Here is a 72,089-nt window from a genome sequence, read left to right as displayed (position 1 = left end):
AGATTCCAGTGTTCTTTTTGCTTTTTGCTCAGTGTAGTATTTGTACAGCTTCCAGTTTCACAGCTGTTTCACTGAAGGCTGAAGAACTCAATGTAGTTTCTAAAGAGAAAATAGGGTTAAAAAAAATGGGCAGGTTGTTGACCCACAAGACAGAGACTGTTCAGAGTAGCATGGGGAATAATTGTATGAATTATATTAATTGTTATTCCTATCAATCCTTAGTAAAGATGGCCAATTAATCATTCCTTCCTAAAATTAGGGAGGCTCCATAACTAAGTACATGTTCCACAATAAAAAAGATAACACTGTAAAAGTAGCTCTCTCAAATCGTGCCAAAGTGGATCATAGATGTGTACTTTAGCAACTTTCAAGGGTTAAAACACCATGTCACATTATATATACATTTATACCAAAGGCCAGAGAGGTACAAGTCCCATTTCATAATCACTGTGCCATTTTATGGAACTTCTGCCTCTTTATGGTTCTGTGACCTCCCTCAATCAGTGCAGCCAGAATGCAAAAAGGTCAAACTAGATGTCAGCCCAAGCAATTATGAAAGAGAGAACTTGGACATGACCCTGAGATTAGAAATGGTGACCTGTCACAGTAACAGGGGAAAACCTGCCATGCTGCCTTTTTGTCAAATACAAACTATCACGGCAGTCTTAAAATGTACTGTTATTTATTTGCATTTTAATCTCTTCTCACCTCTAATATTGGGCTTTCCTTCTCATCTTCTTTCTTCTGTTGTAAGCAGATAGCTCAGATGGCAGAAAATAGGAACTGAGTTTAGAATATCCGTATCTCCTGCAAAGAAAGGTCCCAGGAAAATGGATTAAAAACATATTTATCTGGACATAAGGAGCAGAAATAACACAGTAAGAAAATTGTGGTCTTATTCCAAACACTGTATGTGATATTGTAGGGTTCCTTTAAGGTCAATGAGAGCTTCATTTCAGATACATAACATACCCAAAATCTATGTTAATAGGAATGGAGAAAGAACCTGAACAGAATTATTTGGAATTGAAACTGTATTTTTTATTTTTTACAGATTTGCATTTTAATCATGGAAACATAACAAAAATTCATCCTATTTTTGTTTGTTCACAAAGGAGTTGTTTTTCAATTTCTTTTCTAAGACGTCTGATTTGAAATAACTCTTTTAAATCTACTTTTAAATACTCTTTTAACTTAATAACTCTTTTAAATCTACCCTCTTCCAGTTTCAGTGTTGGCTGGGAGCACAGAAAAAGGAATCACATTGCTCAAAATACTGTAAGACTTCATAGGCCAGCAATAAGTGCATAATATTGCCTTTTCTTTTGACTGTGGTACATGGAAACTTCATGGATGAGTCCAGAACTCAGCAGCTCTTTACAGCTGTTGAAGATTTATTTGAATTTAGCTAATTTTCTCTGTCGTAACCTTCCTCTCTCTCATTCTCTGTAATGATATATGGATGTATATTTTAATACACTGCAAGCTTACACACCTCTACTTCAATGTGTTTAGAAGAAGCTTTGGATAGGCACGTGGAAAATACTGCAGCAATTGCTGATGAGCACAGAGCAAGGGGGAATTTGGGATGTGGAGTATTGTGTTTAGCACTGGAGTGGCTGCTCTCAGAAACTTTGCCTCACACCTCTCTGAACTGTTCCTAAGTCTTTCAGGAGTGGAAGGTTCCTTAGGCATTGGCTTATGCCTTCAGAAGTCACTTCTCAGCTTGACCACAAACATCACAAACAAGGATTGCCAAAGTGCAGGGAGTTTGCAAGACTAAAGAAGGTCAAGAGAAATCTGGCCTTTCCATAAACTGATCAGATTTTTTTTTCATCCTTTCTTTACCAGTAAAGCAGATTTAATTCAACAAAAAAATTCACCTACTGACAGCTTTGGTTGGTATTTTTCTCTCTTTCCTAAATGCAGGACATTGCTATGTAGGGCACAGCTTTCTTAGTTGTTACATTTCTTCTTTTGCCTTATAAAAACTCTTCAAAATACATTTTCCTGAAAGTTTTTTGCTAGCATCTAGGAACTTGATGAAATAAATTATACATGCATTTATTTAATCCAACTATTCAGGAAAAAAAAGTAAGAACTCTCTATAATGCATATGAAAAGGTGACCTGTAATTCTGCTGCTAGACTAAAATTTTACTTGCAAATCTTTAAAGTTTCTGGTTGTAATTAAATTAGTAATGCCCATCAAACTTTCTTTCTATATATTTAAACTTTGCAAAGGCATAACTTTTTTCTTCAGTGAATAATGAAAACTATAAAGCATTATAAGGTTTCAGATTGGATGTGGGAGAGACATCCATAAGACCAAGTAAATTGTGCAGAATAGTTGTCTGAGGGGATTCTGATTAAAGAACTTCCCTTAAATTGAGTATTCCCTGAAAAATTAGCAACAAACTGATGTCTGCATGTGGCTTGCTTGCTTTCATTTATATCTAGAGCCTCAATATTTGTTTCTAGATAAGATTAAGTAAAAGCTTTAAACTGAAAACTGTTCAATATAGAATAAAAACTCTTCTCTTTTTTTTTTCCTGATGATTCTGTGAAGTAAAAAGCTCCCTAAAGGTGTAACAACAGAAATGCTTCTACATACACATACAGTGTATGTAAAGAGGAAGCTTTACAAACCTGGAACTATATTTTTTCAGAGGAAATCCAGCCATAGCACTGAGAGCTGTAGTATACCTGGGTAATCTGTGAGCAATAAATTAAAATAATTGCCTATGTAATTCAATCCTAATTTTGCCTTAGGCCTTCCCTACTAGGAGAACAGAATCATGTCAGCTATTGAGCCTTGGTTTTGAACCATGGATCCAAATATCTTTCAAAAGATAGTTTTGTTAGAGATCTCTGTTTGTGGATTGCAACATAAAGACCACAAGGAGGAATTTTGTGCAATACAGCACCAATGTATCCTGCACCCAAGTGCAGGACCTCCCACTTGGGCTTCTTGCACTTCCTGAGGTTGGTGTGGGCCATCCCTCTGGATGACATCTCTTCCCTCCAGCATTTTGACTTCACCACACAGCCTGGTGTTGTCAGCAAACTTGCTGAGGGTGCAGTCACTTCCCCTTTTCATGTTGCCAACAAGGAAGTTAAACAGCACCAGGCACAGTACCAATCCTTGAGGAATTTAATTTGTCACTGAACTCTATTTGGAAAAAAATATGATGATGGAGAAAATGAGATTTTTCAGGACTATTTCAAAACATGAAAATATATTAATAGATTTTTAAAAGGAGCAAGCCAAAAAGAAAGAGCCACAATAACCCCTGCTTCACTCACTAACTGAATGAATCAGAGCAAAGTGTCTCAGTGGTGAGAGCAAAAAATCTGCCAGACATATTAAAACATGCAGAGAAATTATCTCACTGCCTCCACCCAAAGGTAAAGCTAAGGCTTGTAAACTTCCTTGAGAACACTGAGCATGACAGGGAGGAAGAAGTGAAACGTTTCCTTTCAGACATAGATCATGCTGCTGGGTTCAGTATCTTCACTGCCTTTAAGAATGGATTACCAGAGTGTGCCCTGCATGGCTCTGCCTCAGTTTTCTGTGCCAAATTTAGGCACCTTGGAAAAGAAGGAGGCAGGTCCAGCAGCAGCCTGTGACATCAGGTCTCTGAGTTCTGTCTGCTCTGGCTTCTCTTGAAACACCCTAAGCAGTAAATTGGGTTTTCTCCAGCAGTCATTCCTGTCACTGTAGTGAAGTGTCTCTGATTGTTGTGCTAAACCTTGGTTCTGACAAATTAAATCAGAGTAGGGAATTGCTGGCACTTATTTTATGAAAGAGTAGCCCAGAAACTCCAAGGGAACAACGTGAAAACTTAAATAAAATTAAGCTACGTGGTCTCACATGGTTCTGAGTTCAGAATTTTCTTTGTGAGTGCTGACAATCCTTTGACCAAATTAACCTTTCATATTCACTGGCTGTTCCAAATGACAGTAATGACCACTGAGCTTTCTTGGGGTTCTGGACAATAGATAGAGCTGAAGTCCAAAGTAAAAAGTGTTTGTAGGAATGTTTTATTCTAGCTACCTAAAGAGTAAAGTACCCCCTGGGTTTTGTTTTTGTTTGGGGAATTGATGAAGCTTCAGGATTTAAGTCTGGTAATTAGACAACATGGGGATGGTATTTTGAATTATTTATACCATGCTCTTTAGGAAGTTAGACAAAAAAAAAAATAGGTGACAGCTTGTTTATATTCAGATAGGTGGGTAAGATTAATTTTTTTTATGACAATGCTGGAGCTTGATTAAAATCTCTTAATTAAACTGATGTGACTGAAAGAAAAAGGCAGGATGTGATTGTCTGTGGATGTCATGTGGATGCTTGTGTAAGAACAGCACAGTTTATTACAAAGCCCAAAGTTTGTCTAACAGCACAACAGAAAATAGTAATTGTACATGAGCCAGGCATATAATCTGGATAGGTAATGCCTTTAAATTAAGTAATGCATAGAGCACCCCCAGGCACGCTGACATTGCATATTTTGTCAGAAGGAAGGTGAGAGCCACATGGAAAGCTCAAGACCTGGGTAAAACCTTCTTAAGGTTCATAGGAATAGTCGTGTGCAGGGACTGTATATGTTGAGTATATGTATAGCATGGTTATATGTTGGGCAGCTGGTTTTTCCAGCATTTAGGCACTGCTTAACTTCAGCACAGGAATCATTCCTGCACGCTCAGTGATTATGAAAGCCCACCAAAAAAGACTGTGGTTTTTGCACCAGTGGGGCCATGCTGGAAAAACAAATCTTGGACAAGCACACTGCTTCCTGGGACACTGAAGCAGCTCTGGAAATTCTCACTCGTGGGGAAAAGCTCAGATTGGCAAAAGGCAGGAAAAGATTGACAGATGTAGCTCCACATAACAGCTTTTCTGGCATCATTAAGGGAAAAGGTCAGCTATGAATATGGCAAGATGACAAAATATATGAAAAAATATATAAATATATATATACATATATAAGTATATATAAAAGTACTCAGATTTCAGACTTTGAGCACTAACACAAATCATACATATATGTTATATTGGTAAAAAAGACAGCCTCTTGCCAATTAATATGCTTCATTGGCTTATTTTCTGGAATGAAACACTCTAAATACTTGTGGAAAAAAGACATGTGTGGGATATCCCTGTTTAGAAGTTTGTCACAGTGTTTAGGAAACTGTCAGAGCTATTTATATGTAATAAAAGTACAGTGCTTGTTTCAGTGCAGTTTGTGATACACATAGGTATGTTCCTTTTAGTCCTACAGAAGTTTGTAAACAGCTCCATCTTCAGGCACCTTTCCCTGTGCTAAAAAAAAAAAAAAAAAGAAACAAGAAAAAAGCAACAGTTTTATCTACCATAAGCTTTCAAAGAGCTGTTAGCATTTTACCAATTACACTGATCTTTATCACTTAAACAAATGTAATACTTTCATTTAACCACTTCTCAAATATATTAAATTGAAAGAAAATCATTGGGATTGAACCAAGTATCTAACAAATGAGTCCTGGTGTAGGTCAGTGGCAGAGTATGTTTGACAAGAGGACATTTCTCTCTATCTAAATTAAACTGAAACTGCTTTACAACCACGAGAATGTCTTTCTACCAGCAGAGATCCCAAAGTGCTCAAGTCAAATTAATTTTTAAAATGGGGCTTAAAATTTTTAAAATACCTGGCTTAAAAAAACTATGAAGTGAGAGTGGCAGCACTAAGAGAACATTAACATGCAGAAGATGAAATATCTAAAAATCTTGGAGGGGGTACATGCCCCAAGATCAGGCTTGCAGAATGGCTTTTGCCTATCATTCAATATGAGAATTAAAGATGTAATTTCACAAGCTGTCAAGAGTGCAAATGAGGTTTTCTTTTGATACTGTGGGGAGTGTAATTCTGTTGTCTGGTGGGTGTTTTTCTTCTTCGTGGCACTGCCTGAATAAACCAGTAAAATGGATCTGGGGATAGATTTTTTTTTTTCTGCAATACGTTTGAAATAACTGAGTTTTTAATTTGAAAACACTTTGGAATATAGTTTGCCTCTAGAGGGGCTTTCTGTTTATGTAACAGTGTGTTTGGTAGCAGGTAACACAATCATTTTTAGAATCATAATCTAAACTGAATATATTAGTCTCCCAAACAGCAGCTTGGCATTTTAAAATACAAGTCTTTTTTCTTCCCAAATAGTTTCTATTAATCCTGCTGATTAGATCAAAGTTATTCTGAAGTACCACATGTATGTTTGCATCTAAAATAGATGTATGGCTGTGATATACTTCTCTGTGTGTCTGTGTTTGTAGGTACACATAAAAAGTCTTGTTGTACAATACATCATTTCCTTCCCCAATCAGACATAAGAACCTTTTAATAAATTTATCATTATTCCTTTTAGAAGATGTACCTAGGTGTCATTTTCTTATGTAGTTAAAAGTTTGGGGGGTTTTCTTGTTATAATAGTTAGATATTAAAACCAGGAAGGTTTTCCCAATGCCTATTAATAATGTATTGCAACAAATATGTCAAGTACTCATAAAAAATTATTTTAAAATAACTGTAACTCTGCTCCAGTGTATAAACTTCAATTAGACTTATGGAGCAAATTTGACCAACTTGGACCAAATTTGCCAGCAACATAATTTTGATCAGGGCTTTTGTACTTCAGGCAAGTTTTTTGTGTGTTCCCTATTCATTTGAAAATCAGCATCTAGGAACTTGATAGTTTTTGATGCTTTTCTGACTGTAGTCCTAATCCCACTGGGTTTATCTGAAGGAAGTGGCTTTTTTATTTTACTCATTCATCTCTCTGTGCCCAAGGATTGCCTTATGCTGGAGAAGATCCTAGGGATAGCCAAGACCTAACCTGTAGGTTTAAAGGTGGTAGAGTTGTCTTGGGCCTTTGTTCTGAGTGATTTGGAAGCAACCCATGTGAGTGTATGTTTATTCACAGCTGTAAATTTATTCAGCTGAACACAAATAATATGCAGCTTTTGGTGGGAAGGAAAAGGGGGAAAAGTAAAAATGCATTCAGTTCATCCACTTGATCACCCACTGTATGAAAAGGAGGTTTTGCATTCTTATTTCATTGTTGGTAATATTATTATTATTATATTCTAGTTTTTGTATTATTATTTCAGTGTGGTGATAGAAAGAAACTGTGTACAAAAACATAGTATGGAATCTTGAAGTTTTTACAGATCATCTGTGTTATGGGATAAACTGAGTTGCAAAGATATCATCATTGCTACAAAAGCACCTCAGAATAACAAATGCACATTGTTGAAATATTTAACTCTTAGCCCAGATCTGGTTTAGGCTTCAGTCCTTCACCTATAGATTCCAAAGGGAGCTTGATCAGACTTCAGGGGCTGCTAACACAAAAGGGCCATGCATGGCTTCTCTAAAAAGTTATGCACAAAAAAAAGGTTTTTACCTCATTTCTTAAAGGTTCTAACCTCACCATCTCTATACATAGATAGCCAGTCCCATCAAAATGGACTGTTTCTAATCTGAAAATAGGAACATAGTTATATGCCTTCCTAAACAAATGTGCTATATTTCACACACACACCACACCCTGAAATACTGTATCTGTTTTTTGTGCCAAAAGCCAAGGAAACCACTTGTTTATTGGAAAGCACCACAGAAAATACAGGATGTGGACCCAACAATCTGTATGCAAATTTAATGCATGCCCAGAGATGTTATTTGAAAACCTAGTGTGGTAAAACCCTGGCTTCACTGAAGTCTGTAAACTTCTATTTACTTAAATGGAGCCTGGAATTTCTCCACATCATTTTCTTGCTGTATTGTAATGATTCTATCCTATCAAAGCTATTGAATTTCAGATGATGAAAGTATTTCTGTAACTATATTTACCTGATAACTGAACATTTCTTTGAAAAGGTTTTTTGTGTTTCCTTTTCGAAACACCTTTTACTTCTTTCTCTGTAGAGCATGTAGGACTTTTCCCAAAGGTAATGCCAGAAATAGATTAGCTTTTATTAGAACAAGTGTTGGATGATTATTGGAGATTATTAGAGTTTAGTTTAGTTGCCTCAGTAAGAAAAAAATCATTCATTTCAGACCTTATAAAAAGGATATCAGTAATATGAGTTTCTTATTATAGCTCTAACTCTACCAGTGAGTTGTTTTTTGGGGGAGTATTCCCTCACTTTTCCCGGACTCATCTGCTTTAGTTTTGTGGACAAATAGAAACCATTATGATAGGATTCCTAAGCTGGTTAGTTAATTTTTTGTACAGAGCTTCAAAATCAGCATGGCAGATACCTGTTCCTATCCTCTTGTCAAAAAGTAGGTTGGGTTCCCCATCAAACCATCTGTCCCATACCAGTAATACTTCTGCAGCTCCACACCAATCTGTGGCACCATTGAATGAAGCTGTGGTCATTAGCAGAAACACAAAGCAATTAAATATTTTTCTTTAAAAAAAAAAAGAAAAAAAACAAAAAGGCAAAAACTATTTGTAAGACCTAACTCATATACAGTTTCTATAATTTTTAATGGTTTGCTGAAATTGAAAATATTGTCCTAATCCTGTGTTTCTGAGTGACAAAAGTTGTCAGTTTGATGAATAAAATACTTGCAAAATAATATGAATATTCCTCCATAAACTTGAATTTTAAAGACAAGAAAATGGAATATAACTCTTCTTTGAGCCCTTCACAAGAGAACCTGAAAAACAAATCACTGAAGTGGCTTTTGGCCAGCTGAAGCTAAGAGCTGCTGATGATAAATGAGACTTCCATCAGTAACTATGGAAAGATTTTGACACTAGTCAGCACAAAACTTTGATTTAAAAAAAAAAAACACTTTAGTTTAGAATTGTCTGACTGAAGGTATTGCTTACATCAGTGAGGCTGAGTGATCATTGCTTAAAAGGACTCAGAGTTACTGAGGAACTGAGGGCTTTGGCAGGAGGTGTATTTAATTCTGTAATTTTTCAGTTAATGTGAATAATATATATATATTATTTGTACCAAAGGAGTTTGCCTGACTGGAACTGTTAGAATTCCCAGGCAAAATTAGTTCAGCAGCTCTTTTTATCTCTGTTTCCCAGTTATACTTCTGTAGCCTTCTATCTCACTCTCCTGAACAAAATCACAAGTAGAAACTCCTTCAGCCATTGTCTCCACAGGCTTGCAGAGTTGACACTATTCCTTCATAAATCATCTCCCTGTCTAAGCTTTCATTTTGGTTCCTGGAAAGGGGTTTTCCAGCCTCTCTGGTGACACATGTGCTGTGTTGCCAAGTAATAATGGAAATGAACCCAGCAGCTCACGGTTCCCTTCCCGGGATAATCGGCCACCCCATCTGTGCCTGTGCAGCAAACTTCTTGCAACATCTGCCCCACGGTTATTACATGATCCATTTAATATATTCTAGAGGAGCCATAACCACTGCTGTGCCAGGATGTGACACCAGTAAGGCCTCAGCAGACATGCCAGAGCAGCCCCTCCAGAGGATTGAAAAGGAGCCAGATTCACCATAATCAGTTCAGGACACATTCCTTTGGTACATGTGTGGCTAATCTACTTTTAATTGAGATCCATTGTTTTCATATATTTAGTAAACAAATGTGCATAGGTACAAAAGCTGCTCCTTGTTGACAACACAAACAGTATGCAGCTTGCTGGAGCTTTGGGCAGGCACCCTTGGCAGTAGATGTAGAAGGGCATATTTAATGTGCAGACATATTTCTTTGTGCTTTTTGTCTTTTTTTTTTTCCCTTAACATTTCCTGGATTTTTGTGTCCCAGTGGCCTATTCTGTGTAATTATGACAGCTGAGTGTAGGTGCAAACACAAGTTCTTCCTCCATGCAGAGACATTTATGTGCCAGCATTGTTAGAGGGTATGAAATGGGTTTCGGTTTGGTTTGGTTTTTTTTTTTTGGTTTGCTCTCCTTTTTTTTTGTTAATACTAAGTCTCTTTAGATTGGGCTAAGAAGGCAGAGTTCTGCCACTGTGATGACTCTTTTACTACTTTACTGGAAACAGAAGCATGTCATTCACTTTTCACCTGCCTTTAAACAAGCATACTGTATTTCACTGTCCTCGTTGTTACTCAATATTTGGCACATGATACTTAGAGAAACCTTGACAACTTTTGTTTGGTGTATTAAATAACAGTTGGTTGCCAAAAGAACAGGGCAGCTCCAAAACAAGACTTGATCACCTACTTCCCTTTTTTTGGAGGTGGTTTTGATTTGCTTCCCATTACCTGTAAGGAGCACTGCAAATAAATGTCCACATCAAGGCCAGCCCCGTGTTCCTGCTGCTGAGGGATGAGAGATGTGTGGCAGCTGCTGGATCAGAGCTTTGCTTTGACCCATCAGACCTCCCAAGGAAGCCCAGGGGAGCTTCCCAGGAGCCATTCCCATTCCCACCAAGCCTGACCCTATTCCCACAGCATCTCTGCAGGGAGGAGTGGGTGGATCGATGGCAGAACCAGCAGTCTCCTCACTTCTTCCCTCGAGAGCAGTGCAGAAAAATTCTCTTGGAATGATAATCTTTGCTAATTCACATTTCTAGATGGCAGCTCTTCTCCTGGCAGGTGGTTGTGTATCTGTAATCATCCTCACTGTGCTTTAATGTACCTCAGCATCCCAACCCAGAGCAGGGGCTCCTGGCTCCCAGACAGCCCCCAGCCCATCCGCTTTGCAGTGGGGGATGCTGCATCCCTTCATCAGGATGCTGTCCTTCATCTTAGGAAAGTCTCAAAGTGACATCTAGTGGAATACTTAGTGTCTGTGGGGAAATTTAATTAAACCACAGTCCCTTTATACCAGCACAAATATTGTGAAGGAAAACAACTCAACTCCTTTGACATTTTTACAAATAGGTTCAGTGGAAACTGCTGTGTTTACTTTAACTGACATTTGTTTTTTCAGTCAATTATCCCTCAGTCTTTTTTTCTTCCATAATTTATTACATGCAGCTCAGCTATACTACTAAGTTGTTTCCCCTTTCTGTTGTTGTCTTGCAGGCTGTGCTACAAACAAATGAAATAAAATGAGTCTCCCTGATGTCCCTTGCTTTCCCCTCTGTGGTAGCCCCTAACTACTTATTATAGACTTTAGCAGTTTCATATGGAGCAGAGCTTAAACCCAAATGGGAGCAGATAGTTTCCAACTCTAGTATTTTTTTCCTCATGGTTGGGGCCTGTTCCAAACTGCACTAAAGACACTAAAAGCTTAGGTTTGTTGTTGGTTTTTTTCATTCAGTGGTCTTTGGAGGAAGCCCTTTAAGCATGACACTTAAACACAGCTTTTAGCCAGATGATATCTCTCAGACTTAGTTTCTCTATCTGAACTAGAAGACCAACACTCCACCTTGATTCAGTTCTTCACTTCTCATTTTCATATTTGTTCTAGAATTCCATGAAATCTTTAGAACTCTCCAAATAAAATCTACCCAAAAATCCAACCTGTAAAAGGAATGTCCTTATAATGAGTGGTGGAATCACAGGCTGGACTCCTGCAAGTGCTTCCATTGCTTGGGTTGAAGCCAAAGCTGCAATGACAAATTCTTTTTCAATATCTTCAATCAAAAGCTGCTGGAATAGAGGAGAAACATGACTTTTTGCTGTTTAAGAATTAAAATAATATGTTTGCAAGGGCAGAGCATGTTCCTCACAACTCTTAGGCATGCAGCAGCTGTGCTTTAAGTCATTTAAGAAAAATCAGTGAAACAGCAGTGTACTTTGCACTGCTTTAATCTATCAGGTCTTGTCATGCTGCTACTTTGCTTTGTGTGCAAAACCAGGCTGATCTTTGATTTAAAATTTACACCAAAGGAAACCAAATATTTTATAGCCAAAAATCTTCAATTTCAGTTTATCTGAAAATATTTCAAATTTCTGAACACTTATTTTTCATGGATTCCTACCAGCTGAAAGCCATTTTTCTTCCTTTATTCTTCATAAGAAGCAAAAGGAGCACCTCAAGAGCTACATAAAGTTTTATATTCCATCTGGGAAACTCATCAGCCATCCACAGGCATGAGGCTATTTAAAGCAACAGTAAATAGAGATGTGAATATTTGGAATTTGGAAAGCTGAATCCACTGGAAAGGAGTCATTTTTCAAAGTCCTTTTCAATATGAGTTTTGCCAATAATCTGGTGACTCTGTTGACATATCTGATGATTCTACAAAAATCTAAAAGATGTGCAGTCCCCCAAATAATCGGGAAAACAGGAGGACAAAGAAAGGAGTAGGAAGGAAAAGAGATAGGAAATCAATACTAAAACCAGACATATTTTATAAGGATATAACAGTGTTATAAGTTAAAAACTTAAAAGTTTACGTGTATCTAGCTTAGATAGGATTCCTTGCCATAAGATGCTTTTGACAGAAATATTTAGAAAATCAATTAGGAAGAAGGATTTCCTTTTATCAGCTTGACTTAATCAGTCTGGAAAAGTGTTAAATTCACAGATCTGTTAATTGGATTATGCTGGAAAATGCCCTTCAGGTAACAATTGGCCTTGTGGGCAATAGATTTACTTTGACTTCTGCAAGAAGTTCCACAGATGTTACTGGAAGGGACTGTCTGTGGCTCTTAGAGGAGCTCAAAGAAGACCAAAAAAAGGAAAATCAAAACCAAAATTGAAAATGCACTGTAGATTTCCTATGAGACTGTTTTCCTGGTATGATACAAAACCTGTTTTTTAGCAGGTATGGATGAAGAGCTTAACTCCTCTTGCTCTTCACTGACTCTGATGGGACTTCAAACTCCTCTGACTTCTATTAATGTAAAAGCAAAGCAAAAGACTAATTGGGACACGTATATTTATGTCTGACATGCAGATTACAGCAGTCAAACCTTTGTCAATGTAAATCCAAGCTCAACTTTTTAACTGGGGGGTTGAGCAAATAGTGTGAGTATAACCAACACACTGGAAAAAACTTGAGCAGATAGCTCAGAGAGGAGAGGGGAGGCTGAGGTTGTCATCTGGGGTAGAAAGCTGAAATAGAGCAAAGACAAGTGGAAGAGATCTATAGTCTGCATTACCATATTTCATTTCACATTTAAACACTTCTCAAATAAGATTCTCTTTTTTCTTTTTTTTCTTTTTTTTTTTTCCTGCCTACTTTAATTTAGAAAAAAGTGGAGCAGCTTTTAAAGGTTGATATCATTGGAAATTAAGCATTTGAACGTCTCAAAAAATCTGCCCCAGAAAGATCACCTCCAGTGACATAGCAAGCACACCAAAACAGCTGAGCTATCCTCCTGCAGATTTTGTGAGAAGATGAGTTCAAAACTTGGGATTTAATTTCTAATTCTGTCTCAAAATATGCAAAATTATATAACCTTTTTTTTATGAGATACTGTTTGATAAGAATAATTTTATTAGCTTTAAGTTTAAGGCAATTTGATTGAATGTATTCACTGAGATAGGATTTTAAAATAGTCCACATTGCAGGTTACCTACAGAAATAAAAGAATCAGCAATCATCACTTCAGATAGTGACATCCTGGAATAAGGACCAGATCCTGCTAGTTCAGCCCAAGCTAGAGAGTCCTTTTGTATGATTCTGGCCCAGTTAAATAAATAAATAAGAAAAGAAATAAATAAATAAGAATAAAAAAGGACACACAAGGGAGAACTACACCTGTGCTTGTCAATAAGATTAATTTCTTCAGAGAAGTTAGACAAGCATGTGACACAGACACTGCTGCATATAATTTCTAATTTCCTGAAAACCAGTTTACTTTTGACCACCAGCAGGGTTTCTTTGTTTTTCATTAGCACATGGCTAAAGCTCTCTGTATAACCATATCCAGATTGCTAATGAAAAAATATATTGTCTGGAGTCACATATGTAATCTGGAGAGCAGGGTATAATGAGGGGAGGGAGCAATGTATCAACCTGGGCATGTTCTGCACATCTTTGTTACCCATCTCACTGCCACAACTGAGCCTACACTGTGCTGCTTTTTTTAGGCAGATGTGAGTGGGGTTTCCACAGAGCAGCATGTTTGCAAACTTCAAACCCTTTTATCTTTTTTTATTATCCTTTTTTTTTTTTTTTTTTTGACACAGTGCCTTATCGTCACCCCTGAAAATTTGAGTTCTAACTTAATAAACACATATCCTTACATTCTGTGAAATGTGATACATCACCAAAAAAATTACCTCTGTTTTTCACATCCTGCTCCAATCACCAATGATGCTCATCAGGCACTGGAATAATTTTGTGCTGAAGACTGTCACATTTTCTGACAGGCTGACAGGTTCCATGCAGCAAAAGCTCTATGTTAAGGCAAGCCCCAAAAGCACAGACTCCTTCACAACTACAAAACCACTGTGTGATGCTTCTTGAAACCAGAATAAAACTGATTCTGGTGATCTGGGGCTTTATGAACCTTTGTACTGTGAAATGCCAGTAAGGCCGTGGCAGTGGTGAGGTACAACGTGCTTTTAAGGTGCTCTCTTGTATCCTTTTTATTTTCTGTCCTGCCGTGCATTTCTGTCAGGGTTTTATCTACAAAAGCCTCCTTTCAGATCAGACTGCACCTCGTTCTTATGGTGGTGTAAAGTCAATGCTCGGGGCACAGGGGAAGAAGGAGCAGGAGAGGGAAGCAATTTTTCTCCCCATACATCCAGAGACGCTTCCTCCTTCTCTTTCACCCCTGAGGAGCACAGGAAGTTCATCCTCAAACCATATGGTACCTAGAGATATGCCATGATTCTTGGGGGAATGCCAGGGCCCAGCAGTACCTTTTTTTTTTCTTTTTTTTTTCTGAGTAGGGGGGTTCAGGCTTCACCTCTCCTTCTCTCCCCAACTTTCCATGGCTCGGTTTCCTTCAGGAGTCTCCTTATCACACTTCTGCCATTGCATCTCCTTCCTGGCCTGCAGCACCTGTGCTGCATTACAGCCCAGAGAATGATACCCACACAGAGACAAGCAAACTGTATTTCATGTCAGCATCGCTCAGAGCCACCGGAATTAATCCCCCTCTGCCACCTTGGATGGTCTGTGACTGAGAGGCAGACTGGGGGTACTGGGAGGCACTCCAGGCAAGGTCATCTCAAGGCCTTTCCATCGAGGTTTGGGCACACCAAAGTAATGTTTGAAGTCAGCAGCAGAAATGGGTTTGTTCCTGGGATGTGCTGGGTCTCAGTATCCATTGGCAATGGTGTCATCAAAGTCATCTGACACGGAATTGGCAGGCACAGGATGGTTTGTCTGCTTTGGCATTGGTGATCTACTTTGTTAGTAGGACCTGCTTACAATTTAAAATATCTTCTTTCCTTCAAAGTGTTGTAGTTTAGAAAAACAGCATGTGATGCACCAGTAAATTATTCTCTCTTCTAAATAAGCTACATGAAAAGCACATTTTTCCAACTGCATCTGGCTAGGCATTTGCAACTGTTTCTCTTGGATCTGTAAGGCAGCACACTTAGCCATGGTGCTGTGACCTCCAGAAAGGATTAATGCAATATGTTGTGCTGCTGAAGGTCACTTGGAAATGGAGGGGAGGTTGACATGTGGCTGCCCACCTGCTCAGTGCTGTTAGCTGCAGGGAACGTGTGATTCTGTGTCTCCAAACTCTGGTGAACTCACAGACTGTGAAGAAGAAGCAGAGGGCTTCCAGCCTTATTCTAGTTAGGTACTATGGAGCTCAGTGCTGCTGGGTTTACTGGGGTTATTCCTCCCTGGACCAGAGATAGTGATATTCCTTCCTGTACCACAGCTATTGCAATGCCACTTATGTAAACCAGAACTTGAAAGCAGACCCTTAAAACTACTTTTTTTTTTTTTGTGGAGGAAAGGGAGAACCTGCTGTAACTGCTGGAAATAGGTAGGTCCTTCATCATCCCTGTCAGACTTACACAAGGGGTTGGTACTTACTCACCCATTAACAAAAACTCATCCTTTGTGCTTTGATTAACTCTCTCTGGAAGTCAGTTTGAATCAGGCACTACTTTTTTGGTTGGGAGAAAGGTGAGATCAAATCCAGTGCTCAAACAAAAGATTTTCATAGAGAAGGGGCTTCAGGACGGTGCTAGTCCAAGGAAACTGAAGCCTGTTTACAGCTCAAGACACCTTACTTCTCTTTGGCCTGGGAAATGGGATTGTGCAGTCAGATCTCAGATAGGAAGGCTTATGGTGGAGATTGATTGATTTCTTTAGTTATAGTATTTTATTAATGTATTGTTTTTATGTGTAGCTGCCTTCTGCATGCACAGATACATTTCATCAATCAAATAAGCAGTATTTGTACATGAAGTACAGCCTTGTACACGAGGGCTGGAGTAGTTTTCAACAACATGCAGAAAGCCAAAATTGTCTCCATGCCTTAAAGCATACTGAGTTTCACAGGCATATACTCTGGTGTCAGTCACTAGATAAAAGATGATACAGGTTGAAAACAGCCACACAAAACAGTCGATTTTCAGGACAAAAACTGCTCAGTGTGCCAGAAACATAACTATGGTCACATTCAGCTAAAATATTATGGGACTTGGGCCTTTATTTTGATGAAAGACTTTTTGATGAAGAGACTTTTGATGAAGAGAAATAATCAGTACTGCCTAGGGTATGGCATCAGGCTCACGATGGTTTCTTTGCCAAGGTAAATATATCTTTCATATCTCGGGATAGGCTGTATGTCTAATGTGTTGGTACAAGAAAAAACAAAAATTGGGCATGTTTATACTAAGATGAGATGTTTGAGTCCCACTTGACAACAAAAAGGTGCATAGTCGTTTTAACTCTGAGAAGCCTCACTACTCATTCAGTATAAAAATAGTAACAACGAGGAGAAAAAATTGTCTTCCTATTATTTTAACGTGCAATGTGGTAGAAGAAGAAGTATTAACACAGACCATGAACAAATTGCCCTTTGGATAGATATATCAGGGACAGATTTAACTGGAGAAAAATGAGGGGATGTGTCATGTCTCCCTCCTCACACCCCTCCCCCCAGCATCACCATAGGGGGGGAAACACAGACAGTGCAGTCAAGACCATGCTGTTCTCTCCCAGTTGAGCCAACTGGTCCCCAGCATTTCCTTTCCTATGGCCCTGACCTCCCTCCTTCTCATCACTACACTGTTAAGTGTCTCCTGCTTCACCTTCACATCCAGAGTATGGAGAAGCTTTGTCAGCCCATTCTATAAGGGCACCCCAGTTTAAAAAAAAACAAACATCCAGAAAAACCTAGTTACCCAGCTAAATTAGCACTACTGTCCTTCCCTGTCATGGGGCCTGCCTGCCTATAGATTGATATGCAGGATCTCACTCCCAGGGAGAGAACAATCTGGGTCAAATGTTCTCCTGGATTCTTCTGCCACTCCTTCTGGCTTGTATCCATCCCTGCACAAAACAGGCCACACAAACAAAAGGTTTTTGTCTGGCTGTCACGTACTCAACAACCATATATCTGTGGTAGAGGTAACTGAATCCAGTGAGACCTGGGAGAAAACTCAAGGGATCAAGGCTGAGAAAGGGCCTTGCCAGTCAGAAGCAGTCACTGGCCCAATAATTTGCAGGTTGGTAACACAACATTTTGTCATCTTCTGAGCAATGAAGCTGGTGTCATCCGTATCACATAACTCAGCCCTTGACTGTGTGTCAGCAGAGAGCCAAAGGATGATATTTCACAGCTCTGCAGTAGCTAAGCTGACCTTCTGCAAGGCTCTTAACCTTGAGCTAGTAAGTATTGTCCTTCAAGGGATAAAACATTTAACAGCAGCTGTTTACTGTTTACACGAAGGGACTGACATGTGAGCCTTCCCAACATGCAGCTTGGCCCATGTGAACTTTGTTCAAAAAGAAAACAGAAAAAAAAAAAAAAAAAAAAGTTCAGATTTTATTACATTTGCAACTTACAGAGGGCAGACTGTCCTCAGCTGTTGCTCTCAAGCTCTTTCTTGAGCTTTGCTCATTGTTAAGAGACTAAATTAATTATTTCAGTCATTTTCTATTCCATTTATTGTTCAACACCAAACCATGAAAAATGAACACTGACGTAATGATTGATCATGAATCTGGGGGTTGAAAGTGAAGACTAAAACTGTTGGGCTGTATATGAAAAGGGTTTGGAGGGTTTTTTGGTTTTTTTTTTAGATGATAATATATTGTTTGTGAATGGGTTATTTATTAGAGCCATGTGTAGCCTAAAAGGTTTGTAAAGATGATTACTAAAGCATATCCATATGTGGAATGTGTGTGCATATTTGTAAACTTGGCAATTTGTCCAGAATTTTTTTTTTTAAGGTTTGTAGAAAAAAGGTCTCTGAAATTGTGTAGGGCTATTCTTTTTCTTAATAGTAGGCAGTATATTTTCAAAGCTTTTGTGCTTTGCCTAATTTACGCTTTAGTTCTGACATCAGATGTCTATGTACTGTCATATAATTCTAAAATAATGAATAATCTAAATATCTGATAGTCTGGCAATAATCTTGGCAGAAAAATTCTTCTTTTTCAGCATGTGATATCCTCCAAATATTGCATTAGATCAGATACAGATCTCAATCCATCTGGAAGATAACAAAAACTGGGCATGACTACACTACTGCTGGAGATCTGAGCACTTTATCACAGTGAAAATGGTCACACTTTGGTTAAATTTTGCAATCCTGGGCTGCCAGATTTTTTCTTAAGGACACTGTTGGCCAGATCACACTGACACATGGGCTTTGGAAATAGAAACAGTGGAGGCTCAGACCACAAGCAGATACTCGTGTTTCCTGGGACTAAACGCAGAGCTATCGCACTGCGTGTGGAAAAGTTTGTCACCAGTGGGGCTGAGAACAGGAGTTCTTCTGTCACATGTCCTGATGGACATGTTCATGGCAACGGGTCTGGCAGCATTAAATCAGGCTTTCACAAGACCTAAGCACTGCACAAAGAGGAAGGTCCTGCAGTGCACCTCAGAGGTACCATTAGTCACATTTTAAAGGAAAAGAGCAAAGCGGCACAGACAAGGCAGCAAAAAACATAAAATGAAAGGCATGAGCAGAGAGGAAACAGGCTTGTAACTCAACACTGACAATAGTCAACTGGAGGAAAGAAACTCAGGCACTTGTGTATGCAGCTAGATTCAGGCCCAGAGCTCCATCACTATTCCCAAGCTTAGGGAGATGTGGAATTACCCACAAGAATCTCCCCTGGCTGCTGTTCCAAGCAGTGCAACCACACTGGATTTGTCTCTTCAAGGTGAGACTCGATTTGTCCCTTCAAGTGGTGCCTGTAGCACTGCCACTCTGTGACTCCACTCGTGAAGACCATGTGTTGAACTTCTTGGTGAATGTTTCCCAGTAGGTGCATAAATGTCAAAGTAACAACAGAAACCTGTCCGTGATGTGGGAAAAGAGCCCCAGAGCCTTCCCGTGTAGTTGAGAGGTTGTATTTCAGGAAATGGGGATGTCATTAAATTATGCACATAGTTAAGTGCCTTGTTTTTTCAAGGCATAAATATTTATTTACGAGGCTCATATAAACGATGGCAAAGATCATTTAAATTCATTTTCAGGTTGCCAGAATACCTCACTGGTTTGGACTGGAATTAAGAAAGATCAGAAGGTCATGTCACTAACACACCAAATATATAAAATACAGGTTTACCAGAGAAAAAGATCTAGTAAACAGACCGATCTGAAAGTCAATGAGAAACTTAAAAGGGATTTGGGAAGTCAAACACTGGAAGCTATGATTTGCTCCTCATGTTAAAAATAGCACCTCCTCCACATCTCCTTTGGATCAGTCTTATTTCAAACAATTCTAGTTTATGGAGACTGTTCTATGGAAAAAATATTTAATATATTACTTTTCCTTCAGGCAGGCATCTCAGCTGCAATAATAAACCCTACATGAATTTTATGAACTAATTAATTTTACATCAAAGCTGTGTTTTGTGCCCATAAAGACTTTGGTGTTACAGCCCAATGTGGAAAAAATATTCAGAAATAGGGAAGTATTTAGTTTCTAAAACACCCAATCAATATCCTTGAAAAAGGTATAAAGAGTTTTGACAGTGATGCTCTTATTTATCTTCAGCAATTTTGGGGGGACAATTTAAATATTTAAACTAAGTAACAGGAATGAATGGATACATGGAATAATTGTACGTTTTTATAGCTGAAAGTTATGAGAACATATTACTAGGTACTGATTTTTCTGCTAGGTTGTAATTAGTCTCTAATTTTGTACTGACAGTTTTAGGGAGGAGGATTGTTTGGGGGGGTTGGCAGTAATTGTGGGTGTGATTGATGCCAGTTTAAAAGTCTTCAGAGCTGGCTTGTTTTGCTTTAGTCAAAGATCAGCAGTGGTTACTTAGGGTTTAAACCATTTCTAAGTACTTAAAAATTTCTCACCAGATGTCTGCATGATTGTTTTCTAGCGTGGTGTTTAATTGAGCATCTGAGCAGCATCAGTGGCCCTGTGATTGCTTGTGTTCACAGCAATGGAAAGCAAATCCTTACTACATCCCATTGCCTGGTATCTTGCAGTGTGGGCAATTTACCATTCTCTTTCAGTCTTGGATTATTCTGTCATCCACCACCATTCACTTTCATAGCTTTTTATTTTTGCTTGGTGACTGTCAAGGATTTAATTACGTTCTTTAAGTTAATTTGAGTTCATTTCTGTTAAATTATTGCAGCATGTCCCTTGCACACTGTGATGTGGACACGAGCAAGACATATTAGTAGCTACTACACTGTTAATACTTGATCAACTTTTGCTCTCCCTGGGCATTTGTACCTTCCGCCTGATTTTTTATTACTGCCTGTTGAATTATAACCATCCCTCTAATCCCTAACAAATGTCTTTTTTCTCGTGGAATTCTCACTATGTGATGGTTTTCTCCCAGCTGCTGGGTGTTCCAATCTTTTCCAGTTATCTTAGATGCAGGTTGGGCTTTATTCTGGTTAGATGGAGCACCAAAAGTTCTCCATTATATCAAGATATAATCAAGACAGTTGCTTCTCTCTTCTACCCTATAGAGTCCCTACTTTTCCTCTTGGCTACCTGGCCTTGTATAATGGGGGGAGAGGATTCAACAAAGATTTCTTTAGAAAGGTTTTCACATATTCTGACAGTCATATATCCAGATTAACTGTTGTCTCAAGTAGGAACCATAATCAGTTCCTCTATTACATACCACTCCTCCAGCACATATGTCTGATTTATTTTATTTGCTTTGGTGACAGTTAAAGGTTCTTGACATTTGAGAAAGGCAGTGCTGCCACCCCCAGTCCTGTCATGATCAAGTACAGATAAGAATTCTCCTGCAAATATTCAGTTGTTTCTTGCTACCTGATCTGATACAGTTGCAAATATAAAAGCAATATAAATATAGGCTTTGAAAGCAAGAATGAGTAATTTCTTCCCTTTTTCCTTTCAGATTGTGAGAATGTCTGTCTCATTAGTGTTAGGTTTTGCAAAACAAACACCAGATTTTTTTCAGACAGAAATGCTATATAGTTTGGTTGTAGCTATTCCTGTTAGAGAATGGCATGAAGTAAGAGCATTGAGTATTGTCATAATCTAAGAATATTTGCAAAAGTTTATTCAACATTTCTCAGAAGGATGTGACATAGTTCTAAGGTCACTTTTTCATGTCTGCTGTATTTCTGGGAGACCATCTCTCCTCTTGGTGTGTTAATGGCTAAATTTTAGGGCCACTGGAGAAGTGGAGATAAGTGAGAGTGAGGCAGAGGAAACCAAGAATCATACTAAATCCATAAGAGATGTATAATCATCAAAAAGGTGAGGAAAAGGAATGAACTATTTGATAATAGCATTTGTTTGAAGGTAGAGGATGATAGGAAGCTTCTCCCTTCTCCAACAATTTGATAAAAAATACACTTTTCATCTTTACTGATAGACTGTTTCACAGTTGTCTTCCAAATAACCACAGAGTGAATTTGTATTTGGGCTTTTGTATTTGTCAGCACACTGTGCTGACACCAGAATGGGCAAAACTTCATAAGGGAATTTCACTTGCTGGAAAGGCCCAATGCTTTGCCTGCATAATGTGCAGACTAACTGGACTGAGCAGCTGAATAAATGGCTAACAAGAGGGAGATATTACTTATTTTTTAAAAATAAAATAAAATAAATCTAATTGTATTACTAACTTGTTATCAGTTCCAAAGGTCTCTGTGAAGCAGAATGCCAAGAGATGCATCTTTGTATTGTATCAGTGAAAAACAGCAAGATCATCTTCTGTCTCTAACAAATATATACTTTGTCTTACTTTTCACAGAGTGGCAAAATAATTTCCATGGCAGAGACCTCTAAAATCACCTTGTCACATCCACTCTTCAAAGCAGAATTTTATTCAGATTCTCATGGCCTTATTTGGTGTTTTGTTCAAGCTGTGGTTTCTTTTCAGTGTTTCAGGTGTTCAGAGTTTCACATCGTGCAAACTGGTCCAATTCTAGTATGCCATATTTGCTTCTGGATAGTTCCATCTATGCCAGTCAATTTATTCCTCTTCTACATTGCTTTGAGGAGAGAATAGCTTTTAATAATCCACTGTAACAGTGCACAAAACCCAGACATATCAGGAAATTTCAGGGTTTTTTTAGGACTTCTTCAGCTGAATGCTTATCCTAAGAAATTGTTATTTCCAAAATCCACCTGTGCAAGGCTGCAGCTTTCACTGAAATACTCTTAAAGTAAGCCAAATTCTGTCCATGTGTGTCTTGCAATTATGTGAAAGAAAATGATGCTACAAGGAACACTTATCAAGTAGTAAAAGTACATAAAAGAAGGGGACAGCTTTGGCAGTGGATGGTCTAGGCTTCCATCCATGCCATCCCTTATTCCCTATTTCTGAATTGTACCTAAGGCCAAGAAAATGTAATGGCCAAGAAAAATTAACTTTCTGAAGTCAGTGCTTAATTCAGAAAACATCACCAGCACATACTGCAAGAGATGGACACAGTGAACATGTCATCTGCTTTCCTGAGAAGGAAAATATTATTCACCTTCTTTTTTTTTTTCACATATTCAATTTCTAGTCCAAACATCTCTTCTTCTCCACTTCCATAGCAACAATTATGAAATCCTTGATAGGGCAGGAGTGTATCAGGCCCAAGCACAGTTCCTATGCTCTGTGTAAGTGCTGGAGGGAAAACTGGGGAACACCTGCATAACTATTTTATTATTGAACAGGGCTCTTTGTCTAACCTGTCAACCACTCTGCTGGGAATCTCTCATTTTGACACAATAATGAGAGAACCAGTTTCACAAATGACTGTTCAGATGCTGAAAAAAGCAAGTCCTAACTCATATACTGTGCATGTCACCTCTCTGTTTAATAAGGTGTAATTTAGATGCCAGTTCAGTCGAGGTTTCACCCCTTGCTTTTTCACTCACAGTTTAGCACATCAGTGGGCTGAGATGTACATACCCTGCAGCTGTGGCAGTCTTCCCTGATAATAGAATAAAAGGGAGTAACCACAAACACATTTGAGAATAATTCCTCCTCTTGAATGGTTACTTTTCCTTTTGAATTCTCATTTTATTGATTTGACTTGCTCACCTGGTTTAACATTGCACTGAAGGCATAAAATTAGCTCCTCTGGGAAGTGTGATAATACAGCTGTCCAAGTTATATTAGCCCATATTATAGTTATATTCTGTAGGACAACAGAACTGCAAAACTTTTCCTCTAAGCCCAATGAGGGTACAAAGGGACCAAGTAAAATGTGGATACCAGACAACAGGTGCTGGCATAGGGCTCTCTCTGTGTTACTGAATGAAACAGGTCAAGAATAAGGAGATTAACAGCAGTTTGTGTCAGTGGTAGAAGTCCAGACACCAACAAGGCCCAAGGAGAGGGTGACGTGGAAGGGACATTACCAAATATTGTGCCATGAAAGGGGAGAAACACCCATCTAGGACACAGAGAAGAGAAGTCTGGTGGAAATAAGAGAGGAAATCCCAACCCTTTGAGAACAACAGACTCTTGGTGAGAGAAGCACTTTGCTTGAATGATTAGTTGGTCCCTTAGGTGGCTTTCCTGCAGCCTTTGAATAGATGGATAAAGCCCAGGGTAAAGCAGCTGCAGACTGAATCTGTGCCCTTCCTTAGGTGTTGCCAGACATAGCTGTGCCTCTGCAGGGAAGGAACTTTGTCAGCCCTTGGAAAAACCAGTGGCTACCTGCAGTTTCTCTATCTGAACACTTTTTGGTTACAAGTATGGCCTTTATTCAGGTTTGTTCCTGTCTTTTAAACTTTATTCTTTGCTTTTCCACTGGCCTGCTGGTTGACCTTAACACAAATCAATATACTGCAGTTTCTATATCTGTGTAATAAGTTTAAAATAACTTGTCTAAGGATGCTCTATCAACCAATATGTGTGAGCTCTGAACTTAAACCAGGGAAAAATATTTTAATTAAATTAAATTACTTTTTAAAATATAAAAAATTTCTTCTAATGCATTTCCTTTCCATTTAAAATGCACTTTAACAAGTGTTGCATATAATCCATAGACGTGACTCCTCTCTTTTCTACCTTATTTTAGGTTTTACTTTACTTGACTTCAGAACAATTTGAATAGAATCCAGAGAATACCAAGCATTTGGTTCATCTGTCTTTGATATTTAACAGCCACAATTTAGGGTCTGTGCCTAACCAACTGGGAGATGTCCATAATAATGACAGATCTTGACTCTTTCTGAAAAACAAGGTTTGCTTATCTGACACTAAAATCTCTGGTTTTGGCACCCAAAATTGAGAAGTACACTGAGTGTCCAAGAACCATATGTTCCAAATCATCTGTCAGTAAATGACAGAGCAAAGGCATGGAGGAGCACAGACATTCTTCACACATTGCAAATGCATGAACACTTTCCCTTATTTTTAAGTTTTTCCTTTACACTCATGTTCAGCTGGAAACCCCTCCAAAAGCCAGGTACTGCTGTACACAATGGGAAAGCAGCACTGGGAGTGATTGATTGCAAAAAGTGGAAGATGTATTGTGTAATCATATGCCTGGAGAAGGAGCAGGCAATATGACTTGGTTTCCATTTCAAATAAATAGACAGTGGAACAATCAAGAAACTGCCAAAGTAAATGAATTCAGCATGGCTGGAACACCAGCACATCACTGCTTCAGAGGTTTCTGTCACAAGTTACAGCATCAATGGTGAAAGACACAGGTCTTCTGGTTTATTTTTCACTTCCTGAGCCACACTCTGCTCTCTGTTATTCCAACTGACATCTGGAGGAACACCAGTGAGTTCACTGAAATTAATCTGGTTTTAAAGTATTGTAAGAGAGATCAGATTCCTGCCCGCTGTCCTTGAACCCCTGAGATATGCAAAATATGTGATGGGCTGTTTCTCATGGGGATTTATACACTGATTTAACTGTTCCCAACAGCTTCTTTACCCCATTAGGAGCTTTAGGGGAGAAGGAGAAAAAAAACTTTTTACTGTGAAAAGGTGACAGAAATAAAGAAAAATTAGTTACTCTCCATGGAAATTTTAAGAGGTCCCAAGGCCATATCAAAGCACGTTATTTAAATTCTTTTAGCTACCATCAGCAGTGCAAAGCTTCCCTTCCAACATGTCCAAATCTGCATTTCATCTTGTAATTTAAGATATGTTAAATCAGAGGCTATCACACTCCTTTACTTTGAAATCTGTCGCAGGGCTTCTTGTAAAAGGCTTTGGTTTTGCAGAAGCTGAGTATCAAGATTAAAGCAGGCACACACTGTATCTCAACAAACTTTGCATATGTGTGTAAGCCAGGATTTACCAACCCAGCTTGTGTGAGAAGGACAAGAGTGCTCAAATTGTACCCTGATCTAATACCTGACATGCTTTATGTTAAAGCAGGGCACTCCTTCATTAGCTGAAGGTCATAGATCATAATAATGCTTGACACTTACAATCCTGAAGGTGTTGTACTCCATCTAATTAAAATTTGCCAATATGTAGGCTCTTATGTGCAGGGAAAGTAAAGCTGAGATTTCCCTAAAGGCACAGATAGAAAAGGAAATAAGTCATAGGCAGATAATTCTAATTCTGTTCCTGGGCACCAGTCCTTCCTTAGATTCCTGGCCACACTTTGCAATAATAAGGGAAGAACTGGAATTTCACCCCCCCAAAAAAAAATAATTAATAAATCAATAAATCTGATGTACAGATAACACACATGGTACAACATGTATTTTGAATTAAAAAAGAGTTCTTTCAGAAGTACTTGTAGAAAGGAAAACAGCCATTGGTGTTAGAATTTACAGGAATATTACAAGCTCAAAGTCATCCCTGCTTTCTCTTGCTATTTCACATCTTCTTTCCTGGAGCAAAATCATAGAGTTTGTACCAGCAGCTTTAGAGAATATTCACCCTGATGCATAGGAGCATTCATCTTATAGAGACTTTGCATGTCAATGCATTCAGTAAGCTGAAAACTGTAGTTTTACAGTTTAGTTTAGACTGACCATAAAAGTAGAAGGGAAATCCAAATCTGACCAGCTTCATTTTTATATCTTAAGATGTTTTCTTCTCTATCTACCATGTGTCTACTAATAAATACATATTCCATAAGGAGAAATTCAGTACTCCAGATATCCCAGTTGTGTGAAGCTCACTTCAGCTGAGAGTAAACCTGACTGTCATTCTTCACTCTTGACTCTCTGATATATATGAGAGGCACTGCCAAAAGCCATCTGCCTTACCTCTCTCCATGATCACTGGAGGCTGAGTACCATTGGTGTTTGGAGCAGCTACCATCATATTAGCTTTATCTTCAGAAGGATTTTGGAATTTTTCTGCAGGCACAGGCAGACCACTGATGGGCAGCAAGGCCCACGGGCAGTGGTAGGAACAGTTCCCAAGTGCTCTCTGTGTTTGGGTTCAACCCTTCAACATTTATTAGAGCAAAATGCCATTGAGCTTGGCTTAAGTAAGAATGTAGGTTAAGGCTTCTGTATCTTATAAATCAATAAAGGGAGAAGCTGTAAACTGCAGAGTACACACAGCTGACTGGCTGTAGCTTGCAGTTTATTAAGTCTCCTTTCTTGGTATTTTATAGGATGTCATTAACTAGAAATGTTTAAATAATCACATGGATTTCACTGTGTCTACTCTGCTCTTAAAACTGAATACATGTACAACTCTTCTAAAGGAAAATATTTTCTCCATTTCATTCTATGTTAGCACTTAGGTTTTAGCACTTAATAAATACTATCAACTTTTCAAACCATACTTTGCACTCTTAAAACACTCTGCAAGCATTGTCTAATGACATTTGAAAAATGTGCAGACATGAGTGTTCAGTAAAATGCATTACAGGTGATTTTTAACCTCTATTCAGTGACCATAATTTCAATTTTTATGGAGATAAGGAACAGAGCAGGCTGCCACCACCTCTTTTGCATTTTGTGGCTACCAACTTGATTTTTTATGTCAAGCTGGAGACGTCAGGAAGATTCTTAATAAAAGCAACAACTATGGACAGAATTATTTGTATGAAAGAATGAATTTTTCAAAAAAGCAGAATGTTGTCTCACTCAGTATTTCTCCTTGTGTTTTAAAACAATGCAATACTCTGGAATAACTTTTTTTAATAGGCTACATTTGGCTTTGATAAAGTGGAAACAGTGAAAATGATAGTGTGGAAAGTTGAGAAGTTTTTTTTCCTCAAAGCACTCCCTAGCAAAATTTTCATGTAAGAATGTGGAAGACGTTTTCAGGAGTTGAATAAACAGGCTCAGTTATTTATACTGAAAAATTCCAAAGATTAAGCTTCTGCTTTTTAATGTCTCAGCCCTAAAAGGTGTATGATATATCTGTTTGGTTTGCTCTTTTTACATTTGCCCTTTAAGTGCAGAGTCCATTGATAGCCATTTAGAAAGCACCCAGGACTTGAGTGCATGTGTTTTAGCACAGCTATCAAGAGAGAGATTTTGGATGTAAGGAACAGTGTTTAAAACAACCTTGTGAAATTGCTGGTATCTATACATTGCTGGGAACCATCCCAGGATTGGGGGGGAGCAGGAAAGCCTTTGAGAAAGTCTTAAAGAAATGAGCCAGAGCCAATACTGTCATCAGTGCCAGTGAAAGTCAGACTGGCAGTTCAGTCAGGGATAAACTTGTGTCTGGACACTCCTGAACACTCATTTTTAATGCCAGGGAACTCTGTAGGTTCCTGGTGCTTCAGCCAGGCACAGCCAGGGAGTGGCTGTCCTGTCATAGATACCACATCTAACCTTTGGAGAGAGCAAGGGATCAGATGTACAGAGCAGTGACAGACAGCTACTTGTTTTTTTTTCTATCCTGTCACGCGGGATGGTCAGAATCATCCTTCTCTTACAGTGGATTTACAGAGGTTTTTTTATCCATCTTATGCCTGCAAGGAGTTTTCCTTGCTCCTGAACAAGGCAGGATGCTGCAAAATTATTCTGTACTCCAGAGAGATGGTTAAAATGGAAGCCACTGGATTTAATAGCCCTTTTAATGGGAACAGGTCTTTTCCAGCACTCACCAGGCCTCTTGAACTTTCTCTTTACTTTCTCTGAAGCAGTCTGATTTTGCAGAGCCTTGCAAGACACCTTTTTTGGAGAGGGCTGTATGTAACACAAGAATTTCTGCAGAGGAGTGCAGAGTGTAAAATCTGACCCACTGCTGGGATTTGATTGCAGAATTCATGGTGGCTGAGGGTGCCTGAAACTCCTGAAGATGTCATCTACCAAAGTGATGAAATAGAGGGTGGGATCCAGTGAGGCTTTCCAGAGCCTCTGGCAGCTGCTGAGAATTGGTGGATCTTCATGTTTCTCAGGATCAGACTTCCATCCCTTTAGGAAGAACTATAGCTCCATGATCAATGCAGCTTTCCCAAACTGAGAATATATTCCCTTCCTTTATTTTAAGCTAAACTACAAAGAGAACTTTGGTTTGGAGTGGTATATTCAGTGGCATGCAAAGTTGGGAGGAACTGGTGGTCTGGGGTGCAAGCTTGGTCTATTAACCTCTGACTCCCATTAGTACTCAAAAAATACCAAGTGATCAGTGCTGCTTAATTAATTTGTGGCAAACTGACAGGAAGATGTGGACCTGTTCTCTCTTAATTGTGTTACTCTATAAATATGCCCTTTAAAAACCTTGTTCGTGTTATTCTTTAGACTTTTGACCTCCCATTTATCTTCCTCCTGCTATACAGAAGATGGACTTGAATCTAGCATGAACAATGTCAAGTCCTCACCAAGTAGGAGTTCTCACTGGTATTGCTTCTGGCTGCTCTGGCTTGCAAATGCCCTTTTTCAACAGAACTGAGAAAAATGCCTTTATCCTCATTTCTCTGTGAAATACAATATATTTGGAAGATAAGCCTAGACCTTCATGTTAATCATAAATCAATTATGTTTATCCTTAACCTAGAAAGCATGAAAATTCCTTCTTTCCTTATTGCAAAATCCAGTAGGATATTCACAGTAATTATGCCACTTTTTAGACAAATCATAAGCTCATATCTTAATCATTAGAGCTACAACTGAGTAGTTCTCTGTCTTAGAATATTTCCCCTTTTTATTCCTCATGTTGCCTTTTGAGTTTAGTCAGATTTTACATTACAGAATTCTGTAGGAAAAAAGTTACAAGGGAACCATGAGGTTAAGCCTGTAAAATACTATCTATGCCCTGTTGCCCATTGATTTGGATGATAAACACCCTGCGAGTTTGCTCCTTACACCTTGAGTCTGTAAATAGATTCTGTGAGTCAAGCTGTCCTCAGTGTTTGTTATTACTATTAGTTGAGCCATCCAGTGTGTTTATCAGATGGAGACCTCCCTTGTGTTAAAGGATGTACAAAGGCAGTGTAAATGTGAGAAAAGTGGGATGAAAGAAGTTTCCTTATTTCTGTTAGCTACGTAAGCAGCTGGGATCCAGAGAAAGCCAAGATACTTCACTGTCTTCATGCAGCCAGATTTTTGGAGTTGGGGCTTTTGAGTAATTTTTTTGTTTGCATTGGGTTTTGTTTGGGGTTTTTTTAGGGGGTGGTTTGTTTGGGTTTTTGGGGGGAGCAGTATTTACAGCGCTGATCCCACCTGGAGCAGAGTTCTGGCATATAGGAAACCAGTAAAACTGGATTAATAATTGGTGGCTTGCACATACTGTTCTATTCCCAACCATGTCTAAAACCTGGCTAGGTTCATCATGGGCTCCCTTAAACCAATTTATCCCATGTGATCCAGAGGTTCTGGGTTTGGCTCACACTGTGACTAGCAGTGCCAGAAGGATAAATCCACTGCATCTTGCCTCACAGTTTAGTTGGCAAGGTATCAAATAAGCATGCTTCTTCTTATGAGAGAATTCAGGTTTAATTGTCAATGTCTAGAACTCAAGCACCAGAAACATCCCTGTATGCATCATGAAATTGGTGTCATGGACTCATTTGTCCTGTTTGTCTCGGATTCTGTGGAATGTAAGCATGAGCTGATGGTCAGGCCCTGCTGCCCTTTCCACATTAAGGACTGAACTGTCAGAATGAGTGGAAACAGGTGTATGCAGAGAAAGAGAGATGGCTATATCTGAAGGAGTAATTTTGATTGTTGCAGTCATGGATGAAATTAAATCTGGCTGAGAAGCACAACCAAAATTTTCCAGGCTCATTTGTGCACCATCATGTCTGGTGGCAAACGTGCCAGCAAGCATGTGAATAAAAGGGCACTCCAAAAACTCTCCCCTCGTGGCAATGCTCATTTCAGTTGCACATTATTACTTCTTCTTGAAGACCCTCTGAGATATTTTTGTTGTGTCAAACTTTAAAGCTCTCTGTCCTCATTGTATATTCTCTGATTTTTGCATTGCTCCTTGATGGTCAGAAAGCTTTTATTTTTATATATATTTATAAGATCAGCAGGCCTACTTCATGCATTCAAAGGGATAAGTGGGACTAGGAACTAGCTTGTCATATTCAGTGATACAGTAAATGCTAAAACATACCCTTTGGTTAACTGGTATTCTAACAAATTATGATGACAAACCAGAATAAATATTACAAGTAGTACTCCTGTGAAGTGTCAATAATGATAGTCTTGCTCTTGAGATTTCATTTCTTACTCAGCTTTTTTAAAACTGTAAAGATGCATGAGGTCAGCTCACTATTTGTGCTTTTTTGTGAAAAAATATAAACTTCCTAACCAAGTAGGCCAGAAGACTTAAATGTACCCTCAGTCCTTTCTTTCACTTCCCTAAAAAAATATGTGACTAAAATCAGTTCCAGTCAGTTTACATATAATTGCAAATGCTGGAAAACAGGCACTTGAAATATACTTCCCATGGCTTCCCAATCCCTGTGAGATGGGCAGGGAGGAATTCAGTCTGCCTGGCTCCCTAAATGTAAAGTGCACTTTGAGATTATGTCCCCTTCCAACAGGCTAAAGGCTCTGACTCTATCATGCATAAAAAGCAGGTAGTATTTGAGTCAAAGTGCAAATCTGGCAATTAATGTTACACAGTATGATGAAGAACTGAATTACTTCAGCAGGGTGTAAATTGCCCATTGATCTTGGGTGATAACTTTAGTGGGGAAAGGGAGACACCCGCTGGGAGGTCTTGGTAAAAACTGAGCAATATAAATCCCCGTGGAAGTGGCACATTTGAGTAACTATTGGATTTTGTTTAATTTCTAACAGAGAGTGTTCATTAATTAAGGTGTATCAAAACTGCACAGCAGAAAGTTTTGCAGAGGTGCACACGGTAAAGCCCTCACTTCCCTTTTCTCACATTGACAAAGAGGTGTGGTTAATCCTGGATGAATGCCCAGTCCACCACTGGAAAGAGATTTTCACAACAGGTCTGGCAGTCAAGGGGTGAGACAAAAACTGATCCAGAAAAAGCACTGAATATTTTTTTGCTGGTGGTTAGGAAAGAAATATTAGAAATCTGCAAGCACTGCAAGAATACGTAAGAAAGCAAGAGGCAGTGACATCCTTCTGAAGGATTAAAACCTTCTTAACCAAGCTTTGGAAATGCAGTGAGGCAGGAGGCAAAACACAGAGTAATACTTGAGCATGGCACTTCAAAATAAATTGCAGCAGATTAAAAGAAGACATAAGGATGGGGCACATCCAGGGAACAGTGCCCAGTATGGGGGTTTTGGCCCAAGATAACTACACAAGAGATGTGTTGCAAGTGTGCTTCTTTCTCCCTTAGTGCACTGCATGCCTTATTTCACTTCTTTGTCTGAATCATCTTATATTCTGTGTCCCAGGGCAGCACAATATACTTTTAACCTGTCACTGTTACCAACTTAGTCTTTTCTTTAATATTTCTCAGTTCTCACTAAAACATTCTCCCTGAGCACATTCCAGATTTATTGGCAGTCTTCAAAGTGTAGTAAGGGACTATCAGTGCAGATAATTTATGCTTTCATTTGCATTTAAGGTATCATTAACATTAGGTCTTAAATCAGATTATGATTATCTTGCTTTTTAAAGCTAAAGCAGAAGTTTCTAAGATAAATGGTATCTTGCTACTATCCAAAAAGTTATTTCCATATAAAGTATGTTTATTAAATGTGCTGAACTGTTATAAAGTTTCTTTAAATTTATGAAACGACTAAGAAACTGCTTGGCAAGAATATATAAAATGGCAATATATATCATAAATGCCTTTCATAGAATTGCATGCAAAAAGAACAGCTAAAAAAGTTCAGCATGCTCAATTGTGCTCTGAGTATAACATAAACCAAGCTGACCTCATTTTATATGAGGCCATTTAATACTCAAATATACCTCTAAGCTTTATTTTATCTGTTCTCTTTTCATTATTTTTGGCCAAATCTGAAAGGAGAACATTCAGGCTTCTCAGCTGCCTGATAGAGAGTAATTTAAAAATGGAACAAGGGTCTAGACCTGATTCCTCTGATGGATACATAAGTTATTTTTAAAAATAGGCTTTTAAGATAGCACAGAGAAGTGATGCTAATATGGTTCTATCTGGAATGCATGTATTAATTGTCTTAATTTCCACTGCAATTTTTTTTCTGCTGAAACTCTACAGTTTCAATTCTCTTTCAAAAGAGAATGATCTCATAGATTGTTCATTTTGGCAGTCCCTCTCCCAGTAGTTTAGTTTTCTAAGGCACTACAGCTGGCAAATTGAGCCACTTTGAAAATTATTAGAGCCAAGTGCCCTTTTACTGTCAAACCACAAAGATTTTCTTCCACTCAAGTGCAATTTCTTCCACTAAATCTTCGACCTTCAGTCCCATTGCTGCCTGCAGACTTCCCAAAAGTCTCTTCCCAAAAAACCAGCTGAGTGCTTGCACCACCAGAGGGGCAGCTGAAGGGACAGACAGTGCCTCGGCATTGAGAGACAAGGGGTTCAAATGGCATCATCCCTGAGGATTGATTGATGGGAATTTCTTTGCAGAGTCCAAAAATGTGAAGTTTTGCATAATTCTGGGTGTGTGCACGTGTCATCCTTTGAATGTGAGGAACTAAAGCAGGAGGGGTTTCAGACTCAGAGGGGCAGAACACAGAGTGCTCTGTTCCCTCCCATTCCTGCCCACACTCTATCAGGGTCAGGAAGACCCCAGCCCCTCCTCTCTTTTCTCCCACTCCTCTCTTTGCTCTTCCCCTGCACTCCCTTAAGCCCAGATCTCCAAATGCTCTCCAGATTCCATATCCCTCGGGTGCTGGGATGAACCAGAGCTCCCTCCTGAGTCAGCCCTGCTGCAAAGGGCCCTCAGGCACCCATCCCTGCCAGCTTCAAGACTGAGTTGGATATATATATTTATTTTTTTTAATATATTTGTATTTTTGTTACTTTATTCCTTCTGTTATTGCCTTTTCCCTGTGCTAGTAAATCTGTCTCCAGTTGTTTTCAATTTCCAACTTCAAGTCTCCAGTCTTTATTCCCCTTTTATCTTCCCTTTGGGGGGAGAGGGGTAATAATAATTCTACCCTTTGGTTTTTGGTCCGCCCAAACTGCTAAGCCATGACAGCACATATATATTTTTCAAATACCTTCAGCTCATTTTTATGGAATTGTAGCCATCTGTAAACCTGTTCCTTGTCTGAGTTGAACAATTTTCATTATCCCACACATGAAATTAATGCAATAAACAGGTGACTGAGGCATAGTTGCACTGGGGAAAAGACAGGTCCCTTGTGGTAAGAGATTGCAGTGACCTTCAGCACAAAAAATAAGAGGCAAGTGTTTGCAGTAGAAAGCCCATGCACGTGTAGAAAAGATACTCTTAGTGATTTGGGTGAAAATGCTACTAGAGTTAATGCTTACCCATTCTCCTTTCAGGAACAATGCAATGAAGAAGACATATCTATTTTTTAATTGAGCTTTTCTGTTGAATCTTGTATAAACAAATCTAAACTCCATGGAACTGTACAAACAGAATCTATGCCAGATGAATTTTGTAGGAGTTAGGGTTGCTTATGAGCATCATACACAACTGCAGCAAACTAGGTCCCCAGAGTAAGTCTGATGACAACAACTTACATGACCTGTGATCCACAAGTACCTGGCAGAAGGTGTGTAGTACATCCATCCATCCTTCTTGTTATGAATTCTGCATAAGAGTGTTCCATCTTCCTGGAAAAGTATTGCTTTTCTTGAGCTCCAGAGAGGTAAAAGATACTCTGTGGGAGAATTCAGAAAAGGAAGTTTTAATTTGAATTGAAAACACAGGCAGGGAAATAGGTGACATTTACAGCACAACTTCTTTCTAAGTGAATAGCTGATGAGACTTTAGAAATAAATACAATGTACATTAGGTTTAGAAAAGGCTTTTCCCTAGATTACCATAAGAACATTATGCCATTGATTTCTGGCAGTGGATTTGTAAACTTAAAATGTAGTGCTGAATCAGTAAGCACAGCTTTTGTGGAACACAAGGAACACCTTCTGCAGTAATTGTTTCAGCTGTAACTCTGACATAGACAGAAGTGTGATTTCTGTTCTAAATGGATGATGATTGAGCTGAAATTATCAATTTATATGTAATTCCATTAAATTAATGAAGCTACACTAGAAGAAAATTATTTTCTGTTCTCATTTTCAATTCTTCTATGTTTTTAACTAAAGGTAAGTGTGAGATAGCTGTACTGGTTGCATCTGTAAATACTCATGCTAACATGACACCTCTTATCATATTGTACAGTACTTGTTCAGGTGATAGAAATACTTAAAACCAGGAGAAGAACTCAAAATACCTTTTGCAGACAGACACCTGTGCTCATCAGAAAATTGGTCTGATACATAAATTGTTTCTGAGAATGCTGGCACAACATTTTACAAAAAATGCCACTGAAACTTGTTCAGAATTAAAGCTGGAATGATTTTTTGCAAACAAGTCTGCCTGACATGCTCTAAGACACCCTGCTTGTCAGAAAGTGTCCCTGCTTGGTCTTTGCCCAGTTTGTTGGTTGTTGTTTTTTTTTTTCATTTTAATGAAAAGAACACACATTTTCTCATTTTATGTAGAAGTAGCAGTAACAAATATTTTCAGTAATCCTAACAGCTGGAAAGATGCAGGAGTGATGTGCTGACAGAGAAAACTCTCAAAGGTGCTTCTGCTTGGACTGGCTAGTGGAAAGATAAGGCTGAAAGTAGCAGAGAGTCCTCTTCCTGCATAAAAATGCTAACACCCTTCTTACTGGCCTCTTTGTCAGGCTTACCTCAGTGTTGGAAGAGTAGCTAGGAAAATGTGCTATATAAAATCTTTGAACTATATGTTGATTCACTGAAAAGCCTGATGGTTTTGGCTACTGCAGAGTTTTTGCTATCATCAAGATAAAGTTGACCTTCAGTAAACCTAAACCTGATCTTTCATCGTTCTTTGATGGTTTTGTGCTTCTTTCATTGATTTCTTCTTCCTTTCCCTTCTCTTTTGGCCACTGGAAAATCACATATGTGTCTTTGTTTCTACATATGTACATTTGCATATTTTTATAAATACATATGTGTTTCACTTTATGTATAAGTAGGTTTACCTTAAAAAGAACACAATCAGCAGTAAAACTCTCTTCTCTGTATCAACTGTGCTGAGTAACCATCAGAAAAAAGAGAAAGCCAAACCACAGGGGAGTTAAACTCTCTGAAGGCAACTCAGGCAAACCAGGCCTTGTCTTCTCTCAATATCAGCTCTCATGGCACAGACAGAGCAAGTGCTGAAGTGCCTGGGCACCACCAATACTCTGAATCATTCCAACTTACCACTATATTATTAGAAAGCATTTATATTACAGTAAAGCACAGGAGCACAACTCAAGGTAAGGCACTTCTGTGCAGGACTCTAAAGCCAACTTAGTAACAGCCTACTGACTGCCCAGGAAAGCTCCTATCAATTTAGAAAACTCTCAGCAAAGTCACTCCTGCAACAGAAATTCCTCATCCTCTGAACACCAAATGCCTCGTTAAGCTCCAAGATGTGCAGTGAGACACAGCAATCACATTTTGCCCTGAAGTGTTTGGGAGTTAATAATTCTTGTAGAGAAAATCCACCTCATTCAATTCTCAGAGTAGCTCATTGTCCACACAGCCACCAGATCAGGCCAGTTTTCCTCTGGAGATGTTTCTTGGAAGAGACAAGGATTTCATGCTGTATGTTCCAATGTAATTCTGCATCCCTGGCTCATGAGAAGATAATAATGAACAGTGAAATCAGTGGCAAAAACTGCAACAAGGATGGATAATAACTAATAAAAGGTGATGGGCATGTGTGGGGTAACACAGCAACACTGCTTCCTAGCTCAGGCTTTGAGGGGCACACTGGTTTCTATGTACCCAATGCTGGGTCCCTTTTTGGAGCTCTCAGCCACCTCCCAAGAGATGTCAGGCCAGGAGGCACAAGCTGAGGGCTGCTCGTGTCTCCCACTCATCTTGCTGCAGACGTTAAATGCCTTCTGTTCCATCCGTGGCTCTGTAATGTACTTGAAGGGAAAGGGAAACCAGGCTTTTAGTATCCCTGCAGCTCAGTTCCTCCTCTTTTTAAAATCCTGTGAAGATTTATTTATTTAGTACTGTTTTAAAGTTCAGATGCCTTAGTGACAGAGGCCTTTTACACAAATATTTGGAACCTGTTCTTATGCAAGCTTTTAAAACTTATCTCCTTTGGAGTACTCCAGGGGTCTAGACAGATTTATGCCCTTCCCATATGCTTTCTTTCTCTCTCTCTCTCTTTCTCTGTTCCTCCCCCTGCCCCTGTTCTGTGAAACATATTAACTTATTTGCCCTGAAAGGTATTTACTTTTTAACTTATTCGGGAGATGGTCTTGAAACTCCAGATCAGCATGAATTAAATATGTAGTCTTTGGAGCTGCAAATGTTGCTGTATTACCTTAAGTCTGTAAGTGCATACAAAAAAGATTTTTCCCTCCTTTTCAGTGACTTATTAGGCATCATTCTGTCTGACATTTCTCCATCTACTGGCTTGCATATTCTATCAGTGGCTATAAATATCCTGAAATGGGTAAATCCAATCAAATAAATAAATACAGCTGATTCCTGGCTCTTGAGTGAGATCAAAGGCAACAATAATCAACCATTTTAGAGCAAGAGTAAGTTTATGTCACTGACTCTTAAATTATTTTTTCATATATTTTTCAGAGGAGGAAGTGCTTTTAATTCCTAATTTATGCTGTCCTAGAGTTGTAATTATTGCACCACTTCTTTGGATTCAATCTTTTTATTATTTTTTATGTCTCTGTGTATCTAGTTCATAAATTCCCAAGCATTTTTTTTCCCACTTTGCATAACTTCACCTTCTTCAGGAATGGCAGAGCTCTGTACCGTGGAAGTAAAAAATAAGCTGTTGCAGAAGAGACTGAAAGATTGATGAAGCACAGGAACTAATAAATTACATGGAGTGAGCAGATCCTGCACTTATTTCACATAATTCTTTAAAATTATTATGATGTAATGATTGTTTTGTTCCAAAGAGAGGGCTTTTGGCAAGAACTTGCCCAGTGAACACATCCTAGAATTAAGGCACTTTTTTATTTATTTTTTTCTCTCTGACAGGAACTGGAAAAAAAAAAAAAAAAGGCCACATAACAGGGAGTAGGTCTGCTGGAGGACACCACCACTGCCTGATCTGCATGCTCCATAACGGGGTTCATCCTCATCCAGGTAACCCTCTTGCTGCCTAAGAAACTGGAGAGCTGTGTTATTTAGGTCATTTATCTCTCAGAACATTCACCTCAGTAACTTGGCATCTGAATCTGACAAAACTAGTAACCAAAATAAATCAATCTCTACTAGAAGAAAACAAGGTAAAACTCAAAACTGTGTATAAAAATGTAGTGTTTTCAGTCCTGGCATAATCTGTACTAACAAGACAATTCAATGCCACCAGCAGCTACAGTGCCACAAGTGGTAAGGAAACAGGAATAGAAACTAAAGCTGACTTATCTTGTTATTTTTGGTTGCATTTTGTGTAACTATAGTTTCATAAACATTCTCTCTGATTTAAGGAGAACTTCCCAAATTCTTCTGTCAGTCGTGCCTGCAGGGGCTAAGCCTTGTTTCTGGTTAAAGAAGCTTCACACATCATGTCACAAATCTCACCTTTGAAGGAACAATACATTTAAAGGCAGGTACTAAAGGCTCCAAGGAGGAGGGTTGAGTTGAATTAAGGGTGGATATGGTTTGGGCTCTTCCAGAAGCACCATCTGTTTCCAGGGCTGGTCATTGTTTGGATTATTTATGACCATAATTTTAGATTTATCTGGTTAACCTTTGGATAGCCTCCTAAAATAACTATTGACTCTTTTAGTTTTCAAGGTGATATATTAAGATGCAAGGGTTTCATGTTATTATTTTACAGAAAAGATCTCAAGCCTTTTTATGTAATACATCAATATCTGCAAGACCAGGAAATAGCTACACAGTCACACAGCAAAGGGAACTGCAGCATCACATATTTGTTGTTCACACCATGACCTACACTCATCAAAAGTTCTTCATGAGAAAAAAAGAAAAGCAAATGACAGCTTTTTTTTTAATTCCCCTCCTCCACAGTACTTACCACAATATCTATCTTCATATTACAGTTCAACAGAGAGAGAGGAGTAAATGGGATGAAGCTCCTCCAAAAATAATAGACCAGAAAAAAGAAATGGGTCTTTAGGATTCATGACTTGCATCAAGCTTGTAATGGGTGAAAGGAGATGAAAAACATACTTTCCCTCATTAGCCCCTATGATCTCATCCTGCCCTAATAGAGATGCTGGAAGTCTTTCTATTTTCCTTGAGGGATCAGGTCCCAAAATTCAAAAATATTGTGCTAAAATAAAAATATACAGAACCTTGGTTGGTTTCACAAACATTTATCAAGGACAGTTCAAGTTTAGGTTGATAATAAGTTAGCAGAAATAAGTATCTGGAAAAGGTTTTGTAAGACTGAGGTAGCAAAACTTTATACTGAGGAGTGTAAGTATACTCCTAATGCTCTGTAGGTTATCCAAAACAATCTATGGATGTTAGATGTAAAGAGGATGAACTTTCATTAATTTGTTTGTATTATAATTCCAGTCAAATAGGAATATTTATAGAATTTATTCTTCAGAATGGGTGAGTCTTCATCTCATATAACTTTTGGCTCATATCTGCATGACAAGCTAAAACAAACCCTGAGATTAAAACACCTTATTGTTTCACTTTCCTCTTTATGGCTTATGTCCAGTCTTGGTTTAAATTCCATTTTACAGTACTCTGAATCCACACAGCATGCTCCAACATGTAGATTGATAAGGATGTTGGCAACCACCAAAAAAACCCCAAGGAAACAAGCAAACAGCAACCAAAAAAACCCCAACACTTTGGAAAAACACACTGAAAAGTAAAGTTAGTGGTGGGGTGGTGGGGGGTTTTTTTAGCAAAATAAGTATAAATTGAGTAAAACTTCTTTGTTTTCCAAATAGTGTGCTGTATTCCCCTTCCCACCAGAGAAAATAGTTTAAACTATGAAAATCTGGAAAAAAAATCTTTTTTCTTGGTCATCTCCCTGCATTTACCCATCAATAACAGAGAAATTCAAGAGAGATGGTGCAGCAGAGAGATTAAATAAAATTCAGCTCAGGTATTTTTGGAAGGAACTATACATATCTGGTAGAACAAAAGAACAATTAAATTAAGGTCTTGAAAAGGCATGAATTCAGGTCTCCCAGGGGGCTGTGCAGAAAGATTTGACTGTTTCATTTGTCTGAAAAGGAGTGAAAATGCTGCATGCCTGCTCTGTTTTGTTAATTAACCAAATTGACTCTGGCATAACCTTTTTAAAAGTCAGTCATAGCAATCGACCACATATTACATGAGCAGACTGAAGTCAAACACAGCAGAGGAAGTGAACCAGGCTGACATCCTAATTCTAATTGGGAGTTGCCCAAAATGTACTCAGAATTGGATTTATTAAAATATTTTGTAGTCATAAAATATGTTTTTTCATTCTTCTGAACCTATAAAATTAATTTATCATATTAGACCCAAATTGACTTTTCCAAATTGACTTTACTCATCTGAAGCACTAGCAAAAATGAAATTAAGATACTAAAGAGGATCTTATCAATGTATAAACACCTGGTGGGAGGGGAAAAAACAAGAGGGAGCCAAGCTCCTTGCAGTCGTGCTGACTGACTGAACAAGAGGCAAGAAGCAATAGACACAGATTAAAAAACACGGGTTCTGAACACACAAAAAACTTCTTTACCTGCAGGATGGTCAAGCACTGGCACAGACAGGTTGTAGAGTCTCCATCCTTGGAGATACTCAGCATCCAGGTGGACATGACCTGGCCATGCTTGAGTAGGAAGCATTGAGCAGATGAGCTCCAGAGGTGTCTTCCAAGCTCAGCTGTTCTGGGATCCTGTGGAAAGAGGAATTTATTCTATAGTGCAGCTCCCCTGTTAGACACACAGCACAATGTAAAGAAGGTGATTATGTTGTAGGTCTTCAGTCTAATGAGATTGCACAGTGCCTAAACTGCATTTTGTGGTCTGTACTGATGACAAACAGATAAGGTGAGGAGAAAAAGACTGGGGGGGGGTATGGTATGTACCTTTTGTCCTTGTGGTTAATTGCCTTCAAATAATGCACTTAACCCATTGTGGAATCTTGTGATTTTAACCTATTTTTATTCAAAGTGTCTGGTTGATTTGATAAAGCATCCTGACAGGGTTTTACAAAAGTTCTTAAAGAGCTGGCATGTGTTTTGAAGTTTGCTAGAAAATTAATTCAAAACTACCAGGCTACTTTCACATGGCAATCTTACACTACCGCCTAGTGGCTGAGCTCTAAATGACTTCTGTCTGGCTTATATAGAGATACTTAGTATCGTGTGCTTTAGTATTATTTTCATGCCTTTTTAGAAACCACATTATGTGTATTATATGTCCATACTATAACAGTGTTGTCAGGTATAGTAAAGACTAGAAACAACCCACAATGAGGGACATTTATACATTGAGCACTACAGGTGATTGAGAGCTGTCTTAATGTCAAGAGGATCTCCAGTTAGTTATGGCTTGAGATAGAATTACTTTTAAAATGAACTGTAGAGGAGGACTTCAGCCATAATTTTTGAGATATCTACCAGTTCCAATCTGTTCTAAATATTCATGAGGTAGATTGTGTCATAAATGTCCAGTAAGGAGTTTTTTGCCTCTTCCTCCAAAGCTCTTGTGGCCCAAACATTCATGGGCTTAGCAGTGGATAGAGTTTCTCTTGCTCAGTGTAACAGGTTCAGATGCAGTTAACCCTCAGGCATCCAATTCCTATTCATTCCTGAAGGTCTTGAACCTGGCTAAATTCACAAAATCAATCCCATGAGTGAACTGAGCTTGAACAAGTACAAATCAGTCAGTAGTTCCAGGTTTTCCCATTTCCCTCCAAACCTCATGGCTTCTATGCAATGTGTGGCTTAGCAAAGAATCAGGCTCTTGCAGAAGCTTAGAGGGAAAACACCAGTAGGAAAAACTGGTTCTGCAGTGACAACAGCTTGCTGGAGGATAGGATTCCTCCTCAGAAAGATGAGTTTCCAGTTACTTGTGCTACTGACTTGAAATTCTTGGCATTTCTCATGCCTGGATAGAAGTTACTCCCTGTACAACTGTCAGCACTTATGACAGCAGGAGTCAAGGTAACATGGAAATGTGCATCTTCACTACTTCTAAATTCTTTAAAAAACAAAATTATCTGTTTGTAGAGCTTTTTCTCCATTTGTAGAAAAATTTAAAATCAATTTATTTAGGTCTCCTGCATGGAGGCTTCTATAGGAGAAATTTTGGTACACGAAGTTGCGTGTGGAAGGGGAAAATAAAAATGATAAAAAATAAAAAAAAAATAATAATTTTGTCCACCAGGTGGCACTTTATCATCGGGTTTCTCTGTTTAAAAGCTCAGCTGGGAGGCAAACCGAAGGAGGTGATGATGATGTGAGGTGTAAAGTACTATTGAGCAAGGTCCTGTCTGTTTCTACACAGCTTCCCTCTGGAGAGGAGGTTTTGATCGTAATGAAGGGAATGGAATTTCTGTCACTGACTTAAAAGCCATTTGGCCTCAATTAGGTGGAAGTGTTAAGGAAACAAACTCTATTTGCAGTGTGCAGGACAGACTATTTTTCTTCTCTGATTTGTTAGAAGAGCTGTATGAATGATGGTGAGTGATTTATATCGAATGCAACAGTGACTGGAAATGGAAAAGGCAGCAGAGAATGAATGTCACAAACTCAGAATTTTGGAAGCTGAAGAAGCCAAACACGCAGCACAATTCATCATGAGATTCCTGCTCAAATGGGAAACATCCTAGTATTAGAATGCATAAAAAACTTTACTTTGATTTATGATTATACTTTGTTTTATGATTATATCTCCAGTGGCAAAAGGTTAAATAAAGGTGCAGGGATAAGAATGTGCTACTGAGAAAAGAGAGGTGACAAAAGACAGCTAAGGTGAGGCTAAGACACAGACACACAGAAACAGCATTTTGTGTTGATGATAAGCAAGAAGTCCCCTTAAATGTTCTGGGACTCCTACTGCCACCCCATGCCAGACTCTTGACTCAGGATCTCAGAGTCACAACAAAGGAGTCACAGATTAATTTCTTTAACCCACTGCTCCAGTCACATATATTCCTTTCCAGAGCTCACACCAAAGGAAAGAGATTGGTGAACATTTGGTTCCACCTTCAGCCCTGGAACTACAAATGGCAATGTATTTTTGCACATTCTCCACACCAAGACAAGGAGTAAAAGCAAAGTTTAAACTTACACATGTTTTCTGTAAGCCTAGAGGTGTGATGCTATTGCACATTTGTAAACTTGATACACCAGTAAGTCTCATCATGCCTTTTTTTTTTTTTTTTTTTTTTTTTTTGGCTGCTTTGGTCAGTAAAGGGTTCCTTATAGTCACAGAATCATAGAATCTTTAAGGGTTGGAAAAGACCTCTAAGATCATTAAACCCAACCATCAACCCAACACCAAGATGCCCACTAAACCATGTCCTCAAGTGCCATGTCTACATATTTTTTGAATACCTTTAGGGATGTTGACTCTACCACTTCCCTGGGCAGTCTGTTCCAATGCTTGAGCACTCTTTCATTAAAGAAAGTTTTCCTAATATTCAGTCTAAACCTCCCCTGGTGCAACTTGAGGCCATTTCCTCATGTCCTATCACTACTTACTTGGAAGAAAACACCAACTACATCTCACTACAACCCTCGTAAGGCTCCAGACCCTTTTCCAGCTTTGTTGCCCTTTTCTGGACATGCTCCAGCAACAAAATGTCTTTTCTGTAGTGAGGTGCCCAGAACTGAACAAAGAATTTGAGTGATATGCACTGTTTGATTGCTATTTAAAAGGATTTCATACTGTGGTTTGCAAAAGTGCCTCTTTATCAAGTTCATCAAGTTCCAAAATCTCTCAGCTGACATGGAGAGAAAAAAGCCAATCAGATAGGAAGGACAGGGAATTCTAATAGTAAAACTAAGGATCATACAACTTGATAAGAAATTCAAAATTAAGAAAAGAAGCAGGAAAGGCATTGAATTGAGCAAGTAATTTGAATTTAAATGGGGTTTAGTTAAATTTCACAGTACTTGACTTTCCAAATATAAAGATCAGATACTTTCTTAGATAATATACTTAGGAACACTTCAGCATAACTGTTTCTTAAAATTTCTGACATTTCCTCCTTACAAAAATTCTTCCAAAATAAAGGTTTTTTCACTTGACACAGTTGGGCTTTCTTGCTTTGGAGCAACAGTTCTGATTCTTTTGCTTGGTGATGCCCTCGCTCGTGTGGCAGTGATGAAACTGGGAATTTCTACAGTCAGTGAATTCAGGTTGAGGTTCCAAACGTTGTATTGCAGGTAAAGAAGCACTTTTCACATGATTATTTGCAGTGTCAAAGGCACCATTAGGTCACCTTGGACTCGTGTAACACTGTGACTGGTTTTAGTGCTCTTTCTCCTCTCTAACATTCATCTACCAAATATTTCCTTCAAGCCCCAAACTAGGGTGCTGTTGCCCCCTCCTCTTCCTCTGATTGCTTTTGCTCTCCTCATGTGGAGCAGGAGCAGCAGATTTCTTCCTGATATTTGGCTTCCAGGTCACACTGGAACTGCGCTCAGAAAGAAAGTCTACAGGGTGCTAAATGTGCCCAAGAAGGTCACCTCTGGTGGGCTGGTCCCCACGAGACTGGAGTGGAATAAACTATCTTACTATGAATGTTTCATGATAGCTGTCCAGAAGTGAAACACCATTAAAAATAAATAAAATACCTTTACTCAAATAGTAATAAATTTTGATAATTTTCAGAGTTAAAGACCTATGTAGTTTTAGTCAAAAAAAAAAAAAAAGAAACAAGAAAGGAGGAAAGAGGACATGAGCAAGAAGATGAAACTTCGCTGTTAGAAAAGCTTTTCAGTAACTTCCTTTTCCATTTCCTTTGCAATAGAAATTCTATTTCTCTTTTTTTTTTTTTTTTTTTTTTTTTTCTTACAAGGCAAATAGGCATGCAGGACTGGAGCAGACTTACATTTCTTTGGTAGCAAAAAATATGCTCCATTCTGTTTGGATGTCTCCCTGGAATACTAAGTACAAAAATAAAATGAAAAGGCAAAAAAAGCCCTAGGGTATTTTAAAAGCTAAAAGGCTTTGGATAGTTATTTTATGAACTACATTAGCTCTCCATAATTAGATGATAAGTCATCTAGGCATGGTAATTCTTTTCATTCTGTCTAAGTACAACCTCTACTGAAGCTGAATCATGATCTCTGAGTGGCTGTTAAGGACTTAATAGCTATTTCTCTAGTGTAAGGTCATAATAATCTTTTATACTAGCTCTCCGACACTCATTTAGAAGGAAACAAAAAGTTTAAAAAAATGTAGTTGTTTCAAAGCAGAACTCATTCAATATTCTCAGTATTTAATAGATAATATTTAAGCCAAATTGCTAGGGAGATGAGGAAATGAGTAAGTCAATTATCTGAGATATTTTTTGGGGTTGTTCCTTCGTTTTTCTTGAGTTTTTCCTTTCCTTTCCTTTCCTTTCCTTTCCTTTCCTTTCCTTTCCTTTCCTTTCCTTTCCTTTCCTTTCCTTTCCTTTCCTTTCCTTTCCTTTCCTTTCCTTTTCCTTTCCTTTTCCTTTCCTTTTCCTTTCCTTTTCCTTTCCTTTCCTTTCCTTTCCTTTTCCTTTCCTTTCATTTCCTTTCCCACTTGATCTTTTTTTTCTTCTGTTGCCTTGAGGAGATATTGTAGTAGCATTAGTTGCTTCTTTGCATTTTCTTAATTAAATTCTGAAAGGAGCCAGATGCTTCCATTTGCAATCTGCCTTTCCCTTACTAAAGCACAGAGGAGATAATCATATAGCAGGCTTTAGTTTACTCTGAACCCAGGCTGTGTTAATTAAGTCTTGCCATTTAGTTAGAGTATAGCCTCTCATCACAACATGTCTCTGCTGAATTGCTTGGTATTGTTTATTCAGTCCAGTAGAGAATCTTAGATTTTAGCTCTCTCTCTCTCTCTGTAGTTTAAATTATTAAAGACTTGCTCTGTGATCATTTCTTCTTGTCCAAGAACTGGGCATTATAAAATAGTCATACTGAAATCTAGATACCTACAGCAGCATTTCAAAGAACGATGGTTCATATCACTTTTAACCAGATTCTAAGGTCATTTAGGTGCTCAAAGGTACAGGTAGGTGGTCCCTGGGATTTTCACAAACATCTCAAGCCCCTTTTAAAAATCCCAGTGTGGTGTTACCTGCATTCTTAGGTGTGTAAACATTGACTATGTTTTCAAATCTTGCATCCCCTTTACTGCAGCAGCAAGCAAGGAAAATGCTGGGCAACTGTTTTAGCATATACCCCACAAACAGCCATTATGAATTACTCACATCATTTTACAGAAAACTTTAAATTAGTGCAAGATAAAGATCCTATTTTATTACCCCCTTCCCCAAAGCACAAGGGTATGTGAGAGATTCAAATAACAAGGCTTTGTTTAAAAAAAAAAAAAAAGTTTAAAGCATATTGCTTAGGCCTTTCTGACTCTTTAATAACTCACTTGGATCAACTTTATAAGACTTTTTAATTACATTAAATTAATTACAGAAATTAAACTGAGGCCACATAAACTGTAGTCATCACCAAGTATAGCCCTGACTTCTCAGTTCTAGTTTACATCCATGGACACACACATGGAGCTTTCTCACAGGCTGCTATTGTCAGAAAATAAAATACTGTCTCTAATAAGGAGAAAAAAAAAAAAAGGCCCAGCCAGACTAAAATCAAAACACTAATTGTGAGAATTTTCAGTCAGTCTTTCTCCAATGTCTGTTCATCTGCCTGCTCTGGAGTTCCAAAAAGCCAAATCAATGAAGTACTTTGTCATTCCTCTTCAGTTTATCCTGTCTATCTCATGCTCATATAAATTCATTGCTATTTCTTTGAGAATATTGGGTTGCCATAGGCCCTTTTATTTATCATGGAATCATAGAATCATAGAATTGGCTGGGTTGGAAGGGACCTCAGAGATCATCGAGTCCAACCCTTGATTTGCTTGGATGCTCAGGATTTTAATCAGGAATTACTTTAATCTTTCCCAGTTTTAACAAAAAGACCTTTTGTGCTGTCACATGTCTAGCATCTTCTTTGTTCTTTCTGTAGTTAAGTTTTATAGACTGAGAATTACTTAAAACCATAATTCCTTTGTCCACTTGAGATTTAACAGACACATGAATGCCCCATATAGAACCCTATGATTCTGGCCTGTCCTTATTTGCACTTGGCCAAATGACCACACAAGATGCACCCTTAAGGGAAGTTTGTGTTTTGTTTCAAAGCAACAATTTTTACATTACAAACCCATACTTGTTAAATTGCCCAGAGCCTAAATATCCTTGCAAGCATCAAATTGGCCCCATGGTTCCAGTGTCCTGCAGCAATAAACAAATAAGTAAAGACACTGCTGGGAATTCGTCTGCCTATACATTTTCAAAGCGTTTTTTTTGCCTGCTTTGAGCTTATGTTGCAGTGGAGTAAGTGCTTTTAAAAGGCTTATGGCAAGAAACAAACAAAAAAAGCTAAGTTTCTCTTCTCAAAGAAGAAGGATTATAAATTAAGAAAGATCACAGTGATTGAAGTAAGCAAAGTTAGGGTTTTGTGAACCTACTAACCCTAGGTATTGATCATGCAAGCAGGTTGTGCAGAAAATCAGGTTTTCAGCAAGAATGATAAATTAATCAAATCTAATAACAGAGAGAAATAAAAAAGGGAACATTTAAGCTTCATAGCCAGAGGAGAGACTTCTGTCAGATCTTTTTACACTGTGAAATAATACCCAAGGGAAATAGCAAGAATTCTCTTGAGACATTAAAAAAAAAACTAGACTGGCAAATGCATAGAAAAGGTACTGCAGAAAACTACCATCCAATGCCTGGGAGTGCTCCAGGTGACCTTTTGTAATAGAACTTCTTCATTACTGTTTTGTTTCTCTCTTTCTGAGACAAGTATAAATGAGACAATGTATATTTTGTTTTGTCCTTTATATGAGATTGCATGATACATATCAATTATTGAATAGATATTGCTAGTGGGGGCTGATCTTCAGTGCCCTTTTGTTATGATACATGGAAGGAAAAGGAACCAAATTAATTGCTTCATTTCATTTTTATTCAGTAATTGCTAATATATTTTCATTTTCTGTGTTCCAATTTCTCCCAGTTCACCATTTATCCAGTGTTGGAAAAGCCATTTCTTGTGTTTCTTAATATGCCTGAAGGATCTATGGAAATTACAGAATTTAGCAGTTTTACTTCAAAAATCCATGTAAGAGCTCCAATGACCACCATAAGCTGCATGGTCATGCTGGACAAATTGCTTGAGAGATTAGAGAATTTACTTATATTAACATCTGGAATATAAAGTAGATAAAACCCATTAGAGAGTTTGAAATGTTCCATTCATCAGTAACTCCATTGTACTGTACAAAACCACACTGACCTCTTCCCAGTTATGACAAAAGTTTCCATTACCAGAGGTTTAAAGAACCTCTGTTTTCCCCAAGTCTTTTAATATTTAGATGAACTCTGGCATTTAGGATGATTCAGGATTAAACTGTGCTCATTAAACAGCTCTCAGAGTGAATCTCTGTTAAAGAGTTACCTCTGTTAAATGCATATAAAGAAGAAAAAAGAATATTTTTTTTTCTGAAGTCCTTAACTGCATACTTTAGAGGCAGTAAGTTTAGTTTCTACTGATAGGAAACAGCAGGTAGCAAGCAGGTGAGAATTCAGCACATCCCTTGTATCTTGTCCCTGTCCCTTCCGAGGCCCCACAACAGTCAGTTTTGTGTTGAGAATAATTCCAAGTTGCTCCAAGCCCCATCCCACTTGGACTTGAACACTTCCAGGGATGAGGCAGCCACAGCTTCCTTGGGAAACCTGTGCCTGGGGCTCACCACCCTCACATTAAAGAATTTCTTCCTAATCTGTAATCTAAATCTCACTTCTTCAAATTTTAAACCATTTCCCCTTGTCCTCTCACTACACAGCTGTGTAAAAAGCCCCACCCCAGATTTCTTGTAGCCCCTTCAGATATTGGGAGGTTGTTATGAGGTCATCTCAGAGCCTCCTCCAAGCAGAACAACCCCAATATCTTCAGCCTGGCTTCCCAGGGGAGGTTTTCCATCCCTCTGAGCATTTTAGTGGCTCCCTGGACACACTCCAGGAGTTCAAAGTCCATCTTATGTTGGGGAATCCTGGACACAGTGCTCCAGGTGGGGTCTCACAAGAGGAAAGGGGAGAATCCCCTCCCTTGACTGCTGTCTGTGACACAGCCCAGGACCTGGCTGGCTTTCTGAGCTGCAAGCACTCACTGACAGCTCATGTTGAGCTTCTGGTCCTACCACCACACCCAAATCCTTCTCCTCAGGGCTGTCCTCAATCCTTTCTTCTCCCAACTCGTATTTGTTTATGGGGTTGCCTCGACCCAGGTGCAGAACCTTGCACTTGGCCTTATCATATCATCAAACAACAGTCTGCATTCTGGCAGGCTTCATCTTTGCCTTCACGGCCTAAAGCAGGTAGCTGGGATGGGAAAGGCTGCAGGAGCAGCTGATATCCCTGGAGAAGGGGACACAATGCCCCAGCCATGACAGCACTGCAAGGAGTCACTAGCAAATGCCAGGGACATGGAAAAAAAAAAAAGCGGGATGAAAGGGATCCATTTCCCTGGGCAAAGGAGACCAAGATAAGCATTCTGTATGACTTTGCCACATTTGATCCCCGTGGCAGCATGCTTGCCCTCAGCTGACTTTGATCCCCCTGCTGAAATACTGCCCTCACTATCCAGCTTGGCGCCTGGGCTGGGAAAGTCTTTGAACCTCAGATGACTGGAAGCCAAAAGAACACTCTCAAGACAAACTGCCACAGCTTATGTTACTCTGTCCCCAGCATATCCTGTTGGCTACACTGAGAGAGCAGACACCATCTAAAGGGAGTTTTAGTCCCACTCCCTCCAGCTGTTTCTATATTGTGCAGTCTAGAGCCATGTTTCAGAAATGCCAGTGTGCTCAGGCTGTCCTACCCCTGACCAAAGCTGCAGCATTCAGCCTTCCTCCTATTGCAAGCACCTGTTTTTCCAGAAAACCCTTTTATTATAGATTTTTATCACGAGGTTCTGACTCTCCTTAGTGACCAGCAAATGGCAGGGTTGTGTAAGAACACCTCTCTCTTACAGACAAATGCTTTGTCTGCACAAGCATTACAAACTGACCACACGTTGCCCCATGCAGAACAAAGAACTCTTTTGCAGAATCTGCTCTTTGACGTGTATTTCTGCCATTCTTTTAGCACATGGCTTTTTTGCCTATCTCCAAATTGGGCATTTCCTTCTTCCTTGTTTGAGTCAGCTCCTTTCACAGAATCACAGAACCAGACAGGTTGGAAAGGACCTCTGGGATCATCAAGTCCAACCCCTGATCCACTCCCCCAGCTCCACACTGTCCTCCTGCAGCAGAGCATCTTCCTTAAGAATGAGCTTTCTATGGACACGGCTGGCATTGGATAATCAAGGAGAGAAACATTTTCTGTTCTGCTGGACAAACGACCATCCAGTGGCAGAACGAGGTTGGGATACAGAATCACAGAATCCCAGAATCATTTGGGTTGGAAAGGACCTCTGAGATCATCAAGTCCAACCCTTGATCCACTCCCCCCGTGGTTCCCAGACCATGGCACTGAGTCTCATTCAGTCTCTTCTTAAGAACCACCAGGGATGGAGAATCCACCCCCTCCCTGGGCAGCCCATTCCAATGCCTGAGCACCCTCTCTGGAAAAAATTTTTTCCTAATATCCAACCTAAACCTTCCCCTGGCAGAGCTTAAGACCACCCGGACCATTATGAAGAGAAGAGGCCCAGTTTCAGAAAGCTTCAGAAGAGCAATGGCAGTGGTTTTTTCTCCCAAATGTCCCATCTCCTCCTGCCAAGAGCCTGCCAGCCTTCTGCTCCTCCCCACGGACACACCAACACGGAGTGGTGCGAAATTAACGTCTTATTATCACGTGCTATTTCCTGGGTTTAACAAAAGCCGGGAAAATTTAACCCAAAATTTAATTCCCATTTAACCGGGAAATCGGGTTTGTTGGGTGGTTTTTGGTTTTTTTTTCTTTTTTTCTTTTAGCAACGCTGCCACCCCAGGCCCTGGGCGGCACTGCCTGGAGCTTGCACCCAGCAGCCGGAACCCCCTTTTCCCAAGCCGTGGGGCCTCCGCCAGGTCCCGCCTCCCTCCTCGCTGCCCACGGAACCGCCCTCCCGGGCCTCCCCGCACCCCGTGACGGTCCCGCCCAACCCAGCCCGGCGGAGAGCGTGCGTGGAGGAGCCATGGGCTCGGCGGCGGAGCTGCTGCCACCACCGCCACCTCCACCGCCACCACCGCTCCGGGAATGCGAGCGAGGAGCGGGGACGGCGCCCGCCCGGTACCGGCAGCGCCCGGAGGAGCAGGTGGGTGTCGGTGGGTGAGGGGTCTTGGCACCCTTTACGGTTCGGCGGGCCGGTACCTCCGGGGACTGGGCGGGGGGACTGATTTCTCCTCCCCTCGGCGTCCCGCCCCGTCCCCGGGGGTACCGGCCCGCCGAACCGTAAAGTGTTTTTTGGTCCATCCATCTATCCATCCATTGCGGCGGGGCTTATGCAACCCCGCCGAGATGCTGGAGTCTCTCCCCGGTGTACTCCCTCCTGGCCCTCCTGCTTCCCTCCGGGACGCTTGTTCCGCCTGGAAGGGAGTGGGAGTAGGAGTAGATACACAAGCATCCACGTGGTGAGAGGCTGGAATGGAAACCATTGGGGTGCTGGTGCCGTCCCTGGAATTCCCGGAAATATTTGGGGTGCTGTTGCTATCCCCGGTGATTCCCAGTCATTCAGCTCTCGGTCTGTTCTTTCAAAGACACTTGCTTTTTTCACTTAAATAAGCTTGCAGCCTCTTTATTCCTCACGAAAGGCAGTGTATTGTAATCGCAGGGGGAAAAAAAAAGTCAACTCGTTCTTTTTAACTTTTCTGCTTTCATCATGTTTGCAGGTTTATGGCATGGTGGGTGGAAATAGGCTTTTTGCTGAGGAAATGAACGGGGCTGCTTACATTTCCCTCTTAACTGTAATGTGGCTTTCCATCCACTCTTTGTTTTGCAGAGAGTGTTGTTCCTCTTTAGACAAAGGCCGTGTTCTTAATGCACTTTTATTGATGTTTCATTTAAAGGAAAAAAGCACACAACCTTTTTTGTATTCAATACTTAAAAGCAATGATCCACTCGGAATGCCTTAAGCAGTTAAGTAAGATAAATCCACTGGCACTGATAATTGCACAGGGGCAAACAGAGCTGCTGGAGAGCATCCCAAAGTAATTTTCAGACAGATTTGTTTAGTTTGTTAATTACGTCTGTTGAAAAATCTTATCAGATGGTCCTGATTGCACTCAAGCATAACCGAACCCTTTCTTCACAGCTAGAGTAGCTTAATATTTAGAGATGGCTGGTAGTGGTTGCCTGCTATTACAGCTAGAAGCAGTCTGAAAGATGCTGGTACTGTCACTTAGTGACAGTTTACGTAAGTCTGAGCATCCTTCATTGTCCCCTTCTCTAGAAAAATGAGGCAGAGTAGGACACTTACCTGAATACAGGGTAAGGCTGAATCCTCCAAGAGGTGCAGTAGTTCCCCTCTCAATACACACAGCCCCTTCTGCAGGATATCACGGCAGGTGAGTCAGAAATATTCCCTGGTTCTGGCTGCTGTCTTCCTTTCCTGAAAACAGAGGTGAGAAAGTGGCATCAGCTCATCTCAGATGTTACTGCACTCAAATGGGTTCAGCTCCTTGCTAAGGAAAGAGCTTCACACAGGTTAACACTGCTTCTCTCTCAGTGACAAGTTTCTCTGTGACTTCATGGGATGGTGTGCGATGAAGAGCTGCTTTCCAGTATTGCCTGAGCTTTTATTAAAATTAAGTTGGTAAAGGTACTGTTGGGGTGTCCTCAGGCACACTTGGCAGAGAAACTCTCATAGAATCATAGAATCATAGAATTGGCTGGGTTGGAAGGGACCTCAGAGATCATCAAGTCCAACCCTTGATCCACTGCTGCTGCAGTTCCCAGCCCATGGCACTGAGTGCCACATCCAGTCTCTTTTTAAATATCTCCAGGGATGGAGAATCCACCACTTCCCTGGGCAGCCCATTCCAATGCCTGATCACCCTCTCCGTAAAGAAATTCTTTCTAATATCCAACCTAAACCTGCCCTGGCACAACTTAAGACCGTGCCCTCTTGTCTTGTTGAAAGTCGTCTGGCAAAAGAAACCAACCCCCGCCTGGCTACATCCTCTCTTGCCACTCTTCTCAGGCACAGGTAGTGATCATGACCCTTTCTGACAAGCTGGGGTGTAATGTTTGGAATGCCAGGCAGAAATTCTAAATAGGCCATGAAGGAGAAAGAAAACCCTTCCTGTTTACTGGAGGTGTTTCACTGTCATAAGTGTGGAGTATTTTTTCTGCATACTGAAGTGCCAGCAACTGGATGAGTAGTATTTGGAAGTAAGGAATATCAGTTGCCTTTATTTAATACACATATAGAATGTTAATATCAGATGTAATAACAGTAATCATACTTTGATAAATAGGTTGGGTTTTTTTATGTATAGGGAATATTAAAGGTGGGTGAAGATGCACTGACTTATGTAAACCACCACCAAGTGAATTCTCAAGTGCCAGCATCTTTCAGAAGTGGCTGCTTCTGGCTGTAATGTCAGGCAACAACTACCAACCTCCTCTAAATTTTAAGCTATTCTAGCTGTGAAAGGTCTCCCTTATGGTTGAGAGCAGTCATGACCCTCTTGTAAGATTTCAACAGAAATAGCTAACAAACTAAACAGAAAGTCCCAGATTCTCTTGTTCAAGAGCTTTATTTGGAGGGACTCCTGTATCATCAAGCCCAGTCACATTGTATCACTTTTTTGTTTTCATGAATGTGTCCAGATTTCTCTGGGGATAAATGTTCCCCCTGCCCTTTCTGCTCTCATGAAGGTGCTCTTGCTGAATTTTGCCATTCCAGCAGGCAGGAATCCTGGAAGCAGGAATCCTGTCCTCACCTGGAATCCCTCATGGAGGCCTCGCATTGTTGCCATGTTTGCTGAAGGTGTTTGCACTGTCAACACAACCTCTGGCCCTCAGCCTGTGTTTTCCATGATCCCTTCTAAAGTGGGACTCTGTGTGCCACCTTAATGTTACGTGGGATGCAAAGGAAATGGATCAAAAATCTGTTGTGACAATAGTATAAATTTTTACTTCTCTCAGCTGTTGTAAAGCCCCTGTAAGATCAAATTCTTTGGTCTGTTTTAAGAGCCTTTTTTAGGTGGGGCTGGTAACCAGGGTGTGGTTTATCTCTCTTTCCCATTCCATCCAAAATAAATTCCATTTGTCTAAGGTCATGCCTAATAATGTAATGGTAAAATAATGCCTTCCTGACAAGCACAGCCTAAATAATAATCTATACACTCTAATTTTTAAAGAAGATCACTCTGTAGGAAATACGTATTCTCCTCTAATGCCAACCCCTCTGGCTTATTATTACGTTAGTAAGGAGATGTTTAATGAAATTACTGACAGGTACATTTTTTAAAGAATAGAAGGGTACGTTACAAAATGTTATATATAGCCTTTGGAATTCATTACTGCAATATACTGTAGAATTACCTGCTTCAGTGCTAAGATTTAAAAGCTGAACTGGATGATAAAGTTATTAAAATCCTTTGTAGATTTGCATGCAAAGGTGAGAATAATTTCTTTAGTCTTTGAAGTGTTGCAGAACCTGGGTATTTTCTCCCACCTCTTCTTGTTCTACTTCTTTCTGGTGTTCACAAATGGGATGTGAAAGTACTGCAAGACTCAGCTTTGGGGTGGGAGTTTGGAAGTAGGTTCCTGTTTCACTCTTCAGGTTGACCTTTCTTTGTACCTGTTGATATTTATTGGTCAAATGCAGAAGTTGTCCTGTATTTTCAACTTCACTAGGGCCAAGGACCTCAAATCTCTTTCCCTGACCCACTTTCTGAAATAGGTTAGCTTTTGCTATATTACTTCAGTCTAAATCTTATCAACACCTAAAAATTAAACCAGGAAATAAGAATAGAAAAGTGAGGCAAAAGCCCTGCATTACAGTAGGGCAGGAGGTGATGTTAGCAGGAGACACAGCATCTCTGGACCATTTTTAGGGGCTTGGAAGCAGAGTGCTGAGAGCTGTGGCACTAAACTTCTGTGCTGAAATATGTTTGTCTGGGCTGGAATGGGTTTTAGTCTCTTAATACAAGTTGAAGGCCATTAATTGCAAAATTCCCAGTTGCTTCAGTAAGGCCAGGATCTCCACCTCACACTTCTTTTAGGTTATGTAGAATCCAAATTGCTGTCTGACAGCTAAGCTAAAAGGAATGCTTCTATTAGAAAAGGTCTAAGTGGAGAGTTAATATGCAATACGTGTATTTGCAAGTAGATAAATTATCTTAGGCAAGCACCTCTTAATTAAGCTGGGTTTGTAACATTTTAGGGTGTTTTATTATTATTTAAAATGTGTTTTATCTCTGTGAGTGGGAGTATTTTATCTTCTAGTACAAGGGTTCAGCTCTAGAGGAGCTATTACAAAAGTTTTTTGGTGTCTTTTGGTGCTTTTCATTGAGAATTATGTATGGTATGGTATTGTAGCAAAGTTCAAGTCATTAACTTCTTCACTAAGTTTCTAATATCACTCCTGTGTGGAAAGAATGAGCAAGAACTAGAGCATAGTATCAACAGCTTTGTGATGTCCCTCATCACAAGAAGAGTAAACTCTTCTTTATTCTTGGATTGTAAAATAAATGCATTCCATGTTGCCAGGAAGGTTACTGCTTCAGTGATAAATCAGCAGAGGCCACAAATGTTTTAAAGTAAACTTTTATGTGTGGAAACTGGGGTGTTTAAGGCTAGAAACCTATTTCTAATTTATTCCACACTGAGATAATCTGAAAATTCTAGGTTTCTTCTGCTTGCTGTTGCTGGGAGGTTTTTTCCCAAACCAAAAATAATAGTAATACCTAACAGGGAGGGCTTGATCCCAAATTTCCTGTGGCTCTATTAATAATTTACCTCTGCTGCAGAGCTTCATAGATAGGTAATAATATATGATGCTAGCTTTCTAAAAAGCATTAGTGGGTTTTCTGGGCCTTGACAGCATTTGAAGAAAAAGAAATCCCTTCAGACATAGCTCTAGCACCTAGAAAAGGTAGGAAAGCATGCTCTGAATAATGTGAAGATCCCACATTTCTTAAAGAAGAAAGTATTCTGGAAATAGAAGTGAGTAGAATTATTTTTTTTTCCTCTCCTTAAAAGGCAAAATTAAAAGCTGTTGCTTTTCAGCAAGGCAGCACAAAGATTACAAGCCTTTTGCTGGGTCAAGCTGACCAGTTTTGGTGGCAAAACCTGGACAAACAAAATCCTGCAGAAAATTGTTGCAGGTGTAAGAAACAGGTGGATTAGAAATTGCTTTTGATCCCAGTCCCTGGACTTTAAGATGAGGACAGTCAGGTTTCAGACCCTCCTCTGCTGGGTTCTTCTCTGTGATGCTTTCTCATCTGGTGCCCTGGCAGTGAGGAAGTTTGCTCCTGCAATTATGGGACTCAAACACAGTTGATGGATGGAAGCTGCTGTTGCTCTTGACTTTTCTGCTCTGCACACACCCAGGTTCAGTATCTGGAAAAGTCTTTTCATCTCCTTTACACTAAACTGCTCCTGGTATTGCAAAGTTTGTTCCAGCAGCTGTTGATCCTGAAGTTGTCATAAAAGCTGACTAAAGGGAATATGGTGCAGTTGCTTTTCTTATGTTGTTCCTTGTTTCTATAGAAACATCTTGTTTCTATTTTATAAATGGTGTCTAGATTCTTGCATGAAATGAAAGTTAACCCAATCTTGTTTTGCAATTTTTTCTTTAAACTCCCTCTGTCACTTTTATTGGTAGGTATTGTAAGGTACTTTTGGTGTTAACAATTTTTCTAGTTTTCTTCCATTTGCTTTTTTTCCCAGAGGAACAACTTAAACTTAGTTTTTCTCTGCCTTGTTCATCTGGACTTTTTTCTCGTTTCCTAATCTATGAATCTTTTTGTATTTAAATCAGTTAAATTAACCTAGAGAAATGAACTTTTTTTTTCCTCCAGCCAGTCAAAATCAATTTTATTGCCTTAACCTGTTGGCTGTATATCAAAATCTGCTTACATTTACAAGGTCAGATACTAATCATTATTTTCATGCTAGCAAAGTTCTTCTCCTATAGTAGAAGAGGAAGAAAATCAGAAGCAATTCCAGGAAAATAACTTGCTGTACTTGGGCAAATTTCACTTTCTTTTAATTAAAAGAAAAGAAATATTTTCAAATATGAAAAAGCAGGGTGAAATCCTGGTCATGTGGCAGGTGTTAGTGATACTGAAACTGTCTGGTTTGCATGTGGGCCTGTGGCTCATGCCTCACAGGGTTTTGGGCTGGTGCCCTGTGATGGAGCTAAGTCTGTGCTTCAGAGGAAGAAGAAGCCTGGACCTGGGAACTTGTTTGCTGCAAATTTCTGAAGCTTTTCCATAGCAATACACCAGGCAGGACCAGCAGAACTGGGTAATTAATTCCTCTGGGACTATAAAGCATCTTTAGCTGTGTGTTGGCTGGTACCTTACCCATCTGCACCCACAGGAGTTTGTCTCATCTTTTGTTGGGGTTTTTTCCATCCTGGTTGCTGTCATCTGCTCACTTTCTTCACACTTTCTGGGCCCCTCAGTTTAGGAAGGAGATTGAGGTGCTGGAGCAGGTCCAAAGGAGGCAACTGGGCTGGTGAAGGGACTCGAGCACAGACCCTATGAGGAGAGGCTGAGGGAGCTGGGGGTGTTCAGCCTGGAGAAGAGGAGGCTCAGGGGAGACCTCATCACTCTCTACAACTCCCTGAAAGGAGGTTGGAGCCAGGGGGGGGTTGGGCTCTTTTCCCAGACGACTTTCAACAAGACAAGAGGGCAGGGTCTCAAGTTGTGCCAGGGGAGGTTTAGGTTGGATATTAGAAAGAATTTCTTTACGGAGAGGGTGATCAGGCATTGGAATGGGCTGCCCAGGGAAGTAGTGGATTCTCCATCCCTGGAGATATTTAAAAAGAGACTGGATGTGGCACTCAGTGCCATGGTCTAGCAACCACAACGGTGGTTCAAGGGTTGGACTTGATGATCTCTGAGGTCCCTTTCAACCCAGCCAATTCTATGATTCTATGTCTTTCTGTAAGACTGAACTTGAAGTATTTTCAATTTTAGTTTGTACCTCTAAAAAGAGGTGACTTTGTTAGGCTCTCTTCTGGACATTAATGTTACAGCACTGAAAAATATAGCAGTATTTTTCAGTAAGTCACATCTCAATGGCTTTTTTGACATTAAGTGTCTGTGGGCTTCAGCAGCCAGACACACCACCTGTTCCCTGGAGTAAAAATAAACATGACTGGAGTAAAATAGAGAGTGATCAGTTAAATAATGCAGAGGAAACTTTTTACTTAAAAAAAAGAAAATGTGCAGGTGGGTATGTAAGTGTGATATCCCTGCATTTCTTCATTACAGTTTTTTTTTACCATCTCATTTATATCTAACAAGACATGTTTGCTACTTAACTTTCTTTTCTATTTACTGCGGAAGCAATTATATTAAAATGCAATTTTTTTTCTTTCTTTACTAATTGTGTGATCAATTGGGATCTAAGGCATGTTATAAACAAATATGAGACCCTGCTGCTTTTCTGTCTTGGAAATTAACTTCATGGATACCTGGTTCCTACTCCTCTCCCTCTTTGCCTCCTTTGCCCAGCAGCAAATACTGTAAAATCACAAACTTTTGCACTGAGAGCAGTTATTTTCCCAATCCATTGGACTTTTCTCTTCCACTGCTGGAGTTCCCATTTGTGCAATGTTTGTTTGTGCAATTGGTGCAAGAAAACAGAGCTTGCTAGACTTGTACTTGTCCTAGAGCTGTTGTCAAGTGGAGTGCAGGGTGGGGATTTTTCAAGTGTTCTGAGCAAGAGAAAACTGCTGGGATTTCTTCAAATCATTAATCATGAGAAATAAGAAGAGGGATGTCATGTGGTTTGTTTTGTAGAACCTCGTAACTTCAGAGTAGTTGAGTGGATTTAATTTTCTTTTTATCTTTAGGTGGAGCAGATTCCTTATAATCATCAGTTCCCACTCTCACAAAAAAAGGTATTTGAACTTCATCCAGTTATTTCCCTCAAGCCAGTTCCATAGAATTTTTTTTTCTGCACATGCAAAAAATCCTACACCAACCAAGTCATCTCAGCATCCTTAGGCTAAGTGTGGAAAACTCTGGACAAGGCTGCTGCCTCAGCAGATGGAAAGCTTGGAAGGCAGCTCCACAACCATGCCTGTTCTTTTCCTGCCTAGTGCAGTGGTGAGGTTACAGGACTGAGAAATTAATGTGGCATCACTTGAGAGCCATTCAGTTTGTGGTCCTCCTGGACAATCCCTCCAGTCCACAGCTTCCTTTCCTGGTAGTCCCATCCCACAGCGCCACAGCAGCCTTATGGCAAGGGGGTGTGTGATGAGGCAGAGCCATTTTTCTTTCAGGGGGCTGGCAGGAGGGCTGTTCCTTTCAGACCACTTTCTTCTTTCAGGGATGAGCCTTGGGAAGCCCAAGTTTTTGAGGCAGGGGTGGCAGCCCTGAGCAGACAGAGATGCACCTGCACACAGGTGTTGCAGTGGGTTTTCATGCATGATCTGTACTTCTCCAGCAAATACTCACTACAGCCATCAAGTGTGGGGTGCTCTGAGCATGGTGCTTGCCAAGAAAAGTGCCTTTCAGAAAAGCTGCAAGAGCTTCCAGGCAGAGCTTTGTGGTGACCCTGTGTGAGGACAACTACACTTTGTGTAAGGACACTGTTGATACCACCTCTTAGTGAGTTAGCATTGCTGATAGCCAAAAAACAGGAATCCTAAATCTAGGCTTCCATGCTGGTTTTGATAATCTACAAGAAAATAACTTCCTAGGCATATTGGGCAGGTTTACATCCCCTTCAGATTCATTTGTGTTCTGTATCCACCAAAGGGCTTGGCATAATTATTTGGAGTGATGTGTATCTGGCCAGGAGAAGGAACTCTGTGCTTCCAGCAATTTAAGGAAAAAGACTTTGAACTGTCTGTGAGATGCAGACAGGGATCAGCATTAAATGACTGTGGAAAGCTCAGCACTAACTGTACCTTCTCTCCTAGTGAATCACTGGGAAGATGGTTCCTTTGGGGAGGCAGATTCTGGTGGGATCTCATGTTCAAAACACCCTTGATAGGAAGAGGGTGTGCAAGAGAAAGTTCCTGCTGTCAGACTGGTGGGTGGTGGTTGTGAATTGCCATTTGCCTGCCTGAATTTTGGCAGCAGGGAGTTTGAGTGTGGTGGAAGAGTAGTGAGTGGTCAGAACACGTGTAATTTGGTGTGTTGTGTTGGTGACAAACATAACTGGTAAAGCCACAGCCTGATGATCGTTGAGTCAGGCTGAGCTGACTTTACCTTCTCTGTTGCTTTAAACCCAGTCCAGGAAACATTCACTTATGTGAGAATTTTTTAATTTTTTTTTCCACAAGCACTTCAGGGCTGTAGGAGCATTAGCTGCGCTGGAAGTGGACTAAACTTGTGTCTAATATCTGTTCTGCTACCTTTTCAGAGACTTTCATTGTGGGGGGAAAAAAAAAAAAAGCTTTCATGGCATTCTCAATCTGAGAGGGTTCTCCCTAAAGCATCCAAACCAGTAAGCCCATTTGCCATAACATCTGGGTAAATCTGGTTACAAAGTTTCTGTTGTGAAGCTTTTTTTTTTAAGAAGTTGGGTCTTCCAGTTCTCCATCAGGACAGGACAGGAGAGTTGAGGTTGTTCAGCCTGGAGAAAAGACTCAAGGGAGACCTTATTGCAGCCTTTAAATATTTCAATAAAGAGGGCTATAAGAAAGATGAGGACAGACTTTTTAATTGGGTCCATGGCAACAGGACAAGGTGTAATGGTTTTCAACTAAAAGATGGCAGATTCAGGCTAGATATAAGGAAGGAATTTGTTTATGATAGGGCTGAACAAACACAGGGTGAGGTTTCCCTGAGAGGTGGTAGATGCCCCATTTCTGAAAACATCCAGGGTCAGGCTGGACAGGGCTCCAAGCAGTTTGATTTAGTTGAGGATATCCCTGCTTACTGCAGGGCATTGGACTAGATGTCCCTTCCAACCCAAACTATTCTGTGATTCTATGAAGTATCTTTTTAAATTAAAAGTAAAAATATTACACCATATGAAAGACTGAAGGCATACAAAATTATAAGGAATAAAGTCTTGCACAGCTTGTATAAATTAATCTGCTAGTGTAATTTGCTCTAATGGTGTTGATGATCCCAGTATGTCTAAAATAAAATCACTTAGATTGAAAATTTAATTTAAACTACAGTAAAGAGTAATTCATTACAGCAATTTGACAAGAAACATCAGGTTAGGAGAGAAACAAAAATGCTCTTCTGGCCCCTCTGAATTTCTGCATCACTCCTGTCTTTCAGAGAGAGAGGAAAGGCAAACAAATTACTGCATATGAAGTAAACTTCTCTTACACCCCCTCCTGCATGCTGGCATATGAAGTTTGGTTTAAAGTTTTGGTAAAGAATTACTTGGTTTTGAGGATAGGGGTTAGGATAGGAGGATAGGAGGTGAGGATAGGAGAATTACTGGCATGTGTGCAGGACTGTAGCTGGTTTTATTGTTGCCCTGAAAATTAGTGTTCTAGTTAAAGCTTATTTAATATTTTTTAAACAATTCAGAGTATTTTAACATTACCTATATTTGCCCTAGTGGTTCTGTTTTAGCTACACCTTTGGAGAAATGTATTTGTCTAGCATGTGAAATACTGTGCAATAGTAAACTAAATATGCTGTGTTTTGCAGCTGATCATCTGTTTTCAGCTTCACTTGGTTTTTTGCTGAGTTGCCTGAAGCAAGATATACTCAGCCTGAATTATCTGAAGCAGACTTTGAAGTCTTGAAGGGTTTTGTAAACTCTTGGAAAGAGTAGGAAAAATAACTTGATGCTTGTTTTGTAATTAGACACACACTTGTCAGTCTACATGCCTAGAAGTTTGCTTTGGGTAAAGGCTGTAGGGATTGATGAATCTACCCATGTCTGAGAAGCAGAAGATGAGATAAAATCTTGATCTTAAAAAGAAAAACAAAATAAAACAACAAAAAACTGGCATACAACAATAAACCATAAAAAAGAGCATGCCAGGCTAACTAAGGTGGAATAAGAAAACTTATGTTCATCATCTTGAAAGCATGTTAAGGCAATAAGGTTTTGTGCAGAGGATCTCTGGACAATGAGGAAGGAGAGATGGGATTTGAAGCTCTAATCTGGTTACAGTTTGCATGTTGAAACAGTTGCATGTTTTATGCAGTGATATTTAAGCATGGCATCTTCACCTAAAGATGTGCTTCTGCCTTCTTATGCATTCATCCCATCATTTTTCTCTTTAAGAAGAGCGCAGAACTTGTTTCCTCTGCCCTTTGCTGCTTTTTTAAAACCACTTTGTGTCTATGAGGTCCTTTGCTCTGTCTTCCTTTGCCTGACTTTTCCAGCTTCCTACACCAACACCCTGATGGATCTTTGCCTTCTTCCTTGTCACACCCAGTGCCCCTCTTTCACTGGTGGTAGTAGTCCTGCAGAACCCTCAGTTTTTGTTTAACAGTCTTGTATTTTTCTCCTGGTTCTGAAGATATTCTGTAAATAATGTATAGTGAATGCAATCCAGTCAAATCCCCTCCCCAGAATTACAGGCATCCAATTCCGTTTTGGTTGCCTTGGCATCCACGTTGCTCAGAAAGATTTATGACCTACAAGAGAGCTTTTTTTTGTTTCTTTTTAATTTTACAGGAAACTTTCACTATACTTAAGTATATTTTAAGCATGGCATCTTCACCTAAAGATGTGCTTCTGCCTTATACATTCATCCCATCATTTTTCTCTTTGGGAAGAGTGCAGGATTTGTTTCCTCTGCCCTTTGCTGCTTTTTTAAAACCACTTTGTGCCTATGAGATCCTTTGCTCTGTCTTCCTTTGCCTGACTTTTGCAGCTTCCTACACCAACACTCTGATGGATCTTTGCCTTCTTCCTTGTCACACCCAGTGCCCCTCTTTCACTGGTGGTAGTAGTCCTGCAGAACCCTCTGCTTTGCTGAGAAATACTTCATAGTTTTTGCTTAACAGTTTTGTATTGTTCTCCTGCTTATGAAGATAATCTGGAAATAATGTATAGTGAATGCAATCCAGTCAAATCCCCTCCCCAAAATTACAGGCATTTAATTCCATTTTGGTTGAGCATCCACATTGCTCAGAAAGATTTATGACCTACAGGAGAGCTTTACCCTTCTGGAGTGGCATCTGGAGGGGAGATAGCTTGTAGTATCACTTCAGATGAGGGTGGATGAGTTATCCTTACATTGTACTGAAGTAACAAGCTCCAGAACGTTTTTCAGTTTCTCTAAGGCTCTAGTTTTATTTTTATGCATTCAAGTAGAAACAGTTGAGACTTGTTCAGAGTCACAGTAACCAGAACTGATTGTGCAACTTATTTCCCAATTTTGTCTTTTGTCTGCAGGTCCAGCCAGATCAAAGAAACCACACTGCAGAACCTGTCATAGATGACTATAAAAAGATGGGGACTCTCTTCGGTGAACTAAACAAAAGCCTTATCAGGATGGGCTTCACAAGGATGTACTTTGGAGAACGTATAGTAGAACCTGTAATAATTATATTCTTCTGGGTTATGCTCTGGTTTCTTGGCCTACAGGCTCTTGGACTGGTTGCTGTTCTGTGCCTTGTCATTATTTATGTACAACAGTAAAATTCTATAGATGCTGTTTGAATAATGTATCTCAACACTGTCACTATATCAGTGGATTTGTGTTTAAGTAAGTGGGTGGCATATCAAAAGCTGCAATGCTTTAAACTGCATTCTACTGAACTTTCCAATATTTGGAACGAGGGGGGACTAAAATTATGCATTTTAGGCAAATTCAGCTGTGTCCTGCTACACCTTTGAAGGGCAAGAAAGTTGTTTGTAATATAATGGTGTCCAGTGTACTGTTTTCAGCACTCCTAGGGCCTTAGTTGAAGGATTGGCTTTTTATCCCTGCCCCCCCAATCCTCTTGCTTTGTATAGTGAATTTTTCCTGTAAAATTTTACAAGGACACTTGATGTGAGTGTCTGGTTTCAGTGCTGGGAGGGGTGTGGGCCTCGTGTACTGTTTGTTCCCTGAATCTGCATCATTTGCAAATCTTTTTGCTGAAAAGCTAAGTCTTCATGAGGAAGGTTTGTTAGCAAACCTGCAATGACAAATGCTCAGAAGGTGAATACAACTGCCTGACACAAAAGCATCTTTGGTGAGTGTAGAGTAGAGCAAGCTTTCCCCAGGAAAGAAGCTAGGCCAGCAGAATTCCTTTAGACTAAACTTTGTGACTTCATCCAGGGCTTCAGCTGTTGTTTAGGAAGAATCACAATCCTGTATTGGCCAAATGGTCCAACATAGCTGTGACTTGGCTTTGGAATTCTACTTGGATCCTGCTGCTATTTTTTTCTTTTTCTTTCTTTTTTTTTTTAAATACATATTTTTTCCCCCAGCCATTCTTCTGAAGAGAAATGTTTGGATAATTCATGGACTTTGTAGGTAGTTACAGCTGCAGTGCTGGAGAGTTACCATTACAGAGAGCAATGGTAGAATATTTTCTGCTTTTTTGGAGCCACATGTGAAGTGTCTGAAAAACAAGACAAGTAACCAGAAAGTAACCAGAGCAGATCTCTTGATGCTTCCCTAATTTGCTGCAGTGTGGACCCAAGATGAGATAGGATTTTGCACACCTAAGCAGATCAGAGCTATTTCCTCAGGCAAGAGAAGAATGTAGGTGAAATCAGGTGGCCATTTTATTTAGTAGTCCTAACTGGTTTATTTCCACGCTAGGCAAGAGAAATGCATAACTCTATGTGCATGTCATGGGCACCAGAAATCAAAGAGCAGGATGTATACATTCAAGAGCAAGTATAGAATTCACTCTGGTTCCCCAGGAGCCATGCTGGGGATGTATGGAGTATTTCCAAGCTGAATGTGCTCTATTTAAAGAAAAACAGTAAAATGGGACAGAATCTTTACTAAATAAATTACGGATTTAATATTTGCTGTACACTACTTCTGAAATTTGCAGAAAGCTATTTAGACTTTTGCAGTGCTTTTTTTCTTAAATATTTTATACTAGCAGAGATCAACAACAGATTAGTTGAAAATGCTCCAGAGACCTTTGAAGTTAAGGGCAGCTTCCCTATGGTCCCAGTTCTATAACTGGATTCTCCAGGCCAATTTTCTACCTACATGGATCAGGTTGGGTAAGGGGGTGTTTCCAGAACCCCTGTCCCTGGTCTTTACAGACTTTTCTATTAGTGAAATAATTGTGATTTAGGGCAGAACATGAAAGCCCAGCTCCTTTAAAGCCTTTATGTGCCTAAATGCCATCTGTAGGCACATCTGTGTGCTTTTCTATTGAATGCACTGTTACTGTCTGAGGAGCCAGCTCTCCTCTCCAGATCTGCAGATGACTTTGATGGTAGATCCAGGAGCAGGAGTGCAGAGGAGTGGAACAGAAGCCCAGCATTGTATTTAGATGACAGCCTGTGTTGATTGGCACCAAGTTAATTAGTCACACTGATGGCAGGGAAATGTTTTACAACCAAAGGTGTTCCTGGTTACAGGGGTTTGTGATTCACAGCTGGAAATCCCAAAGCAAACAGCACAAACTGGCTCAACTCAGAGGCAGGAGCTCTGTACTCATAAGTGCCTAAGGGTAAACTTTGGTTTTGTTTCAAGTCCCTTAGAAAGCAGAACATGTGTTTACACCTTTGCATATTTGTATATATATAATCGTGGGTTTATGTCTATTCTTCTCCTGAACTACAAAAGCATCTGGTCATTAAAAAAATAAAAACCACCCTCCTTTCTTCCCCCAAATCAAGTCACTGTCCAGAGAATCTCATCCAGCTCCTTTTATCCTGTTGAAAAAAGTGTCTCTGATATCCTTGTACTCTTGTGTAAAAGAAACTGTGCTGTGGTGTTTCCTGAAGTGGTGATTTGTCCTGTGTGTTAGAAATGGGGAACAATGAAACAAGGGTGTGACAGGCAAGTTCAGTAAGGAAATTGTTTGTATGCCTGTAGCCTTTTATTATGTCTGTAACTTGGACAGTTTCACTCATGAAATTTCAGTTGTTCTTTAATGTTCATATTTGTACCTAGATTTTGGACTAAGATTGTGTACAGTGAATGTTTTGCATGGTTTCTCTTAAGGGTAGCTTACTGCATCTTGCCCTTCATAGATGTTTCTTGGTTTTAAAAATATGAGAAAATACCCTTTGTAATGGAGTTTGGTTGACTGAAGATGAAAAATAATGTATTGCATGGAAGATACCCCTCACCTGTTTGGTTTCATACATTCCATTGTATAGAAGAATTTGCACCAAATTATTCTGGGCAATTGCTGTACTGTCTGCCTGCCATTCACAGGTAAGGAGAGAGGAGTTGAGGAAAAAAGGGGAATGGAATGGAAGAGTAGAAAGTGGGATGCATGACAATTATACATATATTTGTCAAAAGAAATCTGGTCGTAAACGTGTGCCAGAAGTGTGAAATGAGTGAACAGTCCTTGAATTGTGTTCTTCTTTCCATCAAGATGTAGTTCCAAGGCAGAGGAAGCACCAAGCATTCAAGCATGTCCCTAGCTAAAAAGCAGAAGGTTAATTTAAAAATAGAATTTCACCTTTTTTCTATATAGTAATAATTGATAATGTTATTTGTATTGATATATGTGATTATTAGTCTTGATAGAACTGAAAGCACATTCATGCATCTGTGTCTAGGACTGTATGAAGGAATTATGTCCCTTAAATCTGTTAAGCAACAAATGAAGTCATTCCTGCTGTTCTCTGTAATGTATTGGAAGCTTTTTACAGAACCTCTGTTTTTTAAAGGATGGACTCTTCAGTACTGTTTCACACCTGCCAAATGCACAGACATTTGAACTACTGTGTACAAAGAATAAACTCCACATGCAGGAGACTCCTGGAGAGCCCTGTTTGCACTGAAAAATCATCACATCAGAACTGTCCATATTTCTTAAAAACTCTTCTATTAAATGAATCCTATGGAAGGCACTTTGTTAGTCTTTCTAATAAAAAGTATTGTCATCAATGAGAACTGTGACTGGCTTTGTTCAAGGTTACTTAACTCCTTTCAATATTTCATTATAGGCCCAGGTGAAATGGGGCAGCAATCCACAATATCCAAAAAACAACAATATCCATTGAAATCAGTGAACTTGCAGCTGTTGGAGAAGTAACTGCAGTACAAGAGCACAATCACCTGCATCAGGTGTCTGTGGTTGAGTGTGAACAAGATTATGCTGAATTAAAAAAAATAGTAGAGATAGATGCTAACAAATAACAGTAACATTATGATATATAGGAACTTTTTGTTTCATTAATTAGTGTATATAAGAAGAAATTATCCACTGGCAAACTGTTGAGGGCTTCCTCATAGAGGAAGAAGCTGCCAACCAAGGTGTGGGTGATGAGGGTACAAAAGAAATTGGTTTGCATCCTGTACAGAATGGGGAGTAGGAAGTTGGGGGGTTTTAGGACATTTTTGCTGTCCTAATTCACAAATAAATCCTTTGTTTTCTAACGTATTTTCCTTGAGCTACCTGGAACAGATGTCCTAGGACTACAGGGACACTGTAGCAAGAAGATCAATTACAAGGTAAGGAAAATCCTTTGGCAATCCAAATCATATTTTGTAAAATATCAAAGTGTCTTCTTGACTTGAACACAATTTGAGTTTTTAAGTATTCTGGCTTGTTAATTCCTTACTTTGAACCGTTTGCCTGGTTACTTTTTGAATCATTCTCATGATTTAAAACTCATGTTCTTTGTAAAGGCTGTTAATACCAGTCCAGAATTCCTGAAAGTCCCTAGCCATTACCTGTGAGGGTGAAGACAGCCCATGGATACAGGATGGGAGGTCACAGGATGGGAGCCTTAGTGTGTCTGTAGTGCTACCCCTGACCCAGTGTCACAAAGCCTTCAAGTATGTCTCCAGCAGTTCCTTAGCTCTTATTTTCTGGGTTCATGGATCTTGTACCTGATTTCCTTGGGCAATCAGCTCCTGGAGCTCAGGACTGAACAGACCCAGCCTGTCCCCACATTACTGTCATTTGCTCCTTGCTAAAGAGTGGAAATACACTCTGGCATACTGGGGTCATGTCCTCCTCCTAATAAGATTAGAAAAAACATGATGATGCAGTTTTCCTGAGAGAGGAAACACTTCTATGCCTTTACCCTTACTTCAGATCTGTTGCAGAGAGGAAAAAAAGACTGAACAGTCTGTTGCCCATTTTTGATAGTAGATAAGAGAACCAAAGGCGTGCAAATGTTTGTATAGAACCTTTTTCTTTCATTTTAATTCCTAGTTTCTTCATTCAATCTGTGATTAGAGAGATAAGAAGGTATTGGGTTGAGGTGTCTTAGAAATGGAGTTAATGTTGCTCTTAGCTAACAAATTCTTATCCCAAGGCCTTCAACAAGTCCATGCAAATTGCTGTTAGCAAGCCCAAGGGAGTCTCTTCCTTGCCAGGCTTGTACTTCAGTGGAGATGGGACTGTTGGGCAATTCAGTATTTTGACCCTGCACTCGACATGGATTTTGTCATTGCTGAGACCTGACTGGTTTTACCAGCTGGAAGATTTCCATGCTAAGAAGCAGGTAGGTTATAAAGCATCCTTGTGTACTGGTGGTTACACTGCAGTTTCCCAGGAGACCAAGCCATGTCTTGTAATGACAGTGTTTTGCAAGGAAATACAGAAAATAAGCTAAAGACATGGGGGCTGTTTCTTTAGATTGTGGTTTCAAAGGCTCGTATGTTTCATGCCAGAAGTCACCTGCATCTCCAGTGACCTGAAAAAGGAGTCAATTGCTTTTTCTTCTCTGTATCTTACCTGGTGCCCGGGCAAGAATAATTTTGGCTCTTTATGGAACTCTAAAGCCTTTGCACAGCTTTCTGGCTGATGGCTTAAAAGGAATCCTTTGCCAAGTGTGTAGCTGCATGGACTAAAATAGAACAGGGTCCAAAATTTAAAAACAAAGTGTAGGCTTCTGTGTTTCTCCTTTTTGGGCTTAACATAGAATAACAGAATGTTTTCTCCCTCAAATAAATCAGCAGCATTTGAACTATTCTTTTGTAAAATGAAAAGACAATGAGTCTTTAAATAACACTTCTCATTCCACCTCCCAGACATCCTGGGGTCTCCATATGTCTTCCTCCTGCCTGACAAGCTGTGACACTGCTTGTTTCCTCATGACAGCTGTGTTTCAGCAGCCAGCACAGGATGCTGCAAACTGAAAGCATTGTGGGTGTCTTTGGTGTGCTTCTAAATCAGTGGTGTTTCATTGCTGCACTCTGAAAAGCATTTTATCTTGAGGAGGAGGAATGGAGCTTACTGTGTTGTAGAAGATGTAGGTGAGCATAAGAGTTCACATCATTATTACTGCAAAAAGCACTGGAGCACTCTGCTGAAATATTTAACAGTTGATGTGCCAAACATTGTGCTGATTATTTCTGTTCATCTCTTCCTGCTTCAGTGACTTTATTATAGCAAAAAGCTGCAAACCCATTCTAGCGTTGGCAGTTCACAGATGTTTCCTATCTGTTACCTTCCCATCTGGACAATGAGCTGCCAAAGGCCAAAAGTTTAATATTGAATTTTTGGTTTGTTTCTTTTAGGAGTGTCTTCTTCATAGGTTGCTAGGAGTAGTAGTATGTAGACGAATGGAAATTGCTGTATTATTTAGAAGGTTGGCACTACAAAACCCTCTTCCAAATGTCTTCACTAAGGATTTTAAAAAAAATACTGCATGAAATATCTTAATTTATGGATCTTACTTAGGATTTTAGGATCTTATTTCAAGAAATATTCACCTTATGTATCTAGGAAGGAGCCACCCTGAGCTGTGCCTGGCATTTCCCTAGCTCCTGATCTACAGCCCAGCTGTCAGTATGGGCTTGTACACTTCTCTCTTTCTAGAACTGTTCTTGGTAAGTGTCTTGCAAAAAACAAAAGCTCACATGAAGATAGGAATGAATTCTCAAATGACTGCAAGGATCTGAAATGAAAAGTAGCAGCAGCAGCTAGCCAGTTGGTACAACTCATACAAGTGTGTTACTTGTCAGTTTAGAACAAAATCAGCCGTAAATGGCTTTAAAAAGGACTAAGAGTGACTACTGAGTGGCCTGAAGAGTTACTGGTTCCACAGCTAAACTGAGCTTTTATTTCATTTGTGTCATGTCAGCTGTGTTGTGTAAAGTCTGTCAAATGATCTCCAGCTCTTACAATGTACAGGTTCAACAGGCATGAACCAAACTAGAAATTTGTCCTAGTATTGAGACAAGTCTTTGATATTGCCACTCTGCATCAGTTCAAATATTGGTTTTCTTCAAAAATTAGATACTACAGAGCATTCTGTGTGCTAAAGCATGTTCCTGCTCCACCTCAGAAAAGCCATTTCTGTTCCTGGGTGCAGTGTCAAAAAAAAAGGAATTTAAAGTATTTATGTGCCTCATGGCTTAATTTTGAGCTTATTTTTAGTCAGCTCAGCCTTTTTGATCCTGATGCAGTCATAGTGGGGTTTTGATACTTTCATATGAATCTTTTTTTAATAAGCAAAATAAAAATTTCTCTAGCCTTTTCCCATCTTGGCTTTTCCAGAAAGCTTAACACATTTGTATCTTTTGCTTGTGTTTCCTATTTTGCCTTTGAACAGTGAAACTGTTGAACTGATCATCTGAAGCCCAGAATCCTTAGGGTTAGCTGGAAGCTGCTGTGCTTTCTAAAATCACTGACTTGACACCTCCACACATCTGCTCCGTGTGTTATTTCCATAAAAGAAATCTTATCCTTATTCACAAAGCTGGATAAAATAAAATGTGACTTCAGTTCTTAGAGCCCTATACTTTCTATACCTCATTTCATAGCCAGGAGAAACGCTGGCAGATCCCAGCCTACCTGTAAATCAGTGAAGTATTTCTACAAAATGGAAAGAAAGGGGTAATAATTTAAACTGAGACAAGGGAAACAAAGGAGCAGGTTGGAAGTTTTATAGGAGGATTCTTCCCAGTGTCTGTACACCTATCCTGTCTATGTTTGCAGTAGTGGTGAGAGCTGGACATGTAATAAACTTACAGAAGCAATAGAAAGGATTTTTCAAGAATGCCTCAGGCCTGGAGTTAGAGAAATAAGGGAGAGGGAGTAAATTTCATAGTATAATGTGCAAAATCACATAGTTCTGAACTCAGAAGAAGGCAATCTAGGAGCTCATCTGTTGAAAGTAACAAAGGAGGATAGCTGGAGTTTTAGCAGAAGACAGGATAAACAGGTGACAAGAATCAGATATGGCTGTCAGAAAATACAACCCTATTTATACAATGTGTTTTTACTATAGATGTGTAACAATTCATAGCACCACACTGGACTCTGTTAATCTTTTCTATACCTATATAAAAATAACAAATTCAATCTGGTACAGAAACAATTTAATGGAAAGTAAAAAACTTACAGAAGGCACCACCTTGTTTGTAAATGTAAAATTAAGTCATAGGGCAAAGCACAGAGGGAGAGACCTCAGCCAAAGAGTGATGTTGGCTGAAGGGTAATTAGGGAAGAGCTGTTAGTAACTTCACTAACATTAGGAAAAAATTAAAACCCTCCTTTGAATAAGATTGTGAAGCAGTAGCATCAGTGATGACAAGAACTGCAAACAGCTTTAGGATAAAGCTTGATTGTTTTCCAAGAGAGATGCCATGAGATGGTTGCCTGAAAGAGGAGAAGACTGAACTCTGGCTCTGAAGCAGATTTCTTCCTTTTCTCTGGTCCAGCTAAACCTAAAAGCTCAGTTTTGTTTCTCTTGTGCTTTTCCAGAGATGTCAGTGCAGAGG

At 39.5% G+C, this 72,089-nt stretch overlaps 1 protein-coding gene across 1 annotated transcript; it reads left to right on the top strand.

Annotated features, from left to right (window-relative positions):
- Positions 1-51,284: 51,284 nt before the first annotated feature.
- FAM241A (family with sequence similarity 241 member A) lies at positions 51,285-67,298 on the top strand. Its single transcript, XM_030450244.1, has 3 exons — positions 51,285-51,464; positions 63,665-63,808; positions 67,076-67,298. Exons 1-3 carry the CDS (start codon positions 51,345-51,347, stop codon positions 67,187-67,189), a joined length of 378 nt encoding a protein of 125 aa, XP_030306104.1. The 5' UTR covers positions 51,285-51,344; the 3' UTR covers positions 67,190-67,298.
- The last annotated feature ends 4,791 nt before the right edge of the window (positions 67,299-72,089 follow it).

This window comes from Calypte anna, chromosome 4A, assembly GCF_003957555.1.
Source record: "Calypte anna isolate BGI_N300 chromosome 4A, bCalAnn1_v1.p, whole genome shotgun sequence".
Taxonomy (NCBI): Eukaryota; Metazoa; Chordata; class Aves; order Apodiformes; family Trochilidae; genus Calypte; species Calypte anna.
The sequence above is the reverse complement of the archived record's forward strand: the minus strand, read 5'-3'. Positions and strand labels throughout refer to the sequence as shown.

What these genes read in the sequence shown, in the direction of transcription:
- FAM241A (XM_030450244.1), top strand. Translation starts at nt 51,345, where the DNA reads ATGGGCTCGGCGGCGGAGCTGCTGCCACCACCGCCACCTCCACCGCCA. An exon ending in GGCAGCGCCCGGAGGAGCAG is followed by an intron (nt 51,465 to 63,664) that starts GTGGGTGTCGGT and finishes TTTTGTCTGCAG; the next exon opens with GTCCAGCCAGATCAAAGAAA. An exon ending in GAGAACGTATAGTAGAACCT is followed by an intron (nt 63,809 to 67,075) that starts GTAATAATTATA and finishes TGTTTTTTAAAG; the next exon opens with GATGGACTCTTCAGTACTGT.